We start from the raw sequence: 72,089 nt of genomic DNA on the forward strand, positions 1-72,089 counted from the left end.
CCATTGTAGCAAAGGTAGCACTGGCTGAGGCAGCAGGTTTGAAGTTCTGCATGTAAGGTGGTGGGAACCGGCACATTCAATAAAAAGCACAGTGTCTACAACACAGAGGGGCTACGTCTAGACTACATCCCTTTTTTGTAAAAGGGATGTAAATTAGACGTATTGGAATTGCTAATGAAGTGGGGATTTAAATCTCCCCCGCTTCATTAGCATAAAAATGGCTGCCGTTCTTTTTCAGCACAGAGCTTTGCCGGAAAAAAGTGCCAGTCTAGACACTTATCTTACAGAAAATAAAGCCTTTTCTGAAAGATCCCTTATCCCTTATTTCAAGAGGGATAAAGGATCTTTCGGAAAAGGCTTTATTTTCCGCAAGATCAGTGTTTAGACTGGCGCTTTTTTCCGGCAAAGCTCCATGCTGAAAAAAAGTGGCAGCCATTTTTATGCTAATGAAGTGGGGGAGATTTAAATCCCTGCTTCATTAGCAATTGCGATACATCTAATTTACATCCTTTTTACGAAAAAGGGATGTAGTCTAGACGTAGCCAGGATGTCTGTAGCTGGTTTGTGACTGCATGATTAGTCGAAGCCCGAAAAGTCTACTTTGGCCCTGCTACAGGCCCCCTTAGCCTAATTCAGTTCTTGTAAGGCAAATCTAGGGATTATACCCCATCACCATCCATTTACAAACAATGCTTACATTCACGTTAGTGGGAGATTTGCCTGAATAGCCACTGATGTAACATAGTCAGAATTCTATTTTTAAATGTTTGCATGATTACAAAAATATCTTGTTGGTAATTGCAAAAATATTGGAAACACAGAAATAAATTAATATGTTTTTAGTGTAGCCTAATGGTCTGTCTATCAAGTATCCTGTCTTCCGACAGTAGTTGATGCCAGATGCTTCTGAGTATATGAACTGAACAGGGAAATTGTGAGTAAATACATCCCTTCTCCAGTTGGAGCTTCTAAAATTTTCAAGTTTAGGAACACACATAGCATCCCTGCACATCTTGGTCAATAGCCATTGATGAACCTATCCACCTTGACCTTATCTAATTCTTTTTTTAACCCACTTATACTTTTTGCCTTCACACATCCTCGGGCAATGAAATCCATTGGTTGATTGTGTGTCACACCAAATAGTACTTCCTTTTGTTTGTTTAAAACCTGCTGCCTATTACTTTTGTTAGATCATCCCTGGTTCTTCTGTTATTTAAAGAATAAGTTTAAGTAGCATCCTCATGTCTAGGTAGTTCCCCATTTTTAAAGTTAATTTCTATTATGGTGAACTTATTTGGTATTTCCTCCCTCTCCTTCCCAATGCTGTTACAATTAAATAATGACAGTTGCCATTATTGGGTGTTTCAACAGTATTTCCCTCTTAGACCAGATCCTGTGCTTCATTTAGGTCTAAATTAAGAACTGACTTTCTGCTTGTGGGTTCCTAAATTAGCTCCTCCAAGAAAACAATAGTATTTAGAGATTTTATCTCTGCATAACATCCTTTGATGACATATACCCAAACAATATCAAAATTCCCTGTCATACAATGCAGATTGCTCAATTAAAGTCAGTGTGAGTTTTGTCATTGAGATATCGGTAGCTAACAAATATTCAGTTACTCTGAAAATAAAAGGACAACATAAAGTAAAGCACAGTAATGAATTCTGGAAGGAACAATTAAAGTTATTTATACTTCTGTGGGTTATAAATTAAATATAAGATCTCAGGGGAAATACCGGGTCATCAGTGTAGACAGCATAATAGATCTGTTCCATGAACAGAAGTGATCAAAAGTCAGAAAAGGTAAAGTACAAAATAGAAAATACTATAATACCATCCATACATATATGACATCTCATTCTCAACATAGATACAGCACAAATATAAAAGGTCTAAACTAAAGGGCAATGACTATGACTGCAGGCCTAGAAATATTCTCATATGAAGAAATAATAAAAAATAACTTTGATAATAGACCAAAGCATAACAGATTATATGAGAGGTGTACAAAATAATGAATAACACAGATGGCAAATAGCACATTGCTATTTACTAATCTCAAAGTATTAAAAAGTCAGGAAGTAGAAGAGTCGAGGAAGCAGGCTCTTTAGATTAATTGAACTCTTTAGAGTAAGTGTATTTGAAGAGTTTTCCAAATCCTTTACTTTTTGTAAGTTGGAACTTGCTGAGTTTAATTCCCATTTGCATTTTCTATCATGCTGTTTAATTCCTATTTGCATCTTTTCTTAGAGCCCCTCTTAATTCAATTTCAAAACTCCCATGAGACCTGGATCAGGACCTTATACAACTACTGGCACAGTAGTTTAAATGTGATTGCTTATTATTTTTCAAAACACATGAGACTGGAAGTATAAGGTGAAGAAAAGGCAATAACTGATGTGTACTTTTACATAAACCATTTGCTATGTAACATAAAATATTTTGGGTGAAATTCTGGTCTTATGTGAGTACTTGGGTGCTTTGCTATTGAAGTCTGCTGGGCCATGAAATCATCTTTTACTGGTCCAGACCATTAACAGGTGTAAATCAGCATCACTCCATTGATCTCACTGAAATTACACTGATTTTCCCACCTAAGGATATAGTCTATTTACCATGGGGGAAGCGGAGAGGAGGCTGCAGACAGGGGGGTTTAAGAAGGAGAGCAAAAGATCTCACCACTGAACAGGCTACGACGTGAGTGTACGAGCTTTTGATGTGAGTGAGTTTGCTCAACTGTTTGAATTTTAATTCTGATTTCAGGTGATTTCAGTTTCAGTTACTGTGGCAGTTGGGATTGCATGTCTGGGAGTGTTTGATCCTTTGTTCCCTTGATTGTCTTTGATCAGCCTCAGGATTAGCCTTTCCCTGTGTGACTCACGAGAGGGTAGGCCTGACCTAGGCAAGAAGGGTTTAAAAGCCAGAGGCAGTGCGAACAGGGGACTGAAGCACATAGGGGGCTGCAGACAGGGGAGTTTAAGATGGAGTTGGAAAGAGGGAGGCTTGCTATGGTCAAGAAGACCCGCAACACCTGTGCCAGTACTGCTTCTGTCTCTTCCACCTGCGCCTGTAGCCAGACAGGCCACCTGACCATGTATCTCTCTACCCAGATCCTGGTGTGGCTTGCAATTCCCATTTAATGAAATTGAGGATGGGGGGACAATCCAATGTGAAAGGTGCCTGCTGGTGGACTCTCTCAGGAAGCAGGTGGGAGAGCTATAGGAAGAGGTGGCTAGGCTGAGAAGCATCCGAATCCATGAGCAATTCCTGCATAGTGTTCTTGTCGAGACAGCTGAGGTAGCTGTCCCACTACACAAGACTCTTGACATACCATTGGTGGAGGAGGAGGTGGTTCAGGGGGACACAGGTAGCTGGTCATTTCTGGCAGCAGGCAATGCTCCACCCCTGCTGCCAACCCTCCCACCATGGTACTGGGAAACCATTATGCTCTTCTTGATACAGAAGATAAAGACTCATCCCCTAGAGCTGAGCAGGAGAAGCCTCGTACCTTCACAGCTGCGAGGTCTACTACAACCACTGCGAGGAGAAAACGTAGGGTAGTGGTGGTTGGAAACTCTCTTCTGAGAGGGAGGGAGGTGCCCATCTGTTGCCCTGACGTGTCATCTCGGGAGGTATGCTGCCTGCCGGGGGCCCATATCTGAGATGTTATGGAGGCATTGTCAAGGCTTATCTGGCCTTCTGACTACTACCCCATGCTACTCATCCATGGGAGCACTAACAATACTACAAGGTGTGACATTGAGCAGATCAAGGGTGACTACAGGCCTCTGGGAGTACGAGTGAAGGAGTTTGGAGCTCAGGTGGTGTTCTCTTCAGTCCTTCCTGTCAAAGATAGGGGCTCAGGCAGAGACAGGTGCAATCTGGAGCTGAATGCCTGGCTGCAAAGATGGTCTCACCAGGAGGGCTTTGGCTTCTTCAACGATGGGATGCTATTCCAAGAAATACTGCTAAGCAGGGATGGGTTCACCTTTTGAGGAAGGGGAAGAGCACATTTGGATGAAGACTGGCTAACCTAGTGAGGAGGGCTTTAAACCGGGTTCGATAGGGGCAGCTAACCAAAGCCCCAGGTAAGTGAAGAACATTAAGGCCTGGGAGATGTTTCAGAAATGGGAGTGAGTGAAGGCTATAATAGCAGAGAAAAAAGAGGGACAAGGCAGAACTGGGAGGCAAGATCAAATTAGTATCTCAGATGTCTTTATACAAATGCAATAAGTATGGGTAATAAGCAGGAAGAACTTGAAGTGCTAATAAATAAACACAACTATGACATCGTTGGCATCACAGAGACTTAGTGGGATAATACATATGATTGAATATTGGTATAGCAGGGTACAGCTTGCTCAGGAAGGATAGGCAGGAAAGAAAAGGAGGAGGTGTTGCCTTATATATTAAAAATGTACACACTTAGGGTATGTCTACACTACCCTCCTAGTTCGAACTAGGAGGGTAATGTAGGCATACCGCACTTGCTAATGAAGCCCGGGATTTGAATTTCCCGGGCTTCATTAGCATAAGCGGGGAGCCGCCATTTTTAAATCCCCGCTGCTTCGAACCCCGTGTAGCGCGGCTACACGGGGCTCGAACTAGGTAGTTCAGACTAGGGTGCCTATTCCGAACTACCGGTACTCCTCGTTTCACGAGGAGTAACGGTAGTTCGGAATAGGACCCTTGTCCGAACTACCTAGTTCGAGCCCCGTGTAGCCGCGCTACACGGGGTTCGAAGCAGCGGGGATTTAAAAATGGCGGCTCCCCGCTTATGCTAATGAAGCCCGGGAAATTCAAATCCCGGGCTTCATTAGCAAGTGCGGTATGCATACATTACCCCGCTAGTTCGAACTAGCGGGGTAGTGTAGACATACCCTTTGACTGAGGTGGAGATGGACATAGGAGACAGATGTGTTGAGAGTCTCTGGGTTAGGCTAAAAGGAGTACAAAACTAGGTTAATGTCATGCTAGGGGTCTGCTACAGGCCACCTACCCAGGTAGAACAGGTGGATTAGGCTTTTTTAAACAACTAACAAAATAATCTAAAGCACACTATTTGATGATGATGGGGGACTTCAACTATCCAGACATATGTTGGGAAACTAACACAGTGGGACACAGACTAATAAGTTCTTGGACTGTATTGAATACAACTCTTTATTTCCGAAGGTTGAAACAACTAGTAGGGTGGAAGCTGTTCTAGTTTTGATTTTAACAAATAGGGAGGACCTGGTTGGAATTTTGAAGTCGAAGGCAGCTTGGATGAAAGTGATTATGAAATCATAGAGTTAATGATTCTAAGGAATGGTAGAAGGGAGAACAGCAAAATAGAAACAATGGATTTCAGGAAGGCAGATTTTGGTAAGCTCAGAGAGTTGATCGGTTAGGTCCCATGGGAAGCAAGAATAAGAGGGAAAACAACAAAAGAGAGTTGGCAATTTTTCAAAGGGACATTATTAAGGGCCCAAAAGCAAGTTATTCTGCTGTGTAGGAAATATAGAAAGTAGGACAAAAGGTCACTTTGGCCTAACCAGGAGATTGTGCATGATCTAAAAATACAAAAGGAGTAATATAAAAAGTGGAACATAGGACAAATAACAAAGGATGAATATGAGCAAATAATACAGATATGCAGGGGCAGAATTAGAAAGGCAAAGGCACAAAACGAGCTCAAACTATCTACAGACATAAAGGGAAACAAGAAGACATTCTATAAATATATTAGAAGCAAAAGGAAGCCCAGGGACAGGATAGGCTTATTGCTTAGTGACGAGGGAGAAACAATAACCAGAAACGTGAAATGGCAGAGGTGCTTAATGACTTCTTTGTTTCGGTCTTTGCTAAGAAGTCTAATGATGAAGGAATGCCTAACATAGGGAAGGGGGAAGGATTAGAAGTTAAAATAAAAAAAGAACAAGTTAAAAATAACTTAGAAAAGTTAGATGTCTTCAAGTTACCAGGGCCTGATGAAATGCATCCAAGAATATTCAAGGAGCTGATAGAGGAGGTATCTGAGCCTTTGGCCATCATCTTTGGAAAATCATGGAAGACAGGAGAGATTCCAGAAGACTGGAAAAGGGCAAATACAGTATCCATCTATTAAAAGGGAAATGAGAACAAACCTGGAAATTACAGACCAGTCAGTTAAACCTCTGTGCCAGGAAAGATAATGGAGCAAGTAATTAAGGAATTCATCTGCAAATACCTGGAAGATAATAATGTGATAGGTAACAGCCAGCATAGATTTGTAAAGAACAAATCATGTCAAACCAATCTGATAACTTTCTTTGATAGGATAACGAGTCTTGTGGATAAGGGAGAAGTGGTGGACGTGGTATACCTAGACTTTAGTAAGGCATTTGATACGGTCTCGCATTATATTCTTATCAATAAACTAGGCAAATACAACTTAGATGGAGCTCCTATAAGGTGGGTGCATAACTGGCTGGATAACCATTCTCAGAGAATACTAATTAATGGTTCACAATCATAGTGGAAAGGCATAACAGGTGGGGTTCCACAGGAGTCTGTTTTGGGACCAGTTTTGTTCAATATCTTCATCAATGATTTAGATATTGGCATAGAGAGTACACTTATTAATTTTGCAGATGACACAAAGCTGGGAAGGGTTGCTATTGACTTGCAGGACAGGGTCATAATTCAAAATGATCTGGACAAACTGAAGAAATGGTCTGAGGTAAATAGGTTGAAGTTTAATAAGGACAAAGGCAAAGTGCTCCACTTAGAAAGGAACCATCAGTTTCACATATACAGAATGGAAAGCGACTGTCTAGGAAGGAGTACTGCTGAAAGGGATCTGGGGTCATAGTAGATCACAAGCTAAATATGAGTCAATAATATGATGCTGTTGCAAAAAAAAGCTAACATGATTCTGGGATGCATTAACAGGAGGGTTGTGAGCCAGACATGAGAAGTCATTCTTCTACTCTACTCTGCGCTGATTAGGCCTCTACTGGAATATTGTGTCCAGTTCTCGGCACCACATTTCAAGAAAGATATGGAGAAATTGGAGAAGGCCCAGAGAAGAGCAAGAAGAATGATTAAAGGGCTAGAGAACATGACCTATGAAGAAAGACTGAAAGAATTGGGTTTGTTTAGTTTGGAAAAGAGAATACTGAAAGGGGACATGATAGAGGTTTTCAGGTATCTAAAAGGATGTCACAAGGAGCAGGGAAAAACTGTTCTCCTTATTCTCTGAGGATAGGACAAAAAGCAATGGGCAAGGGAGCAAGGGAGGTTTAGGTTGGACATTAGAAAAAACTTCCTAACAGTCAGGGTGGTTAAACTGTGGAATAGGTTGCTTAGGAAGGTTTTGGAATCTCGATCTGTGAAGATATTTAAGAGCAGGTTAGATAGACATCTATCAGGGATGGTCTAGATGGTACTGGGTACTGACGGAAGGGGACTGCACTTGACCTCTCAAGGTCCCTTCCAGTTAAAGTGTTCTATGATTCTATGATTCTACCACTTGATTTATTCAGAAAACAAATTTTGATATTTACTCATTTATCACTCAAAAGCCAAACAGTAAGCACATTGGATCTTTTATATACTTGAAAGTAATAGTAGATTTTATTAGCTCTGTGAGTGCCAAAAATATTAGCAATTGTGCAGTTCTTTTACATATTTTACAGCAAAAAATGGGGACCAGATTTCCTGGCTAACATGGGGGGTTCTTACATCTTACTCTGAAGTGTCTGGTGATGGCCACTTTTAGGGATAGAATGGCTAACTTATGATCCAGACTGGAAATTCCTATGTTCCCAGATAGATGTTTCTCTATAGTATTTGAAAAGCCATGTGCATGGGACATAAGATAAAATTGACATAGTCTGATTGTCTATCAGAGGAGGGGAGTTTCCATGGAAGTTAATGTATTTTGTGAAGCGCTGTATTTATACATTTCACTGGGATTTAGCTGTTCTCTAGTGACTTCAAAATTATACAATACAAATTAAAAAAGACAGCTACTTCTGAGCAGGTAACAGGACAGAATATATGATGCAGGGGAATGGACTTGATGACCTCTAGAGGTCCCTTTCAATTCTAGTGTTCTATGATTCTATGGAAAGTTTAACAATCTTGAAAAATCAGCCTCTTTTGTATCAATGATACAGATAGGATTGCCAGAGGTCACACTGTCACCAAAGGCATTTGAATGCATAGAACTGAGTCTGCCTTGCTGTACTCCAGTCAATGAAGACCTGAACAAATCTCCATGTTTTAGCAAAAACTTAAAAGGTCATTAAACTAAAGAAAAACCTGAACTCTGCTAGTAATTGGTGCAGAAGAACTGGCTGGTCTCATGAGGCACATGTTGTCATCAGCAACAATACCAGTTGGAGCCCTACTGTCCTAAGCTTTGCTCTTCTGTAATAAGTGTGAATGGCTTTGCAAAGTCAGGGACTGTGCTTCCAGAAGAAGAAATCCTTTGAGCCATTGTCTTCTAGCCACCTACCTGGAACTGCCCACACTTTGAGTCACAGCAATTTCTCAGAGTATCCATTAATAGAAAGCCCTTACCTTGGGATAATGGTGCTGTATGAAATGAATGAGAAGAGACAGTAAAAAAAGCAGCATGGAGACAAAGATCATATTTTCAGCACTTTAAATTTAAACTCTAATCATGTACTTTAGGCTTGTACATAGTGAATACATAATAGCTTGATTAATATTTTACTGCTTTTTTTTCCTTCTTGATTCAGAGTTAATATCAAACAATTTAGTGTCATGTAAAGATGATAAAAAAGAGTGAATGTTTGGTTTATCTTCTCAAGGCTATGGTAATGATTCAAAATTACACATTTTTGTAAACTACAAACTAGTGGGCAAATAGAAGTGGACAAATACAGTAAATGCACCGAGGCTTCAGAATGGAAGTCCCGTTTATTTTTTAATATTGAGCTAAATCCTGATGTGTTGCAGAGCACATTCGAAAAGGGGCACTGTTCCTATTGTTCACTTTAAAGTCAGAACTGAGGGGAGAAAAGCATTGCTTTTTGTAAAAATGTTCTTTTCTTAATTTCTCTTTGTAAAAGATCCTGTTTATATAACCCAAACGCCTACTGGGTGTGGTTCACTGTCCCATATAGGGGCACTTAGACCACTTACAGAGAGAAAAAGAATGAGTTTCCTCTACAGTCTTAGCTGAGAGCCAGCTGGCTTTTGGCTTGAGGGGCTCATGATGGTGGCTGCTCCCTGGGTGGTCAGGGCTTAGACCCTCAACCTTGAGCTATGTAGGTAGGTACCATATACATGGCCTCATTGGAGGAGCCCCCCAACCTCCCTGCCTTTATGTGTCACCTTATACTTCCTATTTTCCAATGGTGTCAGCTTCATCTCTCGAGAAGCTGATGGTGGTGTCTGACTTCAGGATGGGTGGGACTCAAACTTTCAGGGTCCCCCTTAGCTTTCCTACTTTCCAAGGGTGCTAGAGGTCCCAGGTTCTGCTACATTTAAATTACACAAGTACTTAGCACACTTGCAAGAACTCTAAGGGTACATCTAGACTGTGTTGCTCTTTCAGGATACCGAAAGTATCCCGAAATACCAACGCTGTATCTTTAAAGCGCTCGCTATTTCCCAAAATAGCAGGTGCACTATTCATAGAATCATAGATTCATAGGACTGGAAGGGACCTCAAGAGGTCATCGAGTCCAGCCCCCCGCCCTCAAGGCAGGACCAAGCTCCATCTACACCATCCCTGACAGATGTCTATCTAACCTGTTCTTAAATATCTCCAGAGAGGGAGATTCCACCACCTCCCTTGGCAATTTATTCCAATATTTGACCACCCTGACAGGAATTTTTTCCTAATGTCCAATCTAAACCTCCCCTGCTGCACTTTAAGCCCATTACTCCTTGTCCTGTCCTCAGAAACCAAGAGGAACAAATTTTCGCCTTCCTCCTTGTGACACCCTTTTAGATATTTGAAAACCGCTATCATGTCCCCCCTTAATCTTCTTTTTTCCAAACTAAACAAGCCCAGTTCACGAAGCCTGGCTTCATAGGTCATGTTCTCTAGACCTTTAATCATTCTTGTCGCTCTTCTCTGTACCCTTTCCAATTTCTCCACATCTTTCTTGAAATGTGGCGCCCAGAACTGGACACAGTACTCCAGCTGAGGTCTAACTAGTGCAGAGTAGAGCGGCAGAATGACTTCACGAGTTTTGCTTACAACACACCTGTTGATACAACCTAGAATCATATTTGCTTTTTTTGCAACAGCATCACACTGTTGACTCATATTCAACTTGTGGTCCACTATGACCCCTAGATCCCTTTCTGCCATGCTCCTTCCTAGACAGTCGCTTCCCATCTTGTATGTATGGAACTGATTGTTCCTTCCTAAGTGGAGCACTTTGCATTTCTCTTTATTAAACCTCATCCTGTTTACCTCTGACCATTTCTCTAACTTGCTATGGTCATTTTGAATTATGTCCCTATCCTCCAAAGAAGTCGCAACCCCACCCAGTTTGGTATCATCTGCAAACTTAATAAGCGTACTCTCTATCCCAATATCTACATCATTGATGAAGATATTGAACAGTACGGGTCCCAAAACAGACCCTTGAGGAACTCCACTTGTTATCCCTTTCCAGCAGGATTTAGAACCGTTAACAACAACTCTCTGACTACGGTTATCCAGGCAATTATGCACCCAGCTTATCGTAGCCCTATCTAAGTTATATTTGCCTAGTTTATCAATAAGAATATCATGCGAGACCGTATCAAATGCCTTACTAAAGTCTAGGTATATGACATCCACCGCTTCTCCCTTATCCACAAGGCTCGTTATCTTATCAAAGAAAGCTGTCAGATTAGTTTGGCATGACTTGTTCTTCACAAACCCATGCTGGCTATTCCCTATCAGTTTATTACCTTCCATGTGTTTGCATATGATTTCCTTAATTACCTGCTCCATTATCTTCCCTGGGACAGACGTTAAACTGACCGGTCTATAGTTTCCTGGGTTGTTCTTATTCCCCTTTTTATAGATGGGCACAATATTTGCCCTTTTCCAGTCTTCTGGAATCTCCCCTGTCTGCCATGATTTTTCAAAGATCATAGCTAAAGGCTCAGATACCTCCTCTATCAGCTCCTTGAGTATCCTGGGATGCATTTCATCAGGACCTTATTCCAGTGTCCCTGTAACGTTAAGGGATTTGTTGGAATAGTGCCTTATTTTGAAATTTGGCAATGTGCAAATTTCAAAATAAGCTCTTTTGATTTAGACTTGGAATAAGCTACGCAATTTGCATCATGCAAATTGCGTAGCTTATTCCGACAGAAAGGTGCTGTCTAGATGCACCCTACTATTCTTCCTAGCCAATGATGTAAAGCATGGTGTCCTTATGGGACAATTCCTAATGGACTCTGAACACGTGGATCTTCTACTTCATTGGTGTATTTTAAAAGACGAATACATGTGTAACTAGTGCCCTCGTGGCCAACATGAAGTCTGCTCTGCACGCAGCTCTGGCCAAGAGAATGCACATGCAGGAATGCAGAAGGGAAAGTCCCTTCCATTCCTGAGGCACCTGAGGCTTCCACACCCATCAGAAAAGCACAACAAATACAAGAAAGGAAATATTTATTTACAGAGGGTATGTCTACACTACAAACTTAATTCGAACTAACAGTTGTTAGTTTGAATTAACTTTAATAGGCGCTACACATACAAACTGTTAGTTCGAACTTAATTTGAACTAGCGGAGCACTTAATTCGAACTAGGTAAACTTCATTTTATGCGGACTAACGCCTAGTTCGAATTAAGTAGTTCAAATTAAGGGCTGTGTAGCCACTTAATTCAAACTAGTGGGAGGCTAGCCCTTCCCAGCTTGCCCTGGTGGTCACTCTGGGCACAACCAGGGAAATTCTTCTGCCCCCCTCCTGGCCCCGAAGCCCTTAAAGGGGCACGGTCTGGCTGCGGTGCCCGTGCCAGGTACAAGCCTGCCACCACCAAGCCAGCAGACCCTGCACCTGGCACGGCACGAGCCAGCCACCCGCTGACACCCAGCCCTCCGCCTCTTCCCGGGACCAGGCTGGTGGCTCCCAGGAGCCTGCCCAGGGCCGCAAGAGGTGGGTGCCAGCCTGGTCTAGTGCGGAGATCGTGGACTTGATCCAGGTTTGGGGGAAGGCCTCCAACGTCCATAATCTCCTCACTAGGCACAGGAAAGTGGCCGTCTAGGGCAGGATAGCTGCCAGCCTGGCACCAAAGGCCACATGCAAAGCCAGGAGCAGGTTTGCATGAAAATCAAGGTGGTCCAGTGAGACCCCCGACCCTGAGCCCTGAGCTTGAAACATAAGAACATAAGAATGGTCGTACTGGGTCAGACCAAAGGTCCATCTAGCCCAGTAGCCTTTCTGTCGACAGAAGCCAACACTAGGTACCCTGGTGAGGATGGACCGAAGACAATGACCAAGCCATTTGTCTCGTACCATCGATCTCCAGCCTTCCACAAACAGAGGCCAGGGACACCATTTCTACCCCCTGGCTAATACCGCTCCATGGACCCAACCTCCATGACTTTATCTAACTTCTCTTTAAACTCTGTTACAGTTCTAGCCTTCACAGCCTTCTGTGGCAAGGAGTTCCACAGGTTGACTATTTGCTTTGTGAAGAAGAACTTTCTTTTATTAGTTTGAAGCCTGCTATCCATTCATTTCATTTGATGTCCTCTAGTGCTTATATTACGGTAACTAATGAAGAACTTTTCTTTGTGCACCCTCTCCACACCACTTATGATTTTATAGACCTCTATCATATCCCCCCTTAGTCTCGTCTTTTCTAAGCTGAAAAGTCCCAGTCTCTTTAGCCTCTCTTCATATGGGACCTGTTCCAAACCCCTGATCATTTTAGTTGCCCTTTTTGGAACCCTTTCCAAGGCCAAAACATCGTTTCTGGGGTACACAGTACTGAAGATACTTCCCCTCCTCCTTCTTCCCCTGGCTTCCCCCTTCAAGCGCCCTTCTCCCAAGTTTCCCCCTCCCCTCTCCCACCTTCTCTCTTCCCCTCTCCCACCTCCTTTTCCCAGTCTCCCCAGAGGCTAATCCCCCCCCACCCTCCAGTTTTGTTAAATAAAGAGAGTTTCTATTTTTGAACTCACGTGTCCTTTAGTTTGTACATCAGGAAGGGAGGATAGGGAGGGGTAAGTGGAAGGAGGTGAGGGAGGAATGGGGTACGAGCCCCTGATGGGGAGGACTGGGGTGGCTCTGCAGGCTCCTTGGGGTGCAAGCTCTCCTGCAGCCCCCCGATTGACCCCACCCCCCCGGATGGCAGCCTGCGGCAAGTGCAGCCGGGCTGATGGCTGAGTGCTGTGATGTGCCCAGCGTGGGCACTCAGGGCACTCCAAGTCAGGACTGCTTTGCTGTCCCTCATCGAGGTAGACAAGCAAGCGGGGAACCCTGAGAACTGTCTGTCCGGGGTGGGGGTCGGGTCCCTTTAAGCATAGCCCTTGGCTAGCCTGAGACAGCAGCTCCATGCTCTAAGTCCTGATGCCCTGCCGGTACTGCTTCCGGCCAGCCTTAACTTCCGTTCAGGGTCCACTCAATGTGGACATGCTAGTTCAAATTATCAAAACTCTAATTCGAACTAGTTTTTAGGTCTAGATGCACTAGTTCGAATTATCTTAGTTCGAATTATCTAATTCGAATTAAGTTAGTTCGAATTAGTGCTGTATTGTAGACATACCCAGTGGGATGAATGGAGAAAAACAATGAGGGGAAAGAAAGACGGAGCAGTAAAAGATGTCTGAAAGGCTATGTCTACACTGCCTTTTTTTGCTGAAGAAGATATGCAAATTGCACTCTCATTTGCATATCTTCTTCCGATTCTTTTTGCGGAAGAGGTTTTGCCTCCATTGGGCCCCGTGTTGACCTTATTCGAGGTTTACAGGGTCTTGCGAAAGAGGTTTTTTCCGACATTAGGCCCCGCCTACATGGGGCCAAATAGCAGCAAAACCTCTTCTGCAAAATGAATCAGAAGAAGATATGCAAATGCGAACATGATTTGCATATCTTTTTCCACAAAAAAATGCCAGTGTAGCCATACCAAAGAGCAGACATGAAGTACTAGTCTGCAGAAAGAGTTCAGGAGTCCTGGGAAAGTTCCAATCCAGCAGTGAGTCTTGGGAGGTTCAAGTTGTCTTCACCACCAGCGAACTTTCCCAAAGGCTACAAAAAGCGGCAGTCTAGAATTGGATCTGTCTAAAATAAACCCTTTTTCGACAGATCCTGTATTCCTCAAAAAATGAGGTTTAAGGGATCTGTTGAAAAAGGCTTTATTTTAGACAGATCTGCATCTAGACTGCCTTTTTTTAAAAAAAACCTCCATTTCGAAAAAAGCATCGGCCATGTTTAAATCCCTGCTTCATTAGCAATATCGATGTGTCTAATCTACATTTCTCTGTTGACAGAGAGGTGTAGTCTAGACACACCCTACAATGCCACATGGGGCAATAACCTCCCCACTTAACTAGCTAACAGTCAACTTCCTTGTTCCCAATGCAAAGTCACAAGCCCTCATTCTCATAGCCCCATATAGCTCTGGGTAGCATTGTTACTGAATGACGCTCTGGTTTGTCTTTTTTTTCCAGAGGTTTCTCCATGGCACAGTCCTGATGTGTCCCTGATCAGCTGTTTTGTCCCTCCCAGGCTTCAGGAAGATTCTTGGCTGCTTTAATCTCTGTGACATTCTGAGATCGAGACACACACCATGTCAACTTGCCCTCCCACTTCCCCCTTGGGAAAAAGAGGCCATGATCTTCAAACCCCAAGTAACACACCTAAGTCTTTATGCAGTATGTCAGTGGTCTCCAGTCTTTTTAAGCATGAGATCACTTTTTGAATTTAAGTGGAATCCAGGATCTACCTCAAACCTAAACATTCTTGCCGCACCTCCTTCCCATCCCTTCTCTGAGGTCCCACTTCTGCTCGTTCCATCCTCTCTTCTCCATCATCACTCACTTTTAACAGGCTGCGGGCAGAGGTTTGGGGTGCAGGAGGGGTTCAGGACTAGGGCTGGGATTCAGAATGTATGGTCCAGCTGGGCATTGCTTACCACAGGTGACTTCTGGGTGGTGTTGCAGGAGGCTAAGGAAGGCTTACCTCTTCCCTGGCCCTGCACCACTCCCAAAAGCAGCCAGCAAACTCTCTCCATCCCTTACCCCCCTCTACTCTGTGGAGATGGGGTACAGGGTGGAGGGACAGGTACCCTGACATCAGCACCCCCTTTCTCTTCTTCCTGTGCCCTTCACAGCAAGTAAGAGGCTCCTGGGGCTGAGGGGCAGCTCCAAGGCAGAAGGAAGGAGCAGTATGGCAGTGGTAAGAGGGGTAGATGAAGTGCCAGTACTTGGCAGCCTCTTGGTCAGACTTCTCAGGATCACCTGTCAAAGGTTCCAAGATCTACCAGTAGATACCGATCTACTCGTTGATGGCTACTGCAGTACGGCATGTGGCATGCCTCAAATGACAGAAGGCTCAGTACTTTCAGGAAATGAGGAATAATGGTAGTCCGAATTAGGAGCTTTAGTTCGAACTACCTAGCCCGTGCCGCGTGTAGCCCCGGGCAAGGAGTCCGAACTACCGGGCATTTAAAAATGGCAGCACCCGGGAACAAGTAAATAAAGCCCGAGATATTGTAATCATATTTTAATTTTAATTTCATTTTCAAGTTCGAATGACTACATTAGCTACCCTAGTTGGAACTAGGGTGGCAGTGTAGCCATACCCCCAGTTAGCAGAGCCACATAGACATATACACTGTACGTAGGGATGTAGCCACAGGTGTCTCTGGAAGATGACAGTGAGGTGAGGTGCAGAATAGGTTAGAGGTGAGGGTAGTGGGGATGGTGATGGAGGTATTTGAAGCATGAAAACTACAGTTATTCCCCCAACACTGGGGTTGTAGTGAGGAAAAATGCCTCTTGCCCGCCAGGCCTGGGGCTACGTTGGATGAGACACTTCTTTCCCAGCACTAAGTCTGAGACTGGGAGAGACACCTATCCTTCCAAGCTACAGGGTGGGGAAAGGCACTCCTTTCTCATTCACAGAGCCTCTGGAGCAGGGAAAGAAACTTCCCCCATCCCAAACCACATGCTGTAACTTGAAGAGAGGGCTGGTGGGAGTCCTCTCTCCCTGCCAGTCCTGGGGCAGTCTGCATCCCAAACTCCTCCTCTCTGGCCCTGCCTCAAAGCCTGCAACCTGAGCCAGAGCCATCACACCCCACACCTACCTCTCTGCCCCAGCCCTGACCCCCGCCTCCAAAACTCTCACCTCCACCCCTCCCTACCATACATCACCTCCACATTGGAGCACACAACATAATTCATTCTGCGCATGGGTGGGAAAATTAGAGGGAACATTACTTCTTATGAGAAATAAGTAACAGATTGGGATTAAAATGACAGTTTGTGTTCAGTTCTATGCAAGATCTGTGGTCATGGTCTAATAGCAGTTGACAACCTTTTCCATTTTGACACTTCAGGAAGACTTGGTGACCCAGGGCAATTCAAAAAATGTGTGAATGGCTCCTTAAGAGCCACCTGGCGACCCTTTTGAAATGTAATAGCAACCCATATTTGGGTCCCGACTCATAGGATGGGAAACCCTGGTCTAACTAAACAATGTTTGAAAGGATGCTGAAAGATTACTTTTGAACCTCCTGATCTTGATGCAGCTCCATGAATACCAGTTTCATTTGCTGTGTTAGGATAGCCTAAGAGCTGCTTTGATGTAAGAAAAGGATAAGCATAGCATATGCTTCCTGACCATGTTTTTTTTTTCCCCCTTCCACACCACTGTGATAGATAGAAGGTGTGCTGGCCAGCATTTGGTGACTAATGGGTTAAACTCAGGTAGATAGGAGGTGTGCCAATGTGAGAGCCAATGTGAGAAAGTGATGAGACTTGAATGGAAGATATAGTTGCCTGATTTATTCTTTGTGTGAGTTTTTAAGCTAGGAGTTGGGGAAGGAAGATGAATCGAACCATGCAAAACTATCAAGCCTTCAAAGAATGCAGGGCATGAAAATGGACTGGACTATGAAGCACAGGATAGGGAAATGTTTGTTTAGACATGATCAGGTCGTTTTCTTTGTTTTGTTGTTTGGTTAACCATTTCTGTGTTAAATCCATGTGCCCCTCAACATACACTATATTTTAAGCTGTATCCTAGAGATACAAGGGTACGTCTACACTACAGCGCTAGTTCGAACTAACTTAGTTCGAATTAGTTAATTCGAACTAAGCTAGTTCGAACTAACGCGTCTAGAACTAAAAACTAGTTCGAACTAGCGTTTTGCTAGTTCGAACTAGTAAGTCCACATTGAGTGGACTCTGAACAGGGCTTAAGGATGGCCGGAAGCAGTGCCGGCAGGGCATAAAAGGAGGACTTAGAGCATGGAGATGCTGTCTCAGGCTAGCCGAGGGCTGTGCTTAAAGGGTCCCGACCCCCACCCCGGACACACAGTTCTAAGGGGTGCCCCGCTTCCAAAGAAGTTCTGGCTTGGAGTGCCCTGAGTGCCCACACTGGGCACATCACACCACTCGGCCATCAGCCCGGCTGCACTTGCCGCAGGCTGCCATCTGGGGAGAGGGAGTAATTGGGGGGCTGCAGGAGAGCTTCCACCCCCAGAAGCCCGCAGAGCCAGCCCAGTCCTCCCCATCGGGGGCTCGTACCCCATTCCTCCCTCACCTCCTTCCACTTACGCTTCCCTAGCCCCTCTTCTTATTGATGTACAAAATAAAGATAACGTTTCTTCCAACATTGACTCTGTCTTTATTGAAAAAAACTGGGGGACACTGGGAAAAGGAGGTGGGAGAGGGGAAGAGAAAGGCTGGGAGAGGGGAGGGCAACTAACATGATCAGGGGTTGGGAACAGGTCCCAGATGAAGAAAGGCTACAGAGACTGGGACTGTTCAGCTTAGAAAAGAGGAGACGGAGTGGGGACAGGATAGAGGTCTCTAAAAGCAGGGGTTGGGTGGAGAGGGTGCATTCAGAAAAGTTCTTCCTGAGTTCCCATAAAGAAGGACTAGAGGACACCAAAGGAAAGGAATGGGTAGCAGGCTTGAAACTAGTAAGAGAAAGTTGTTGTTCTTGACAAAGCAAATAGTTAACCTGTGGAACTCCTTGCTGCAGGAGGCTGTGAAGGCTACAACTAGAACAGAGTTTAAAGGGAAGTGAGATAAAGTGATGGAGGTTGGGTCCATGGAGTCCTATTAGCCAGAGGGTAGGAGTGGTGTCCCTGCCCAAAGTTTGTGGAAGGCTGGAGAGGGATGGCACGAGACAAATGGCTTGGTCATTATCTTCGGTCCATCCCCTCCAGCGTCCCTAGGGTTGGCCGCTGTTGGCAGACAGGCTACTGGGCTAGATGGACCTTTGGTCTGACCCAGTACGGCCATTGTAAGCTCAGGGCTCAGTGTCGGGGGTCTCAGTGGACCCCCTTGATTTTCATGCACACCTGGTCCTGGGTGGCCAGGCTGGCAGCTCTCCTGCCCTAGACAGCCACTTTCCTGTGCCTAGTGCGGAGATCGTGGACGAGGTCCACGATGTCCGCACTAGCCCAGGAAGGTGCCCGCCTCTTGCGGTCCAGGGCAAGCTCCCGGGAGCCGCCAGCCTGGTCCCGGCAAGAGGGGGTGGGCTGGGGGGCATCGGGTGGGTGGCTCTGTGCCGTGCCAGATGCAGGGTCTGCTAGCTGGGTGCTGGCAGGCTTGCACCTGGCACGGGCACCGTAGCCAGCCCGTGCCCCTTTAAGGGGTCCGGGGCCGGGAGGGGGGCATAGAGTTTCCCTGGTGTTGGCCAGAGTGGCCACCAGGGAAACCTGGGGAGGGCTAGCCTCCCACTAGTTCGAACTAAAGGGCTACACAGCCCTTAGTTCGAACTAGCTAGTTCGATCTAGGCGTTAGTCCTCGTAAAATGAGGTTTACCTAGTTCGAACTAAGCGCTCCGCTAGTTCGATTCAAATTCGAACTAGCAGAGCGCTAGTGTAGCACCTATTAAAGTTAGTTCGAACTAACGTCCGTTAGTTCGAACTAACTTTGTAGTGTAGACATACCCCCATTTCTGTGTTTTAATCTCTCCTTTTCTCAGTTGCTCTTACACCTAGCAATCAAATATGCTTTACCAAGTATATCTTTTTGTTTTGTTAAGAAAATCACCTTTTTAAGGCAGTGATTTGATTTCTATATCTTGTAAGGTAGCAGAGGTTTTTGTGTATGCATGTCTAACAGTAAGAGGTCAGCTATCAGAGATTGTAGTTTGTTTACTGTTTTCTTTTTCTTTTTCAAGCTCTCTAGTGGTAAAAGAGGGATGCCCCTCTGGAAGAAGTCCATGTACTCTATTTAAGGTATTTAAGGTCTCCTGCGGGCTCCCACCTTCCGTACTCATAGTGCCAGAATGGGGAACAGCCTTGACAATCACCTTTTCCTTAAAATGTCATGAGAAAAAGAGAGTGATTGACTGAAGAGTAGATGCTTGGCAAAGTAGACTTTTTAATTTTTTTGGAAATTTTGAAAAGTAAAAAGAAAGAGTGCAGCCAAACACAATGTTTCATTTTGAAGACATTAAAAGGTGGCTTTTTTCATTTTAGATCATTTAAAAAGATTTTTATTGTTTTAAAATAATATTAAACAATATTGTGAATGAAAGGAATTTCAAACCAAAAAGCTGAAATATTTCACTTTTCAAAAAAAAGCAAGAACAAATTGTTCCGATTTTCTTTTAAATAGAAAAGTTTGGCAAAACAAACATGGTTTGGTTTTACCAAATCTGCATTTTTTGCCAAGAGTGTTTCATCTGAAAATGTTTCCAGTTCTAGGGAACACCTTTATATCTGCTCTGCACTTCAGGAGGATCACACCAGTGTAGAAACTTGACAAGCTGTGTCTAAGGTTCGATTATACTCCCTGGAGCTGATCCAGCCATTCATGTCCATTCTAAATCACAACAAACATTTACCATCTGGTGCGAATATCTACCAAATGATGATGATTAAAGATAAAACTACAATTTTTTCCCCATTACTCTAACTCAGTCTGATGGGCACATGCTAATACTGCACTTATTATCATTCATTTTTACAGAATCATGTTCTAACCTATAACCTTCCCAATTAACAAGGCTCTTGGAGTAATATTCTCACAACAGAAGATATGGACTAATTTAGGCCATAATATTCAGGAAGATATAAATGTACCCAACTGCCATTACCCTAGCTGGATAATAACAGTGTTGATTGAGATGGTTATTATTTATGAATAGCTAATCTCTTAGGGAATTAATAACTAGTTAATATGTAGAGATACTATGCCCACTGCATAATCATAGTTTTTATACCATATAATTTTACCTCCTAAAAGAGCTCCAAATACTTATTGGATTGTTCTTGAGTACTTATTCAAGGACTCCTGTTTGAATGACAGGGGGAAAAACAGAAAATTGTCTCTTTTTGTCTTCTGGAGGGCCATGTCATTCTATTTGTTGTTAGGGATGGTTCTCATAGAATCATAAAATAGAATCATATAATCCTAGGGCTGGAAGAGACCTCAGGAGGTCATCAAGTCCAGCCCCCTACCCAAGGCAGGACCAATCCCCATTAAATCAACTCAGCCAGGGCTTTGTCAAGCCGAGAATTAAAAATCCTTAGGGATGCAGATTCCACCAACTCCCTAGGTAACCCATTCCAGTTCTTCACCATCCTTCTAGTAAAATAGTTTTTCCTAACATCCAACCTAGACCTCTCCCACTGTAACTTGAGACTATTCCTCCTTATTCTTCCATCTGTCACTTCTGTGAACAGCCTCTCTCCGTCCTCTTTGTAACCTCCCTTTAGGAAGTTGAAGGCTGCTATCAAATCCCCCCTCACTCTTCTCTTCTGCAAACTAAACAAACCCAAATCCTTCAGTCTCTCCTCATAGGTCATGCGCTCCAGCCCCCTAATCATTTTGGTCACCCTCCGCTGGACCCTCGCCAATGCATCCACATCCTTTCTATAGTGGGGGGACAAGAACTAGATGTGGCCTCACCAGAGCCAAATAAAGGGAAATAATCACTTATCTGGATCTGCTGGCAGTGCTGCTCTTAATGTAACCTAATATGCGATTAGCCTTCTTGGCTACAAGGGCACACTGTTGACTCATATCCAGCTTCTCATGCACTGTAATCCCTAGGTCCATGAGGCGTAACGGTAGTTCGAATTAGAAAGCCTAATTCGAACTACCTACTCCGTGCCGCGTGTATCCACGGGTACGGAGTCCGCACTAACAGGGATTTAAAAATGGAGGCACCCGGCAAGATGCAAATGAAGCCCGGGATAGTTAAATCCCGGGCTTCATTTGCAACTTCGAATGACCACATTAGCCACCCTAGTTCGAACTAGGGTGGTAGTGTAGACATACCCTTGGTTAGGTGGATCCCATCTCTTCCTAACAATCCTTGTGTCTGGAACAGTGTCCCATGGTCAAAGAAACCAAAGTCCTCTCTCCGACACCACCTGCGCAACCACGCATTTACTTCCTCAATTCGACGATCCCTACCCGGACCTTTTCCTTCAACTGGAAGGATGGATGAGAACACCACTTGAGCTTCAAATTCTTTGATCCTTCTTCCCAGTGCTTCATAATCTGCTATGCCCTGCTCAAGGTCATTCTTGGCCATATCGTTAGCTCCTACATGGAGAACCAGGAAGGGGTAGTGATCTGAAGGTTTAATCACTTTCAGAAGACTCTCGGTCCCAGCCTGAATGCAGGCTCCTGGTAAGTAGCACACTTCTTGAGATTACAGATCTGGATGGCAGATGGATGACTCATTCCCTCTTAGGGTATGTCTACACTGCCACCCTAGTTTGAACTAGGGTGGCTAATGTAGGCATTTGAAGTTGCAAATGAAGCCCGGGATTTAAATATCCCGGGCTTCATTTTGTAAAGCAGAATAGCAAAATAATGTAACAACTCCACAGTTGTGTAACAAATATGTAACAATCCAACTGCTAAGTATTGTAACCCAGTGAATGCAGATGTAACATCCAATGTGAGCCTCTAATGTATCATCATGTACAGTGCATGTAAAATACAGGACTGATATATATATATCTAAATGTCTACCCACTGCAAAACCTATGTGAAACCAACATATATATGTAAACTTGCCATATTTCAAAATGGAGTCCAAAACTTCATTTTGAGTTGAGAATTCTACAGACATCCATTTTAAGTTAAGATCTTGTCACATATTAAAGCTACCTGTATACATAGCTGTTAGGATTTAAAATTCAAAGCTAGTATACCTGTTGAAATTTGAATAATCTATAAATATTCATAAGCATCTTATGTCAGCCAATTATTTTAAATCATGCTGTTAAGCATCTTTTCTAAGCCAATCATATCATTCCACGGAACCTAATGAATATGCATGAACCCAGGCTATTTAAGTCTCTGCCGCGCAACAGTTGCTGTTGCGTCGGGTCTTCGTCGGGTTCGTCGGTTCCGTCGGGATAGGCTTAGCTTAGGTTAAGAGAGAGAAAGAGAGAGAAAGAGAGCATGCAAGTGGTCTTGTAAAGAAATTCTTCTAGAGAAGCTAGCGGAAGGCTATGCTTCCTCTATTTTACATAATCTAGTATTTTCTTGAGTCAGGCTGGCGGAAAGTCAGACCTCCTCAAATAGATTAGTTAGGTTAGTTAGTTTAGTATTTTAGATAGATTAGCTATCGTCCTCAAGTTTGTACGGCAGGTTGCGTCGGTCCTCGCACGTCGGCCGTCATCGTGCTTGTCCGTCGGGCTCATTGCGATTTAGATAGGGTTTTATTTTAGGATAGGATTAGAGTAGGTAGAACAGAGTCATCCATCGCCTGATCCTGCCGCTCCGAAGCGCGGAGAAGAGGTATCGAGGGCCAGAGGCTTCACGGAAGGTGAACCGACCGCCATCGCTCTCTACCTGTACTTCGAGGGGTCTCCTTGGTTGTTCCTCTCCTGCGGCTTCCAATTAGCCAAGGGATTGAAGGTCGCCAAGCGTTGGGATCATCCGTCGAGGGATGCCTGGTAGTTCCTCCCTTGAGGCTTTAATTAGCCAAAAGGTCGTAGGTCACCAGCTCCACCCCAATCGCCCTCTGCGTCGTAGACTCTGTAAGTTAGTTACGGAACCTTTGGGGGATGGCCCCTCAAGTTTCCTTCAAGGTACTGTTTGTTAAATTTGATGTTAAACAATATAGTCTTGTGGTTTTCACAGAAAATTCAGTCTTAAGTTTTCATTTTATACGCACCTAACATCCCTGAGAAATTATGTACTCTCCGGTGATCAGATACGGAGTGAGAGTCGCACCTAAGATACCATCCCTAGCGGATGAGACCAGGGTACGGTTACAAAGTATCCATCTGGAGTAGCTAGTCTACATGACACTTCTCCATCTGTTCAAAGATTACAGTAAGAATTTGCATCTTGCCGGGCGCCGCCATTTTTAAATCCCCATTAGTGCGGACTCCGTGCCCACGGCTAAACGCGGCACAGAGTAGGTAGTTCGAATTAGGCTCTCTAATTCGAACTACCGTTACTCCTCGTGGAAACCCCATTCCTAGGACTACACATCCCATGCCTTCCGGTTGATGGTGTTCCCTTCTGGTTTCTTCCCTGGGTGGTCCCCGCCAAAGCATTCTCCACTGCAGTGCCTGTGGAGAGAGCCTGAAAGCAGTTACTTACCTCTACAGGAATGGGGGATACCTGAGTTGGCCTTCTTCTCCTTCTAGAGGTTACATGCTGCCACTTCTCTTCCTTGTCCTGTACTGCCCTGACTGGCTCTTCAGCCTGCTGTTCCTGCAGGATTAAACACTACCTTCTACCAAGAAGACTTCGTCCTCTCTGATGGAATGTAGGGTCGATACTTGGGCCTCAAGTCCTCTAATTTTTTCTTCCAAAATGGCGACCAGCTTGCACTTAGTGCAGATGAAATCCCTTCTTTCTTCTGGGAGGAAGACAAACATGGCACATGCTGTGCATGTAACAACAGCAGACCTATCACCATCCATGCCTGGCTTCCTTCTGAGAGATTCCTCAGTTGTTATTAAATGCCTCCTTGATGGGCAGGAGTGTACTGAAAATATGTTAAAGAATGGCAAGTGATCACATCCCCTTCCCAACTCCCTCTCCAAACTACCTGTTAACAGCCCCTGTCCGCAAGCTCCCTGGTTGCTGACGCACTCCTTTATAAAGCCCTGGAATGCCTGATAGCTCCTTCCCCTGATTAAGGCTCAACCAATGAGCAGAGGCTTCTAGATTTCAAACCCTGATTAGAAACTCAGAACTTCCACCTACCAGACACAGCACTCACTCTGTGTGTGTGTGGGGGGGGGGGGGGGGGAGGCAGAGAAGGGAGGCGGAGGGGGAGAGGAGGAAGGGAAAGGAGAAAAAAATAAAAAATAATAAAAACCCAAACAGCCAAACACAAGCTCAGCACACAGCAAGAAAACCCCAAACTCAAACACAAATACACACTACAGACAACCACTTCCCTCAAGGGTCCTGGATTAACTTCCTCCTTTATCTGGAGAATTCCTGTTAATAGCCCCTGTTTGCAAACTCCCTTGTTCTATTAAGATACATAATATATTATGATATCTAAGAAAAATATGACCTTCCAGTTTCTCGTGCTTTCTCTTGAACTGCAGTTCAAAAGCTCCAGTGATGTAGCTTCCTTACAAAATTGTAATGCACACAGTAAATGAGACTGAACTGCTGAAAATACTTCAGAGTTCATAAAAAATAGAGCCTCAGAGTTTTTCCTTTTCTGGCCAGCTGAGGCTCAGATTTTACAGAGTTTTGCTCTTGAGTTTCAGAAATCTGTCTTTGTTTAATATGAAGTCTGTGCTACCCGAGAAGCACATCTATAAATGCAAATACAAAGCATTTCCACAGTACAATTGTATGAACACACATGAATCCATCTAAGCATGATCTCTCCTTCATTGCCCTGGAGGGCCTTCAACTAGTTAAACTGATCAGGGTTCTGCTGCTGAAGGAGGGGGGTAGAGAAGTAAGAGGATTTGGGAAACCTATGCAGGAGGGCAGCATTCCATGTATACCAGAAAGATCTGTTCTGTGAAAACTCCTTGAAGAATGCAGAAGATTTGAGGATAGGAATGGAGAAGAGCAGGGTCAGTGTACAGCAAGCTAAAGCCACCAACTGCTCTTCTCCACATATGGGAATGAATTAGCACTGGGGACTATTGTCACTGTAATGTAGATTTGAGTATTGCTTTGCTAACACTGAAGCTCAGTGAGGATTCCTTTTCTGTAAAGTCCCTTTGCAGGTCCCCAGCATGTACCTAGAACAATTAGGATGACCAGAGGTCATGACAATCCCAATATTTGGGGCATTTTTCTTATTTAGGTGCCTATTATTCCCCACTCTCTGTAAACCTACTGCCTATATGCTACCTGGTCACCCTATGAGCAATGAACTTGGCCCCAACATAGATAGACAAAAACATTTCAATCTATGAATTTAGGACAACTCAAAATATGGACGTGCACAGGAAAGAGTCCACACACTTACAGATGGGCTAGTGACAGGGAAGAAAACTGATGATCAGTTAATTAAATTAGAGTAAAATATATACACACTATTAGTCACTTTTATAAATGTTACTGGGCAGTTAATTTCTTTGGTTTGGTTTGGTTTTGAAGATTTTCCATACTATTGGATAATTATTCTTTTGAATGGAATATTGTTTTACATAGTCAAGATGCTTAGAGGTGGAATAGACTTTTTTCTTATTTGAAAAAAATACCAGATAAATGCACATTGATTTGCAGGGCTAGTTGCATTCTGTGTTATCCCCTCCCTCCAGCAATACTTTTTTGAGCTTAGCTTTCACAACTACTACTGCATAAAATCCTTTGCCAGAAACAATGGCCAAGTTGCCATTAAACCAAGCAAGGACCTGACATAACTGTTGCAGTGTATACAGTGTAAATATAGAACTCAGCAAACATCTTGTATCTATCTTTCAGTATAAGACTAAAGATGGTTCACATTTCAGGTTAATAAAAAAGACATGCATTCATAAACACTACGGGCAATAGTCTTTCTATATGCATTTCCTATGAAATAGAAACTCTTGGATATTGCAGACATTTTAATCATCTGTTTGGTGAATTCTTTTAATTTGAATGTTATCATTTTATTGTCCTTAGGTTCATAGACTTTAAGGCCAGAAGGAACCATTGTGCTTATTTAGTTCAGGGGTGGGGATAGAGTGGACCCCCAGCTTACCTGAATCCAGCCTGCAGTAAGTCTCGGGGCTTCCTTCCCACAGTGGAGCAACTGCTGCTCATGCTCCAGTCTAAAGTCAAGTTCTGAGCCTCGATGCCCCCCCATGAAGCTGGAGCATGAGTGTTGGCTCACCCCGCTGCCAGAGAAAGCCCCGAATCCTGGTGTCCTTACCCCAGGACTAGAGAGTGAGTGCCAGCTCACCACCTATGGGGGGAAGCCCCAAAATTTTTGGGAGCCAGGTCACTGAGTTAAGTTTTGGTTTTGCTTCTCACTTAAGCATGACTCTCAACTGATTTTTCTGAGTCAGTAGCCCTCAGCCAAAGAATTGCTCCTCATGGTTGATCTAGTCTGACCTCCTGCACATTGCAGGTAACAGAACCTCACCTATAGACCCCTGACCTCTAGCAGAATTACTGAAGTCCTCAAATCATATTTAAAAGACTTCAAGTTTTAAGGAACCCAACATTTACACTAGTTTAAACCTGCAAGTGATTCCCCCATCTCCATGCTGTAGAGGAAGGAAAAAAATGGGTCTCTGTCTATCTGAGGATTTGGCAGTGAGTTGGAACCTTGGTGAGTGTACCAGCAAGACTCATCAAGCAGACACCAGAAAAATAATTTTCTGTAGTAAATTACCTCTTAATTCTTTTCAGATGAAATTATACCTGATGCTTTAGTAGATGGAACATATGCACCTCAGTGTTTTACATTACTGTGAGGAAGTGAGAGGAGGGCCTGACAGTGCGGAGGCTAAACAAAGTATTTTTGCCCAATTAGCTCCGCCCCATTTTACCTGCAGCCAATGCCAGGCCTGGAGAGAGAATTAAAGGAGGGAACCTAGCTCAGCTAGGGGCTAGCCAGCAAGGAGGCAGGAGTTGGTTCTGCCATCCATGGGACCTGAGCCAGAGCTATCTGCTAGGTTGGCCATAGGAGGACACAAGCCTCCAACCCCTCCCACTGGCGCAAAGGATCTGGAAAACCCCACTGAGAAGAGGGAAATTGGACTCTTGGGGCCACACCACAAACTGAAGGAACAGGCTCCAATAAGCAGCCGGAAGTCCTACACCCAAGCACCCAGATAACTCTGGGACCTAGCCAATAAACCACCATGCTGCCTGGGAAACTTGGACACAATTACATAATCCAACTTTAAAGTGTTAAACAGGGGTCAGGATTCTGGCCTAAAAAAACTCTTAGTTTCCAGGCAAACACAACAATAAACATTCTTTTAACTTTTTATTAAAGACACAGAGAAGAAGACAACAGTTAAAGTATTTGAAATGTATTAAGTAAGGCTTTCATGCTAGCAACAACTGTGATTTTGGGGAAAAGAAAATGAGTTATCTGAGATGGCCTGGAAAGCCTGCTCGTGTTAAAATCCCATTTCATATCATCCCAAGTGATGATTGAAAGTCAGCTGGAGTTAGTTGAGGTGGTGATGTCATCTGGATCTTTCTCTCTCTGTCCTAATTTGGTCAGGATTCAGTACATGAGGTTTTGAGTCCCAGGAGATGGTGGAGGCAGCAGCCATGAAGGCGAAGCTCACTCCAATAGCCTCTGACTGTTCTTCCATCATTCCTTAATGATCTAAAAAATGAGTAATTGGTGGAATAGCCAATCCTCTTATAATTTTTTCCATAAGTTAGCCTCTATTTCTGATATACCAATTTGGTTCCTTAATTGATGGATCCATATTTTATTGTTTACCAAGCATCATTTTAACACAGTCCTTGAACAGTAGGCCTCTTTGATTGGCCTAATTTAGTTACCTTTGTTTTCCTTTCCCATCAACACTTGTTATGATAAGTGATTACGACATCTGATGAAGTTTCACATGCTTTTCAATAGCTGAGCTCACATTTAGGGTAAATTTGTAGGACCAGTTATCACAACACTCCTCTGACTGCCGGTATCTTCACTGTGATTCATCCTGTGAATATAAACCTGGTTGCTCAAATCTTCCTTGGATATAGAACCTAGAGGAAATTGAAAAGGAATGGCATCCACAAATCATCTTGGAAGTTTCCCTTTTGAAATGTGGCTTCCAGTAGAAAGATTGAACTTCACGGCCAATCAATATTTTTACCATACTGGTCAGATTGACCTGCAATGAAGCAGTGCTCAACATCATCGAGTTCACTATAGAGCCTCGAAATGATGTAAAAAATATCCCTATGCAGATTCCAAACTATTTACCATAACTGCCATATGATTTCCTTCAACCACGGCTCCTCACTCCGTTTTTGCTTTATGTTTGCCCTGACATCAAATTTTGATACATGAAAAAGAAACAAAGATAGGAATGGGCACAAATGCCTGGTGGATAAGGCTCTAGAGCGGAACTCAGGAGACCTTGAGTCAGTTACTGGATCTGAGCCTGGCCTGTTGACTGATGTTTGTCATCTGTCTCTGTGCCTCAGTTTCCTCATCTGTAAAATGTGAATAATTATACTGACCTTCTTTGTAAAGCACTTTGAGATCAAGAAAATGATATAAGAAACATTATATAAGAACTAGATATTGCTATGTAATATGCAAAGGGGGTTATGTTAGCAGGTAGCAAAATGACCTACTAACCTGAAAGCAATAGTTTCCACAATTTAAGCTAAGAACCAATCTGTGTAGCTGGATATTATAAGAGACTCATCTGCTGCGGACTGGACACAGATGGTGCTATGTAAGACCCTGAGCAATGGGCTTCACAAATATTGGTTCTCCATGTCTTCTTTGGGATTTAGCTGGAATAATTAGAGCAGCTTCTGGCTCAGAATTCCCGTATGTCCTTTCTCCAAGCTCTGCCATGCCATTCATTATTGCTTGCAGAGTCTGCTTGAAGAAGGATCCAACATGTTCTCTGCTCATGTAGATCAATAATGCCATGTGTAGATATCTTGTTCACTTACCTGTTAGGAAAAAGTACCAGATTTTCAAATCTGTTTCTTAAATACAAGTGTCCCACAACAAGACATTACTTTTATAGCACTATTAAGTTAAACAAAAATCTTTTATTACTATTTCAGCATGACTGCTTCTATAAAATACATTCCTTGGACAAACAGCAACTGATACAGAATTTTAATTACTTATGTAGTTTACAATTAGCAAAGCTTTCCCGAGAGATCCAAAACTTCACAGGTTAATGGCACAGACTGTACTTCTCCTGAGCTGATTACATTCTGGTTTACAGTTACCAATTAGAGAAACCAATTACAGCTCCAAATTGTGTCAACACAGACTGACCTAATTTGATCCTGGTTAATCGGTTACACAAACAATTCTTTTTCTTGAACAAATTCAAATTGGTTCAAAGAACATAAAATGTGAATTCCTGACCATGCTTCAGCTATGGAACCTTAATAAGGGAAATATTTTAAATTATCCTATTGCAGTCCAAAATGAACTCTCAGCAAAGAAAATATTATTTGAGAAGAACACATTACAAAACATTTGTGATCTTTTGTGTTATTTTTTGCCAAGACTGTGGTGTTCTATTAGAAATAGTGAAACATGACTTCAGTTTCACCACTGTCTCATTTAAAAATGATACTGACATGTAGATTTTAAAGTTTTGTTTGAAAATCAGTAATGGTCTTTGAAGCTTAAAAACAAATTGGCAGCTTCTTCTTTCCTGTATATTTAAAAGCCAAATGTTATGAGACAACCTATTTATTTTTGAAAATTTTAAGCAAGCAGGGGTTTGAAATAACTTGATTCACTTATATTTTTTACACCTTTGTGGAGCCCTTTGCAAGGTTTTATCTGAAATATAATAAATCCACTTTTTAAAAATTCTCTTTGATACTGTAAATTGGCACTTGGTACATTTGTAATATCAAATCAGTGCATGAATGCTGAATACCAGTCCTGGAGAGAAGGACCATGAAATGGAAAGAAATAAAAGGAGAAGGTCTCTTGAGCAAGGAAAGAAGAGCACTAGACAGTGAGGAATAGGACCTTGACACCAGAAGAAAAGAAACCAGCATGGGCTTAGAGAAGGAAAGCCAAAATGCTGTGGTAGGACAGAGATGAGCTTCACCTGGAGATTAGTGGGGACTAGCAGGGGAAGAAAAGTCTGTGGAACCAGTCTAACAGGAGGGAGAAGAAGTTGAGTATGGGTAGCTGAAGACAACAATCATTTTAATTATAGTGGTACCAGCCTATAATAGTTTTTATTATTTTTTAAATAGAAGAGGACTTTGCTATAAACAGCATTTCAATGTAGCTAGAGAAGACAGTATATAATTCTGCTATCTGTGGGCCTAAGTATGTCAGCCTGGACCACTTCCATACCTACAAGGTCTGGAAAGCAACATGAGATAGACTCTATGCAGCTTCTTCTTCCCTCACAAAGAGACCCAAGTATGAGCATAACAACACAGACCTTTCTCTAGCTTCTTTTCATGCTTGGAACAAAAGGGTAACAGAACTGAAAGCACATCTTCTGAGAAGCACAAGCCCATACAATGTGTTTCTAGTCCCAAGCTGCATTTGATGATAAACAGCACATAACTCCACATGAATCACAAAGCCATTTAAAGTGTTTTTAGTTACAGACTAATATGGCTACCCTCGCCTCCCCCCCTCCCCTGAAGATGTATTTTTAAAGTCAGTTTTGTTTCACTGAAGATGTATTTTCATTTTAAATAAATTCATTATGATCAGAATTCTCAATATCATTATTCATTTCCACATGAAAACAATTTCCAGAAGACCGGTGGTAAATGTGCACTAAAGAGTATAAACCACAAATTTGTTGGATCCCTAATGATTATCTGCCCAAGGTGTAATGTCCTGTCAAAATGATACTCTCATTTCTCTGCACAGGTTCCTCAGGACCCATTTAGCATATGGTACTTGGATGTGATAAATGACCACATGAAGAACAACCTGATGTTTGTTTAGCTAATTCCTTCTAATTCATAGCACGTTTTTTATATATATATATAAGCTCTCAAAGCTATGCCATAGCTATTGCAGGACTGTTACCAATCTCTTCCAATAAACAATGTACCAAGTCTCCTGGGAGTGAAACTCAACACACCTGAGAAATATCTGTCTGCATTTCCCCCCCTCCCCTCGCAAGAGCAGGATGACCTTAGGTGTCATCTTGAACCCCAGCCTCTCAGACCTTAGCAAACCCTCAGTGAGACTCACCACACTCTATTTTAAGCATCACCAAATAATGTTGAGAGTTAGTATCTGAGGTTAGTATATCCCATTGGAGATAATAGTATTATACCAATTTTAGAGATGGTTCAACAGAAACATGGAGTTAAAATGACCTTACTACTGCCAAACATCAGGTCAATAGCAATGTCAAAAATAGAACCTACTCATAGAACCTCTGCTCTGACTGTGGGTCAACTCCTATTTGACGGATTTTTAAAAAAAATCTGAATTAGGCATTATTTCAGAAAGAAAGTTACTACAGTGGTCATAACATAACTATTCTTTCAAATATTAAATATTCTTCAGAAAGGAGCATGCATAAGTACAAAAACAACTGTGAAAAGCACTATTTTAATTAAAATACTTCTGAAAAGTTAATGTTTTTAGGAAAATTATGGATAAAAATTACTTTTATTAGCAAATTTGTTTAAAGTTAAGGGGCTGTTAAAAGTCTGTATAAAGAAAGTCAACATTTATCGCTAAATACCAATTTATATAACAAAAATGTCTTCTATACGCATGCTTGATCTCTGCATTAATCATATGAATTTTCTCAGAATAGGACTAGCATTAAAAATGTCAATAAGTACAATGAAAATTGGGTGTTTCAGCTTAAAACCTATTTTGTGATCAGCAAGACACAACCATTCCCAGTTATTGGACACATAAATGGTAAAAGCCAAAAGTCCTAGTTATACTGTAACAAAAGACAAGAGCTGTAAATCCAAGGATAAAAATGATTTCTTGACAAATAATATAGTGCATTGACTACTTCTTTTATATTAACCTGTACACAGTGTTATTCCACAACATGAAACAAATGTGCTGCATAGCAATAAACTGCAATATAAAATTGCAGCTTAGCCTTTTAAAGAATTACTTCAGTCTGCAAATTAATTCTCTACTCATTAATCTGTTAATGGTTAAGATACACTGACTCTTTGTGACATGGGGCTTGTATAATGGTCACCAACTTAATTGTCCTGTATGTTTCCCTGCTTCTATGTATATCTGAATCGAAATACGCATTCTGAACTCCAGCACTGTCACTGTAACTTTTTGTTTTGTTTTGTTTTGTGTGATGTGTGGGTGAGAGTGTTTAAAACTAGAGTGAGTAAATCTAATTTGAGATACCTAAGGAAAGATTTCCTAGCATTTTCCTAAGGGTCTGATCCAAACTCCTTGAAAATTAATGGAAAGACCCCTATTGACTTTAATGACTTTGGCTCAGGTCTCAGATGAGAAATTTGGTGGCAAACTCAGTCACTCAATCAGTAAGGGAAGGGAATCAGAGCAAAAATTGGGGAGGGGGATTTCTTTGTATACTCTGGAAGATGGGGAGCCAATATACCTGGGGTCTCAATCTCCTATCATATGGGGTCTGATCGAAAGACTGCCAAGGTCAATAGGAATCATTCTATTGATTTCAATGGGCTTGAATTTAAAAGTCTTGCATTCATTTTCTCTCTCTCTGTAATATCAAAGACTACAAAATAATTATTTCTGGTTCATGGCAGTGTAAGTGACAAAAGTGTCTGAGTCTTAATTGACACAGATATGATGGTTATCAGCGGTATATTGTCAAAGAATTGTGACATTTGTATATGATCACAATTAATGTGTTTAAATGGCTACAGAAGCTATTTCAATTGAAAGACAGCTGTTTCTGTTTATTTTTTTTGCTTATTTGTGCATCTATATTGCAATTTATGTTGTTACACTAATCTTCAGTGGGATGTAACTTATTTAGTAATTTTTATTTTATTTAGTCCCTAGGGACTTTGGTTCCTAGGCCACTCAGATGCTTCCAAAAATTCTACCTCGTTTAAGTAAACTGACTTTTACCTTCAGATATTCAAGTATATAAGTTTATCAATAAAGTACAAGAGTGAATTAAAATATGAGAAATAAACTTTAGTCTACAAACCTCTGGTATCATCCAAAAACACACTTTTAAGTATAATTCCCAATGATGGGATGGCAACCTTCACAGTGCTGAAAAGCAAGAAAGTCTTGAACTTGGGCCGTGATCTTGTCAAAATAATTTGTGCATGTTCAATATAGGTCTGATCCAAGAACAGTCAAACTGTTTTAACTGCTTGTGTGTTAGAAACACAAGAATAGCTAGACAGAATCAGACTTGTGGTCCATCTAGACTGGTATCCTGTCTCTGGTGGTACCAGTATCAGGTATTTCAGAAGCTGGTGCAAGAAAACTGTAACCCCCAACTGTCAGAAATTGACTCGAATCCTGAAGCATGAGATTTAATATCTCTTCCTAAATTTCTCATAGCAGTAATTAATAACAATGAATATTTTTGTTATCCGTTTCAATGTTCAAGCTTTTTTTGGCCTTAATGACATCCCATGGCAACAAGTTCCACAAGTTTAATTGCACAGTGTAGAAAAAATATATTTTATTTTATTTATTTTGAATGTGCCATTTCAAATTCATTGAACATCCTCTTGTTCTTGTGTGTGAGACAGGGAGCATAGTGGTTCCCAATTCACCTTCTCATTATTTTATATATCATCATACTGTCCCTCTATTTACTTTATATGATAAAAAATCCTTTCACTTGCTCCATGACAGTATTTTTTTCAATCTTTAATAATCTGCTACACTTCCAAGGGATGAGTATCAGTCTCTTTACTCCTCAGCTGGGTGCCTCCACTAGAGTAAGATATATCTTAAGAGGTATTTGCCATATTGCAGATAGCTATCTGGTCCACTTCATGTTAAATATTATCTCTATTATTTTGCAGTTTTTACAAAATAGAAGCATGTCAGCTACAAAACACCAATCACTATTGCTGGTTCGGAGAATTTTGTTGAAAAGTACAAAACTGGAATTATCCACTAGTTTTGTATATGTGCCTCCACTCCATGTCTGTGCACTTCCTTTCTCTGTATTGACAACATTTCCTAATAAGCTTTGGTTTGTGGGACAGCACAGCTCTATATTCTATATCACAGTTGCACAGTTTTACTAGGGACTGAAAGAAACCAGGCCGGTAATAGTTACTCTAAAAACTAAAGTGGCCTGATCTTATTTGGTTTAGTTTCCCATAATCATCTCTAGCCAGCAAGACCACAGTTTTCTGAGGAAAGGGCAGTTATGAGTAACTGCTTGTCAGTAGTAAAGATTTTGCATTGCTTACTGTTTACTAAAAGGAACATTGAGTTGAAACTCTCTGCCAGCATATGATTCAATTGTACACTGGATATCAAATGATTTATTGGCTGATATTCTCTAGTGACAGATGGGTCATGTAAATGTGTGTCTCCACTATGCTTTTCTGGATAAGGATTTATCTAACACAAGGATTTTTTGCAGCCTGAAGCTTTAGAGACTGTATTTTTTTTCTGAGTTGTATTAAATTTTCACTTATACCAGTTATTTTAAATTTAAGAGAATTGCCCCATTATACAAATTTAACTGGATGCAGTGGTACATGAAGTTTGTAATTTATGTTCTTGCTATTCATACAGTCATTAAAGTGTGGGGCTTTAAATCATCTTGATTATAACTGTAGACTCTTGCAAAAAATGAAGGTAAAGTTAAAAATGACTATTGTGTGATACTAAAATTAAGATGTTAACTTGCAGTTGTAGCAAGGGGAACTTGTTAATTTTTGTTTTTATTCAGTGACTGAATGAGCACAATGCAATATTGGCTAAAATATGCTCATCGCTTCAGGGAGAAGCTGAAATGCAGAAAGATGGATACTTGGGAGTAAGCAAGGGGGATGTGATTTACACACTGCAACACTTAACAGCAGAGAGCACTCTGCTGCCTACTGGATTTCACAATCCTGTGTTAAGACCCCAAGCTCCCTGTACAATGCATGAGCAGTGTTAGGTTCATGTAAAAGGGATTAATAAAAAACAGACACTGAGAATGGAGCCACCTATACTATCCAGTACGAAATGATGAGGAAAGAGGTGGCTCTAAGCCCCATACCTCAAAGAGAATTAGGAGTCTATATTCAGTCTGGAGGGAGGTTCATATCTCCACGCATGATTCATGGCTGTGAACTGTGTCCTAATGATAATCACCTAAAAAAAGCCAATCCTCTCTCAAGGAAAAGATGAGATGCGCCCCCCATAACATTTAACCTAGGGATTAAAACACTCACCTTGGATTTAGGGGACTATAATCCAATACTCTCCTCTGCCTGATGTTGGGCTCCCAGCTCTCTTAACTACTTGGCTATGGGGCATTCACGTGTAACAGGGCTGGGAAAACTCTTTTGGGTCAGAGGCTGCTAACCTCCACAGAAAAATTAGTGAAGGGCTGCACATAAATGAGAAGCAAAAACAAACAAAATAAACCCCAAACCTTCACTGAGATGACCCCTGACTGAGAAGGAGAAAGACTTTCTCCACATTCCCCTTACACACCAGAGTCTTCAGGGGCCCAGACTAGGTTAGTTGATTTTTGTCTGCTCCAGCCCCTTGAAGGGATGGTGGGGGGAGCATGGGCTCTCCAATGGTGAGGAGAACCCCAAGCCTCGGGGGGCCAAATCTAGGTTTTCTATTACCTATATGGGACAGTCACTGCACCACATAGCTGTATGCAATATAGCATAGTGCTAAAAATCATTGACTGTACAGTAGTTGGGATAGTTTTTGTCTATGAAATAAGGGCAGGGTAAGCCCATTGCTGAGTGAAGAGGGAAAAACAATAACCGGAAACTTGGAAATGGCAGAGATGCTTAATGACTTCTTTGTTTCAGTTTTTGTCAAGAAGGTTAATGGTGCTAGGATGCCTAACAGAGTGAATGCTAGTGGAATTGAGGTAGGTTTAGAAGTTAAAATGAAAAAAAGAGCAAGTTAAAATTACCTAGAAAAGTTAGATGTCTGCAAATCACTAGGGCCTGATGGAATGCATCCTAGAATACTCAATACTGATAGAGGAGGTATTTGAGCCTTTAACTATCATCTTTGAAAAACCATGGAAGACAGGAGAGACTCCAGAAAATGGGGAAAGGGGCAAATATAGTGCCCATCTATAAAAAGGGAAATAAGAATAACCCAGGGAACTACAGACCAGTCAGTTTAACTTCTGTGCCACGGAAGATTGGAGCAAGTAATTAAGGAATTCATCTGCAAACATTTGGAAGATAATAAGGTGATAGGTAACAGCCAGCATAGATTTGTGAAGAACAAATCATGTCAAACCAAACTGATAGCTTTCTTTGATGGGATATTAAGCTTTGTAGATAAGTGATAAGTCTAGGTATACCTGGATTTTAGTAAAGCATTTCACATGGTTTCACATGACCTTCCTATCAATAAAGTAGGAAATAGAATTTAGGTGGGTGCATAACTTGCTGGATAACTGTTCTCAGAGAGTAATTATTAATGGTACACAATCATGCTGGAAGGGCAGAACAAGTGGGGTTCTCCAGAGGTCTGTTTTGCAACTGGTTTTCTGTTCAATATCTTCATCAATGATTTAGATGATGGCATAGAAAGTACGCTTATTAAGTTTGCAGATATTATCCAGCTGGAAGGGGTTACAAGTGCTTTAGAGGACAGGGTCAAAATTCCAAATGATCTAGACAAACAAGAGAAAAAGTTTGAGGAAAATGGGATGGTGTTTAACAAGGACAAATGGAAAGTACTCCACTTAGGAAGAAACAATCAGTTTCACACATACGGAATGGAAAGCGACTCTAGGAAAGAGTACTGCTGAAAGGGATCTGGGGTCATAGTGGACCACAAGTTAAACATGAATCAACAGTGTGACACTGTTGCAAAAAAAGCAAACATGATTCTGGGATATATTAACAGGAGGGTTGTGATCAAGATATGAAAAGTCATTCTTCCACCCCACTTTGCACTGATTAGACCTCAATTGTACTATTGTGTCCAGTTCTAGGCACAAAATTTCAAAAAAAAATGAGGAGAAATTGGAGAAGATCCAGTGAAGAGCAACAAAAATGATTAAAGTCTTAGAAAACGTGACCTATGAGGGAAGACTGAAAGAATTGGGATTATTTATTTTAGAAAAGAGAAGACTGAGAGGGGACATGGTAGCGGTTGTCAGGTATCTAAAAGGGTGCCACAAGGAGGAGAGTGAAAAAATGTTCTCCTTGGTCTAGGAGGATAGGGCAAGAAGCAATGGGCTGAAACTGCAGCAAGGGAAGTTTAGGTTGGACATTACGAAAAACTTCCTAACTGTCAGGGTGGTTAAACACTGGAATAAATTACCTAGGGAGGTTGTGGAATCTCCACCTCTGGAGATATTTAAGAGCAGGTTAGATAGACATGTATCATGGTACGGGGTCCTGCCGTGAGAGCAGGGGACAGGACTTGTTGACCTCTAGAGGTCCCTTTCAGTTCTATTGTTCTATGATTCAGTTTCAAGTTGCCAAGAATCTCTGTATCATTATGAATTACAACTTTATTCCCAGCACAACCTTCTACACTTAGTACTGAGGTAGATCCTATGCATTGTAGCTTATAATTGTCTTGAACAGTGCCTGTACTATGCAAATTCTCTTCTCATCGTTTCTTATGGTTCATGATAAAAAAGGGATATAAAGGCAGTAGCAGCAGCAAAACATCTCCTTCAGTCATTATGGAAGCATGTAAAACTCCCATTGGCTGCAAAAGGTCCTCACCAGACATCAGGACCCAGATTGTGCTTTGTGTTTGAGCAGTTTTGTGCTGCTCTTGCAGTGCAAAACTGCCCTAAAGCCAGTGTACAAGTCACTGGAATTTCTTTTCAAATGTAGGATAATCTTTGGATGACAAAGGTATATTCACTATTGGAGGCCCCAGGCCACACTTTACCTAGTCACCATGCAGAGGGTGTGGGCAGGGGAAAAGGGTATTTTTCTCATATTCTTGTATCACAAAGATCCCTGGCTACAATATGGGGCCATGGCCATCTGCTGTCAATTAGCCAGCAGCTGGATTAATGCACTGGGGATAATCCTGGTCCTCAGATTATCACAAGATCAATATTTCTTCTCCCTGCTGATGAGTCTTGAGGTATATCCCAAGAGCTGGGAATTTGTCTCGCAATGACAGAATGAATGAGCTCTATAAGGGATCTGTTCTCTCAATAAAAATGGGACTTCCTTTGATTCCAATGGCAAATACGCACTTGCATCAAGAACAGACCATCTTCCTATGAAGGATTATCATTATTTTGAGCTTCATTCTGCATTCTGTGTATTGAATGGGATCAACAAGCCCTGTGAATAAGGGAAGAATGGATGGTTCAGCTCTAGGTAAATTGTAATATGGCACTATTACCCTTGTGTTCATATATATAACTATATCAGCTCTGTGATTGGATGGATTTCATTCAGAGAACTCTTGAATTATGCTTTAATGCTTTTTCATGGTTTTTATTTATCTGTTTGTTTATTTAAGCAAAGTAAATTTCTGTTTACCATACAAAGGAAGTTTTTCTTTTTAACTGCACACCAGACAAAAGGAGCAGGCAAATAGTTCATTAAGTATTGATGAGACTGGCATTTCACTTTGCAGCTTGTGCCAAAGTGAAAAAGTACTTATTGCAGAAGCAACTGTCTCCTTCATCATAAGTTGCCATCTACATGGTTTATGTTTCTAATGACTTTGTTGATAATAAAGAAGATGTACGGAAAAGCTCAGCGCATTGGAAGTTACAGTACCATAATTAAATTAATTACAATATTGACATATACACATTTAAAAGGAGAAATTATGCATGGAAATATTCAATTCTTTAGACTTTTTAAAAAAAAACAACACATGCCTGATTTATTTACTAAACTTAATGAACACGCTTTATCATGGAGTTCTATATTTATAGGCTTTTAAAATGCATATCCTGTGAATGTTATTACAGAACTTGCAAAACAAACATTATGCAGAAAACAAAATGTAATGCACAGTGCACATTTAGACACTGTATAAATAGTAAAAATAATATACTATCAGTAATCGTAAAGCCCTGTACCTATTTATCTAATGAGAATTATTAATAGCTAGGAAACCATATTTTGAGCCCGATCCTACAAATAATTATGTACATATTTGCCCAGCTCTACTTTTGAAATTTCAATGATTTGGGAGAGTTAAAAGGTCATTTAGAGCAGATATTTGGGTTCTATTGAATCTAGTTTACTCTGGTGGGGAAAGTCTTTAAGTTTCTATGTAGCAACATTTTAAAATGCATGTTCAAACTTTTTGTTCTCACATTCAAGGCACTACAAAATGCCATTCTAATCAGCACTGCCAGCCTTGCCCCCAAAAAGTATTGCTTCTGCCCTTGATATTCTACAAATCTCTGTCCTGCTCTAAATCATACTTCCTGTCCTCTCTACTCTCAAAAATCTCTAGCCTTGTCTCCTAAAACATTTCCTCTCTCTTCTCTGCTCCACAGATGACATCACAGGTATGTCTATACTGCACCCTTATTTCAGAATAAGCTTTTCCAGAATAATTATTCCGAAATAGCTTATTTTGAAATAACACGTCTACACTACAGGGAAACCTCAAAGGTAGTCTGAGGCAGGCTTCCCTAATGTGGACATGCTACCTCAATTTAGAACCCCAGGATAACTAGGGAGTAATTACTTTGAATGGCCCTGGGGAGGAGCTACTTCAAAATAGCAGCAGTGGAGCATCCACATCACAGTTATTTTGAAATAGCTATTTTGGAATAGCCATTATTCCTCACAGAGTAAGATTTACAGAAGTCACAATATGCTGTCCATAGTTTCCGAATTTATTTTGAAATAATAGAATTGCCGCGTAGAAATTGTTATTTCAGAATAATAGCCATTATTCCAAAATAAGACTGCTGTGTAGATGTACCTCAGCTTTGGCAAAGCTTAAGTTCCTCTCCTCCTTCTGCCTTTGTGCCTTTTCTTGAATCACCCTTATGCATGGAGTCAGCTCCCAAAATATGAATGATGGGCCAATATGCTCTTATTTAAAAATTACTTCTACTACATTATACAAGGACAGGACTCAGCTTCATCTCTATTACTATTATACAAGGAATGAGTTAATTATTTTTATATATAAAGAGATGTATCAGGCTGACGATATACATATTCAAAAACTGAATCACCACATAGCCATCTTATTTAACTCAACTCCTATCTCCTGCCTTCACCTACTATTGTGTGATTACTAGCAAGTGATATATAAAATTACATTGTAAGGTATTTGGGGATAGAAAGGGTAACATTCTATAAAACACAAAAATGACTTAGAAACATAAGTCTCGCTGAGTTCCACTATCTTATTCACTTTTGAAAATAGGATTGAGGTTTAAAACAGAGTAGAAAACCATTTTTCCAGCCCTCAAATATTTGTTGAGATTGTGGAAATTGTTTTCGTCCTTCACAGGGGAAAACTTTTGAGGCCTTTTGAAGTTTTTAATGAGAAATCTGACCTCTCAAATAATCAGAAGCTCAGTGGGTAGAACTCACTTTAGACATGATTTCAAATCCCACAGCTACCTGATTTAGAGATGGAACTTAAATCCCAGTTATGTTCCTCTGAGTGGCATGTCCTAACAACAAGGCTATACTGCTTAAGCTGTTACACTGTGTATGTGTAAATAGTAATTGGGTAAAAAAATCACACATCTCCATTCTGTAACACAAGTGGCGATGTGTGAATAAGTTGCTCCTCCAAATCAGACATAAAGGCTATGTCTAGACTGCAGCCTTTTGTCAGCAGAGAGTATGCTAATGAAGTGATAATTAGCATTTGTCACGCTGTCATTTGCATCTTCTCTGCTAAGGCTTTTTGCGCAAAAACAAGAAGTGTAGATGGGTCCATTTTGTGCAAGAAAACCTTGTAAGCCTCATTTTTTGAGGAATAAGGGTTCTTGTGCAAAAGGGTATTTTCTGCGCAAAACAGACCCGTCTACACTGTTTGTTTTTGCTCAAAAACCTCTTGCGCAAAAAGCCTTGGCAGAGAGTATGCAAATGACGCACGACAAATACTGATGAGTGCTTCATTAGCATACTCTCTGCCAACAAAATGCTGCAGTCTAGATGTAGCCATAGTCTTGAACTGAGGTCACCTGTGTTTTAGGTGTGGGCCCTAGCCACAGATTTAGCAGCTAATTTGAGAAAGTCATTCACTCATCTGAACCATAAATCTCAACTTGTATCTGAGAGCCTTTCCAATGAATACTTTGTTGCACCTGGTATGTTCCTTCAAAAAAAAGCTCAGCCTCAACCAACTGGCATTTCATGACAAAAGAAAGAAATTCATCAAAAAATTCCTGACTAGCTCTCCTTAGGCTAAGTAACTTAGGCACCTTTGAAAATGTTAATCTTTACATTTTTATATTTTTCTAAAAATTGCCTATAGCATATTTTTTGGCCCTGAAAAAAATTATTAAAGCCAATTCACTACTAGCACAAACTATTCTAAAAAGCATCTCACAGTTAGTGCATGACCCTGCATTGTATTGTACTCACACAGCACAAACACAGCAGAGAGATAACTATTGCCAGAAATGTGTTGATGGTCTTTTTTTTTTTTTAAACAAATGTGGAAGTATAAAAAATATTGTACAACTATGCTGTGCTTAATTCAATAGGAAAAATGCACTAGGAAGAATCATTTAGGGTACATCTACACAGCAGTGTTATTTTGGAATAACTGACATTATTCCAAAATAACATGTTCTGTATCTACACTACAAGCAGTTATTTTGACATAGTGTCAAAACAATGTCGAGCTATAGGACTTCTTACCCTGATTCCTGAATCCTCATTGTATGAGGAGCAAGGGAAGTTGGAGGAAAAGTGCTCTTTCTTGGACTGTGTAGAAAGTATCAAAAGCCGAAATAAGCTATTTCAACTTAAACTACACGATTGACATAGCTCAAGTTTATAGCTATGTCATAGCTTATTTTCGCTTTAGCCCTGCTGTGTAGACGTGCCCTTTATATAGCCTAGTTTTCAGCTTTCCTCTATGGCGATCAGGCATGAAGGAAATTTGGTTAGCCATTTTTAATCTTTCCAGAATGAGCCAAACAGGAACATTGGTTTCAGACACAGCTGAACCTGAGGGGATTTGCACTTGGATCCAAATACAATCTCCATGAGTAAACTGTGTTGTTTTTTGTGGGAGTGACACCTGCTTATAGAGCTTAATCCTGCCAAATACTAGACAAAACTTTGTGGTGACTTCCCTAACCACATGCAGGTGTCTATACAAGTTGATGTTGCTCAGGATGAGCTTAGTGTGATAGCTCAACTTTGTGTAGACACAATCCATTATAGCTAAAGGCATAAAATAAAGGTCAAATGTTTATCTGGTGTGAATTGGCCCAGGCCGTTTATTTTAGTGCATTTTACACCAGCTGAGAATCCTCTTGGAAGAGTTAACTGAGAACCCTGTCAAACACATATCTAAGATGGCACCAAAGACTGTGCCATTATAATACAAAAACACTAATCAATATTGTTCAGTTACAAAAACAAGAACATTCTACATAACTAGATTTTACTAGAAAAGTGGTTCTTTGAAATCAGTTACTAGTCTATTCTAACAGTTATAATTAACATGGAAAGCATAAGTGCTATCTCTTTGGAACCTAATACTTTTCCTCAGAAAGCCCCTGAAACAGAGGGGTTTGTAAAATATTTTAAAAATACTTTTAAGGTACAATTTTCCCCAAAAGAAACATACAATTCCATATTAAAATTATATAAACCTAATTTTCAGATTATTAAAGGCACATCTTCCCAGAGCACCTCTCTTGCACTGTGGGAGTAAACTCAGTGATACTCTGTTACGAGGACAAAACATACAAAGCAAGCCCTGCAAATTCATGGCTCTGCCTGCTCCCCACACAAATGCTCATGATGGAGAGAACTGGGAGTGCATCCCTTGTACAAGGCACTGTTTTGCAGATATGCAGTGGTGACTGTTCTCCCCTGCATAGCCAAGCAGATAAAGTATATTGTCTAGCTCTTAAGTTTTAAACAGCTCACTATGCAAGTTGGTAGATTCACCTATAGTTTACACAGCTTCTGCCAGTGTAAAGGCCCAAAGGAGAAAAAGTAGCTAGCGGGGAAAGCTACTGTACAGTGAATACATTTGTGACAATGTTCATTCCCCAAATCAGGATTCAGTGGAATCTGGCTGGGAGGGAGTTCAAGGAGGTGACATATTTTTTTCCAGCACACCCACGTTGGGGGCAATGTTGGCTGATTGCATGTCCTTACTGGAAGTGGTATTATTGATGCCTTACTTTAACACATTCGGGTGGAATTTCCATGGCTTGGGATCATTTATCAGGTCCTGTAGCTAATATGATTTCTAAGTCTAGAAATTATATCAGAGTCACTTATATGGAAGCAGGGTCCATTAGTGGTTGGGTCTTGTTAAGTAATAACTGCAGGGCTTATTCTTCTGAGTGTTCTGGAAATTGAGAAACTTGCCTCTGCCCTTGAAATTATTATTTAAGAGTTGCACTTTGCATTTTTGTTAGCTGCAAATTGTTCTCTCACAATGCATCTTATACGATTTTGTGATCTTTCTAAAAGACTTGGTCAAGCACCAGTGAAGAGTGTACACTATAATAATGTTATGTATATTTGAATGACTCTCTTTGACATCTAGTGTTAATACACAGAAAGAGCAGAACCAAGAATAATAGAATACAAAACAATCACCCAAATCAGCATCCACACAGCAATTCTGAAAATGTAGGAATAGAAGAAACAGCAATTGATTTATATTGAAATGCTCTGAAAATGTTTAATTTTTCCCAGTTATACACTTCATGCATGCTGCTGTTGATATGAAGGCGAATTTAGAAAATGTGCACATATTAATAAGCCAGCTGCGTGCACTCTTCAATTTAAATGGAATAACTTTATTACAAGCATCACTAACATTTTATTTTGTTCCTATGTTCTTATACACTGAGCTGTATTTCATTCTAATGAAGCAAATAGGACAGTAATGTAAAGTGACACAAAAATAACCACTGAGGATATCATGTAATACTTCTAGGAAATGGCAAAAGTAATTATTCAGCCAAGCTCGGACAAACTACACTGATTTTGGCACCCCTCGACTGCCAGAATTACGTGGTGATCATACTTTCAGCAAGAGCCAAGATACATCTTCAGTGTTTTCCACCTTCCAATGCCACTGGCTCTTTGAGTCTATCAAGCCCTAGAGTAGTGCATGAAAATGTAGAAATATTTATTAAATATTAATAATTACCAGTAATCATTTCAGTACTTCTGCCAACTTGAAGTGATCACTTGTATTCTCTCTATCTGTAACAGGAAATCCTGCTTTTTCTTCAATTCTTTCTTCAATTTCCTTTGTATTGATATACTTATATTTCTTTTGACTACAATTGCTACCTTGATATCAATATGTCTTATTTAAGTATTGTTTTTATTAGTTGAACAGAGTTATTTTAAAATGTTATTAAAATTTCCTAGATGTCCATTGGATTGATTCATTTTAATATTCAACTGATGTATCATCTTCCATTCCATGCTTTTGCTGGACTTGGCTGGAACATACAATTCCCTTGTCATTAGAATTTTTGAGGTTTTCCCTTTTCAATGTGGAATGAAACCCAATCTTTTGGAACCCAGTTCTTTCTTTCTTTCTTGCATATTTTCAGCAACTTGTGAGACAGGAACTAAAAGGCAAATAACATGCATACAAATTCAAAGCTTCTGGCAAATTAGTTAGTGAAAGTTTTGTAAAATTGAGTTATCAGAAGCAGAGACTTGGGGAGAGATTGATAATGCTCGTCAATCAAAAATTCTCAGGAGGGCGTTGAGTTTTTCTGTGGCATCAGCAGAACAACACTTAAAATACTAATCAAATCCTGGAGACAAAGAAGAAAACCTGACTCTGCTTGCCTTACTAAAACACACTGTGGATCTATTTCTTAAGACCTACAGATCTCAATAAAAATAAGAAACATCCCATCCATCACCATACATTTGGCAATACCAAGATAATCCTCAGGGTTTTCATTTGATTCTGAAGAATAACTTTCAGTAGAACTAAGCAAGGAAGAAAAAGTCTTAGTTCAAACAATCACCCCTTGATTTGGGATTTCAGACTGGTGAGCGCATGATTTTTAATGCCAAAATTCAGAAATATTGTTCAGAGAACTCATGCCAAATTTTTGATCAGTAAGCACTCAAATAAAATCTGAGGTTAATAGAAGTTTCAGTAGGGGTACTATATGTCTATGCCATCTGTAACTATGGCACCATGATTCTGCTACTTCCTCCATCAATAGAGAGTGTTAACAACTAAGACAAAACACTATTGTATTATATACCATACTGCCCTGGTCTACACTAGGGCTTTATTTCAAAATAACCCCCTTAGGACAAATTTACAAGCAGAGCATCCACACGACAAAGCCTGTTATTTTGAAATAAGAGGCTACTTATTCTGAAATCTGCATGTCTGCTTTTCTTGGGGAATAGAGCTAATTTCGAAATAGTTATTTCAAAATAGCAGTAGCGTGTATGCTCCGGTGCCTCTATTTTGAAATAACTACTCCACAGAGTAATTCAAATTAATTAGTCCCCAGTGCTTCCTGGGGCTATAAGGTGAGGTACAGCAACCACATTAACAGAGCCTGACTTGGACTAATTTTGAGGTTTGCCTGTAGTGGGGACACACTATTTCAATTTTGTAAAATAGGGAATTATTAAGTAGAATTTAGTTATTTTGAAATAGTTTCTTAATGTAGACATGGCCACTGTGACAGAACTACATGCTGAGTCCAGTATCCTGACAACGTGAGCTCTGTAGTGATATTTTCTCGACAGGATGCAGTTAAATGTTAGTCCTAAAATGCTAGATAAAATTCAGAACTAGCTCAGCTGTAATCCAGTTTTGATTAGGAAGCACCTAGCAGTTAATACCTCCTTTTTCTCCATTCTTGTCCTTGGAACATCAATATGTCAGTTTGTAAAGGGCCAGGAGATTGCTAAACTCTAGAGCAAGTAAATTTTAGTTGAAAAAATACAGAGGAAAACCAGAATGAACACAGATGAAGCAGCATTCAATTTGCTTTCTGGTGGCATGAAACTATAAACCTGATGATCCTAAAATAAATATAACAAAGAAGAAGAAACTCTTATCAGCTAGCATTGAGATTTTCACTTTTACTTAAGTCAGTGGAGGTTTTACTTGAATAAAGAGTACAGGATTAGATTCCCTCAGCTTGGATTATATGACAGTTGATATGGACAGTGTGAACTCAAAAGCTAAAAACAATCAGAACACCATGCAAACATGAATTATCTGCCAATGTTTTATGAAGCAGATATAACTCTCACAGATTTTCCCTTCCATATAATCTATCCACTCAGTCCTACTGCTCCACTTATATTTAGTTGCATTGTTCTACTTCTGATAGAAAATCTCTTTGCAAGGTGAGCAAGATAGCTATTCAAAAGAGAACTATGTACATTTATGGAGGATAGGGCCATCAATGTCTATGAGCATAGTCCATAGTCGCTATATGTCAGAAGCTGGGAATAGGTGACTAGGATGGGTCACTTGATAATTAGTGTTTTATTTATTCCCTCTGGGGCATCCCACATTGCTAGTGTTGGAAGAAAGGACACTGGGTTATATGAACCTTTTTTGTGACCCAGAATGGATCTTTTGTCTGACCCAGTATGATATAACATTTTAATATAACATTCTGCCACAGGAATATTAGCTAGTATTTCTGGTTTTCTTTCTTCCCCACAAATCACAGGCATGTATCTTTGAAGGATATAGGTATCCTGCAATCAACCATCTCTTTGGTGGCAAATACGAGACAAAAAATAGTGCTCCATGGCCTGCTGATGTCATGTAACTAATCCTTGAATTTATTAGCTGAGGTGATGCCCAGTGGCATTAGAGTTTGATTTTATAATAAAGAGTGAATAAGGAAACTATCCAAGTTTTTTTTTACTGCAGAATTAGGGTGGAATCAGCCTCTTTTCCTCACAGAAATGAGGGGATATCCTGTGGAACAAGTACACTGGTCCCCCACCAAGATTCCTTCTAAGTTGCGTAACTGCAGTGCAGTTGTGCAAATGCTTAATGAGCCCTGCTCTGGGTCTCAGGGCTGCAGCACATAGAGCTGTCCCCCTAGGGAAGGGGTATTTCTCCCTCACCTGCAGCAGATCCCTGCTGCAGACAGAGGAGTATGTCTCTCTCAATTGGTAGGTAGAGGACATAAGGAGGAGGAAGGGAATAAGTGGCTGGGGGTTGAGGGGATGAGAGTTTGGGGCTTCAACAGCTAGGAGAGGAGAGAGACTACCAGAATTAGAACAGCTAGTTGCTTATGAGCTGGGAAAGTCAGAATTAGAATAGCTAGCTGCTTATGAGCTAGGAAGGTCAGAGAGTAGACTACATGAGGTAGGTGGGGAAAATAAAGGGGTGGCTGGGTACTGGCATTGGTGAAGTGGAGGTAGTGAGTTTCTTTGTGATGTGTTCTCTCTTCTCGGACTCCCAGATTAGCTACAGCTGCTGTTGCCTGCAACTCCAAGAGATAGGACTCTCTCCTAGCCCTCAGTTAGGAGGGGGAAAGAAGTTATGAGTGGGTGCTGGTGTCTATGCAGTGAGGTAGGGGTTGGGAATTTGTTTGGGGCATCTTGACTCTCATCTGAACTGTGGTGAGAGTCAGACCCATGCAGGGGAGAAGCACATAGTACTATCTCCTGGGTTGAGGGGGAGGGGGAAGCAGGCTTCATGGGTGCCAAAATTTCAGGTGGGTTATGCTGGGGTATGGGAAGTATGTGGCTACATGGAAGATGGGGTACTGCTGGGGAAATTCCATTGTTTTATTCATGCAATGGAAGAGGGAGCTCAGGCCACATTCTCTTTTCTTGTTGAGGTTGGAGTGAAGAGCAGTTGATATTAATTCATATGTGATTCGTGACATAATTACAAGATCTGAATATATATATATATGTTTATTTAAAAATATTTTACCCCACCTCTCTCTCTCTCCCTCTCTCTCTCTCTCTATATATATATGTATAAACTCTGATCTTCAGGATTTTTTTAAAATCCTGTATTATTTACAAATGAATATGTTAAATTGTTAAATCTGGAAACATGTATATCAGGAAAATATAACTTGGGAAAGAATAATGTAGCACCCTGCTATTTTCCGCTGTTAGACTTGTAACGCAAACATAAAACAGTGAATCTTCTGCAGTTCTAAACCAAAATATTTTTTCACCTAGTATCAGGAGGGAAATATAAAGAACTTGCCTTTGACCGTGTTGAGTTTAACAGGTGGTCATCTGCCTTGGAGATGTTAAAAAGCCTGGGATAAAATTTTGTTTATAGGGAGATAGATCCAGAGCAGAGAAGAGGACTGAGAGAGTCTGAATTAACAAATCTTAATGCAGGATCTGACTTCACTTCTCTTGGTGCTTTACCATTGTAAAGCATTTAAGCTGCTTTTGTAGATAAGGATTTAAGCTTTAGTGAATGGATACTGGTGCACAAGGCCTAGCTCATGATATTTGCATAACTATATTTCAAACAAACTTTACATAGGTGTTAATGGTTTAAAAAAGACAAGGATTCTTTTAACAGAATTTTTGGAGTGTTGTACATATCTGAAAACTCTGATCTTAAGGATTTTTTTAAAATCCTGTATTATTTACTAATGAATATGTTAAATTGTTAAAACTGGAAACATTTACCACAGATCCTCGGTATTTATTTGGCCTTTCAATTGGAGTTGAATTCCAGACAAGTGATTTCCATTAAGTTTTAGAATTTGTTTGGGGACAAGTATTACAGACCAATAAGGCCAGATCTTTGCTATCTGGGGGTACGTCTACACTACAGCGCTAGTTCGAACTAACTTAGTTCGAATTAGTTAATTCGAACTAAGCTAGTTCGAACTAACGCATCTAGAACTAAAAACTAGTTCGAACTAGCGTTTTGCTAATTCGAACTAGCAAGTCCACATTGAGTGGACTCTGAACAGGGCTTAAGGATGGCCGGAAGCAGTGCCGGCAGGGCATCAGAGGAGGACTTAGAGCGTGGAGATGCTGTCTCAGGCTAGCCGAGGGCTGTGCTTAAAGGGTCCCGACCCCCACCCCGGACAGACAGTTCCCAGGGGTGCCCCGCTTACAAACCAGTCCTGGCTTGGAGTGCCCGAAGTACCCACACTGGGCACATCACACCACTCGGCCATCAGCCCGGCTGCACTTGCCGCATGCTGCCATCTGGGGAGAGGGGACAATCGGGGGGCTGCAGGAGAGCTTCCACCCCCAGAACCCGCAGAGCCAGCCCAGTCCTCCCCATCGGGGGCTCGTGCCCCATTCCTCCCTCACCTCCTTCCACTTACCCTTCCCTAGCCCCCCTTCTTATTGATGTACAAAATAAAGGACACATGTGTTCAAAAATAGAAACTCTGTTTATTTAACAAAACTCGGGGAAACTGGGAAAAGGAGGTGGGAGAGGGGAAGAGAGAGGCTGGGAGAGGGGAGGGGGAAAACTGGGAGGAGGGAGCTGAAAGGGGGAAGCAAGGGAAAGGAGGGGGTGGGGAAACTGAAGGATCAGGGGTGGGGGTCTCGCCGGGCCGACCGCCTCCCAGTACAGCGAGGGAGGGGGCCTCGGCGTCCCCGGGGCGATGGGGTGGAGGGTGCGGAGGTTGAGGTGGGGGGTGTGGACATTGAGGAAGAGGTTGTGGGGGTTGAGGAGGGAGAGGTGGGAGGGGGAGCAGGAGTGGGAGGAGGGACAGCAGTTGGGGGGACAGCTGGTGCAGGATCAGCACGGGGCACCATGCTCTGCAGCAGGAGCTGCAGGTTGGTGCTCAGCCCTCGGACCTCAGACAGCAGCTCGTGGCGGACCTGCAGGTCTTCCCGCATCCAGGCCTGCAGTGTGCGGTGCACCGCTCGCAGGGCCCCAAGGTGCTGGTCCCGGTACTCCTGCTCCGTGCTGGCAGTCCGGAGCAGGCCGCGGGTGCGGGAGCATGTCCCAGGCGGGGTGGTGCGCCCTGCACGAGCAGCTGGTGCAGCTGTAGAGAAAGAAGAGAAGGGGTCAGTTCTCCCTGGGGACGCAGAGGATGATGCCCAGCCCCCTCCCCAACTCCGCAACGTGAGGGTGACCATGTCCTGCACCGTCACAGCCGCTGTGCTTGTACAGAGGCCATGGTCAGGATGTCTGGCTCTCCCCGGGACTGGAAGCTGCCCCAAGACCGCACCCATGTCCCTGTGCCATGTATAGTGTGGCCGGGGCGGTGGGGGGAAAGGGGAGATGTCCCCTGCCTCCGTGTAGAGGGGACATGTGAAGGGAAATCATCCTGCTGGGTCCTGCCCCGGGGTCGGGAGCATGTCACGTCTCTTTGCACAAGCATGTGCCTATTGGGCAATGGCCCCTGGGTGTCACGCAGCTGGAGCCACCTGCCCAAGGGTGGCATGGCACGTGCTCGCACGTGTACAGGTGTCTGCATGATCCGTGGAAGGCATGGCCCACGCGCGCGGTCCCTGGTCTCCCTGCCACCTCCCCCCCCGAACTACTTAATTCAAACTACTTACCCGGTACGGTCTCCCTGGACGACCCTGCCGACTCCGGTGCTGGGACATCCTGCGGTGGCCCCTCCGGTGTGCCCGGGTCAGGGCCCTCCAGTCCCGGCTCGCTGTCCCCCAGGCTGGCACGGACCGCCCTGCCCCCCAAGAGTCGGTTGAGGGCAGAGAAGTAGGGGCAGGTGGCAGCCCCTGCTGTGGCGCCACCCCTGGTGGCCCTGGCGTACGCCTGGCGCAGCTTTTTTATTTTAATGCGCACCTGCTCCTGGGTGCGCCTGTGTCCCCTGGTGGCCATGGCGGCTGCTATGCGGCCATAGACGGCCGCATTCCTCCTCCTAGTGCGGAGATCATGGACGTTGGGGGCCTGCCCCCAAACCTCAATGAGGTCCATGACCTCCGCACTAGTCCAGGAGGCCGCGCGCCGTCTACGGCCCCTGGCTGGCCCCTGGGTGCTGGGGGACTGGGCAGGGGACATGTCACTCCCACTGGCTGCCTGGCTCATGGTGGGGCCACTGCTTCGGGGCAGAGACTCCTGGCAGGGCTGGCTGTCTCAAGTGCCGTCTGGCCAGAGTCTACCCCTTTAAGGGCCCGGGGCTGGGGGAGAGGAGAAGAGTTTTCCTGGTTGTGCCCAGAGAGGCCACCAGGGGGAACCTGGGAAGGGCTAGCCTCCCACTAGTTCGAACTAAAGGGCTACACAGCCCTTAGTTCGAACTAGCTAGTTCGAACTAGGCGTTAGTCCTCGTAAAATGAGGTTTACCTAGTTCGAACTAAGCGCTCCCCTAGTTCGATTCAAATTCGAACTAGCGGAGCGCTAGTGTAGCACCTATTAAAGTTAGTTCGAACTAACGTCCGTTAGTTCGAACTAACTTTGTAGTGTAGACATACCCTGGTAGAGTTCTGGCTTTTATGAGTCAATGAACATATTCAGAAGTAGCAAGCACTAGGTGTGATGCTAGGTGTTTTATAGGATTAAGACCTTATTTTTAAGCTCTTTGAAGCATGGATCTGTATTCAAACTCTGAAGTCACGTGTTCATACGGTCTGGGACTTCTATTCTTTGAGTTGGACACAAATACAATGTTAAAGTTTCAAACCAGGAGAACTTGTATCTGTTTTAGGATCATAGTATCCTAGAATCATAAAGTTAGAAGAGACCTCAGAAGGTCATTGATTCCAACCCCTGCAAAAGCAGGAGAAATCTCAACTAAATCATCCCAGCCACATGTCAATCATATCAAGATGGAACTTAAAAACAGGTCTCTATTTCACTTGCATAGCATAGATCCTAAACATTTACCTGATGTTTTATTTCCCTTCCTGTTTTCAAGTTGTCAATTGCTTGCGAATTTGTTTGCTGTTGGTGTTGCTTTATTACTTATTTTTATTTTTCCATGTCTGTGCACTATTAATCAAATTAGGAGTTGACATCCAGACAAACTGTGTAAGCTGGAGTGAATAACTTTTATTCCCCTTTTCAGTGTCATGACTGTTTCTAGTTGACTCATAGATTTGCTTAGCATCTTAAAGCTGATCGATGTGTCGATAATATGGATGCAAGAGGGATAATTTTGTGACCTGCAAAAGTCTGTAGCATGCTCGTGTTTTGTCAGATACTTCATTTTTTGAGAGCAGCTTTAGTGGAGATTCTGAAGATTTAATGGTCTATGGGAGTAGATTGTTAAATTGGGGCTCTGGTGCATATTTATTGACCATGTCTTTAATTTATTTATATAGCTGTTTTCAGTATGCCCCATCTTGATGTGTTTACTAGGTTGAGTTGACAGAAAGGATAACACATGTACTGCAAGGTTAGAGTTAATTATCTTTTTATTTGATTTCATATTAAATAAATATCATAAGCATTGCTCCCTGTTAATTATCCCTTGTTTTAACATTTTTTCTTCTTCCATATGCATGAGCTGTTTAAATATATATTTATATCTATTTTTTTTTGTTTGTGCTGGTGGTATACATTCCCACACAACCTCAATCTTGATGTTGCACATAATAAATACGTACCTGCCAAAAAGAAAATTCAGCATGCTCAAGGATAGAAAATGTTAGAGGGAACACTGCCCACAGTATAAATCTTTGGTGAGTAGCTCACTGACTAATCCTTAAACATTTGTCCTTTCTGGAGAAGATAAGGGATTCTTAGCCATCTTATCCACTTTTATGATTCAAGTACTGCTTATTTTGCAACAATTGCTTGCTTTAACAATTTCACTGACTTGCACTGATGCTGTTTCTATGGCAACGTACAGTCATTGTAATTTGTCTGACCAAAGAACACGCGTGTATATTGGCTTTGAAAAACTATAACTTAAAAACAGCAGGTGGATTATTTTAATGCAAAAGAAACAAGCTTTCGTTGGAGACAGATTTATTTTCCTTTTAATGAATGTTATCTTCTCAGTCTCCTGAGTTTCAATTAGTAATAATTTATTACAGTTCTGAAGAGTGCACCATTAAAGGAAAGGAGAAAAAAAATCTATGCAATACAATAACTGCTGCATTGGCAACATTTCTGTAAAATGTATCTGCTGAAGAAAGCATCACTTCTGCTTTCCAAACTTTCTAGTGTCTTCTACTTAACATTGAAATTAAATTACTTTGGACACAGTGATTATAAGAAGTTGTTACATGAAATGCTAAAGTTACCAACAACTGGGTTTTTCAAATAATTTCATACCTGCAAATGAGAGGTTTTATTTTTATGGTATGTTAACAAAAAAAATTAATGTGTCTATTATTTTCATGCACAACATAAGAAGAGGAGCATGTGGATGTTATGTTCCACATATGAGGTTCTATACTACACTAAAAAAATACTTATGGCCATTTAACTCTGCATAAGTAATATATATACAAATAAGCTCTCTGGAGATATTTCCATTTAGATCTGGGCAACCATTTTTAAAAAATTACTTTTTTTAAATCCCCAAATTCAGTAAATATATTATTCCTGAATATGTTCTACAATTACCAGTCTAACCCTGTTGTGGGGAGCAGTGGTGTAGCCAGAAGGGGACTTTTGGATGGGCCCTGAATTCAGATGGGTGGGCAGTGATGGGGGCAGAGACCAAGAGAGATCGGGCTGCCTTCCACCAATCAGCCTTGGAGAGGGTGAGATGGGGTGAGAGAGGATCCCTGGAGTGGGGTTGTGGCATTTTCCTCACTGTACCTACCCGGCTTCCACGGAACGTGGTCTGACAGCAGAGGCTTGTCCCACTCCACCCACCCGGCACTCCTGCTGCGGAGTGGAGTCAGGGGCTTACAACCTCCATGTACCAATGCCATATTTTGGCTAGCACACCAGGGGTATGTCTAGACTACAGGTTTTAGTTGACAGAAGTTTTGTTGACAGATACTGTCGACAAAGCTTCTGTTGACAAAGAGCGAATAGACTATATCCAGTTCTGTTGACAAAGCAAGCCGCTTTGTCGACATGACAGTGTAGACGCAAAGGACAGTGTAGATGCAATAACGCCTTCTGTCCACAGAACTCTGTCAACAAAAGGCATTATTCCTTGTAGAATGAGGTTACAGCCGTCAACAGAACTCAGCGGCAATGTAGATACAGCTATAGTTTTGGCTACAAAAGTCCACTTTTTGTCGACAAAAACTTGTAGTCTAGACACACCCCAGGTGAGAGGAGCAGGACAAGACACCGACTTGAGTCTGTAGCTGGAGCATTGGCACAGAAGACTGTGAAGTTGTTGAGAAGTTGGAAATACTGATTTTTTTTGTAAAGAATTTAAGAAAAGACAATAGTAATTAGTGATTGGAGAGATCTCAGGACCAAAAAGAATTTAGGGCTCAAATAATTGTAAATGTTTCCCACATTGGGCCTAATCCTAAATTCATTATGTGTCCAAAGATCACACTGAGATCTATAAGATTTATGGTACATACAACACATCTATTTGACATTAATCTCCCTGATAAACTATGAGGTAGACAGTTTATATTGTCTGCTATAGATTGCTAGCTATCAGCCCACACAAACAAAGCAGGACATCTTATGAAATGCCAAATCTGGATGAAAGCAAAGCCAAACAAAAATGTAACAATGGTCATATCAGCTTCTATAAATCTGCAAACTATCGTATTGGTATTTTATGATAACCCCTTCTGTTGTATAACCAAGTTTTGATGTAAGTTACAACACAAAACAAAACAGAAATCATGTTTATTTTTATTTTTATTGTTTTTATATAAACTTTAAACATATAATGAAAGCGCATATAAAACATGTACAAGGTAGAAAACTTATACATTGTAAAATATATTGTTTATTACTTGCAAAGACTGAAAAAAAAGAACAAAACTGAACAGCCAATCAAAAATTCTAAACCACTTAAGATCACACAAGCCATCAGTTAGTTATTAAAGTGACTAGATAGATAACAAAATGAAAACAAAACCTATGAGTATTGGGCACCATATATTAGACTACAATAGTAGGCAATAGTTTTGTGACCAGATATTCTCATGTTTTTTTTCCAACCAGTTTTATTAGATAATATTTTTTTAAAAACAAACAAACACACAAACAAACAAAACCCCACTTCCCATTAATACAGTAGAGTACTATGTATGAGGAAGGCTCCCCCCCCCATTTTCTCAAATGAACTGTTTTAGCCAGTAAAATTGTTGCAGCAATACATTTCTTAATGTTAATTTTTAACATTCTGACCCATACATTTGTGGTGTTTATCATTGTCTATATCGGTGGTTTCCAAACTTTTCGGCATCACGCCCCTGTTTTGATTTTTGAAAAACCCTCACACTCCCCTCACCCCCCAAAAGCAAAACTTACTGAGCCCCCCAACCCCAAAAAAGGAAGTGACTGGAACAGCAAAACTTGATGGGGAGGGGGGCTTGGTTGCCTCGTGCTTCCTCTGGAATTACTTCATGCCCCCCAGGGGGACACGCCCCCCAGTTTGGGAACCCATGGTCTATCATCATCCACATTCATTTCTGTGTTCAGATACATAGGTGGATATCCCGATTTTCCACTTCCTTTCACATTTATTTATTCCATTGAAAAATAAATCAAAATTTCCTGTACCAAGCTGTAAATGGAAATCTCTGACTTAACAGACATTTAAGGAAAAAATCTTTGCACAAGTATAAAATATAACATAAAATTCCAGTCAGTGGAGAATCAGGCTAAATATTCTGTAGGTATTAGATTTAGTCAGGAGAAATGTGTTTTCCCACTTGTTCATGGGCACTAATGGCAGCCAATCACATGGTAAATAATATATAGCTACAGATATCTTTATAGGCAGCTGTCTACTTCTCATTAGAATAGAAAAAAAGCCCAAGAGAAAAAAAATCCTGTTGTGAATCTCAGGCCAAGATTAGATTTCATTATTATATCACTCCTTATTCTGAGATACAAGCATATGACCATCACATGTAATGAGGTGACAAGATTTCCCTCAGTCAGAAGCCGTGTAGGGTTTGGCCAGGTTCACTGGGTTACATTAGTTGAGGATCTACTGCAGAGTTCTAAAGTTGTTCATGGTTTTTTAATTTGTGTGGTGTTTTTTTTTGTTTTGTTTTGTTTTGTTTTATTTTTTTGGCCAGGCACATTTTGAAAATAAAATTTCCCAGTGTTTCTTTGAAAGATTAGCCAAAGTCTGCAGGCATTTATTTTCAATCTGCGGACCTGTAGGCTATGGAGCAAACCTTTCTTAATGTTAAGCACAGAAGCAATTCTGTTGAAGTTAACAGAATTATGCACATACCTGAAAAAAAATTCGTAAGCATTTTCCTGGATCAGTCTGCAATACTCAGCAATTTTACATCAAGTCCTTAATGTAAATTCTGCTTCCATATTGCGCTGAAATAAATCCAGAGAAAATCCAGGAAAGGTATGTTGGAGTAATGCAAGTGTAACTGAGAGCTAAATTTGCTTGGCTTACTTTCCTGAGGGTACGTCTACACAGCAACATTATTTTGAAATAACCTCAGTTATTTTGAAATAACTTAGTCCGCGACTACACAGCAGGCACTTATTTTGAAATAATATTGAAATACTGTCAAGCTGGAGGACTTCTTACTCTGACTCCTGTAACCTTCATTGTACAAGGAGTAAGGGAAGTCAGAGGAAGAGTGCTCTATTTCAAAATAAGTGTTGTGTAGATGCTCCCAATTTTGAAATAAGCTATTTCTAAATAAGTTACACAATTGACGTAGCTCAATTTGCGTAGTTCATTTCAAGTTCAGTCCTGCTGTTTAGACGTACCCTAAGAAATATTAGTGGGTGAATAAGAGCTGGTAGACATCTTGACATATTAAAATCATATATTTTGCAATGAGTTTTAAATAATGAGCTTGAATATGTGTAAGGTGGGGCTGAATTACTGCTTGCTATCAGCCAGCTAAAAGGAGAGAGCTGCCCTGGGGGTGGGGGTGCTTACTCCAATTGTTTAGCTCTGCAAGATAATTAACTGTTGAAAGAATCCGAGGTGTGGCTATGTAAATCCAATTCAGCCAGGGCTGATGGAGGATCAGTGTTGGAATGGAATGTAGTGCATTATAACTAATTTGGGGCTGTTGTGGGGGTCATAAACCATGCTACCCCTAAAAGTGGAAACTTTAAAATATGACACCAGTGCTTGCAGAAGAGACACCATCATTGTAAGAGGTCTCAGAGGAACAAGCCTCCCCCCTGCCAGAGTTAAGTGGACTAAGTTGTTGGGGGAAAGGGCTTGAGGGTTTGAGTCAGCCTGCTTCATGCCTGCCTGGTGAGAGCTGTAAGACTGGCTCAACCTGCCCCTTTCCCCCTGGTTTTAAGGACAGACCTAAAGCAGACTTCAGGGGGAGTGTTTTTGCTAGTCCAGTGGAAGCTGGAATCTTTGGCCAGCCTAGGTGGTGGCTAAAGAGTTGAAATCACTAAGAGCTAAAATCACTGGTTTGGCCGGAAGCCAACCCCATTGCAGTCAGCTGAGCGGCTGGTGGGAGTGACTGGCAGGTAGCCGGTAGGAATGGCAGCAGGCAGCCAGTGGAGTGGCTGGCAGGAGGGGCGGCAGGTTGCCAGCAGAGCTGCTGGCAGGAATGACAGACAGGCGGCCGGTAGGAGCAGCACAAAGGTGGCATAGCCTCAGACTCAAGTAGTGGAGTCATCAGGATGATGTGTCAGGGTTTGATCTCACTGGACAGGGCTGTAAGTGGGGCGTTTGATGTGGGGTATGGAGAAAGTTTGGATAATTGTATGGAACCCTCACCTTATTGGACTGGGTAGCCTGAAAGGCAAAAGACATTGCTCAGTCCTTCTGAGCTGGGACAGTTACTCGTGGGGAAAGGGGCTACGAACTCTGTTTCTGGTATTTTTCCTAGATAATGCCATGTGACCTCTCTCTTCCATTAAAAGTTTCTTTTCGACACTCAGGCTGTGTCTTGCCAGCTGTCTACACTGGCTGCTTGAATTTCCGCGAAAGCACTGACGATCTCACATAAGATTGCGGAATTACTATGCTTCTCCCATTTGGGCAAAAGTCTTTTTCCGAAAAACTTTTGCGCAAAAGGGCTAGTGTAGACAGCAGAAATTTGTTTTCTGCAAAAAAGCCCCATTCGCGAAAATGGCGATCGGGGCTTTTTTGCAGAAAAGCGTGTCTAGATTGGCCACAGATGCTTTTCCACAAAAAGTGGTTTTGTGGAAAAGCGTCCTGCCAATCTAGACGCTCTTTTCCGAAAATGCTTTTAACGGAAAACTTTTCCATTAAAAGCATTTCTGGAAAATCATGTCAGTCTAGACATAGCCTCAGACTCTGTGCTTGCGAATGGGGAAGCATTGCCTCTCAGAGGTGCTCAGGGGTGTGTGAATTTCCCAGGCTACTGGGTGGGGGCTCGAGCCGGTTCTGTGAGAGATGGACCCCTAGATATTGAACCTGGCCCTGGTTGCTGCTGGGCCTACCCGGCAGAAGGGTTACATATGTATAGCTAGAAAGCATTGCATAATTACATGTAAGCAAAACAGGAACCTTTCATATGAATGACATTTGCGTGTTCAAGTGTGCTAATGAAAAAATTGTTCCACATCCTATAGGTCCAAAGCAATCTTATTAAAGCAGTGAAACAAAATTAGCTCTGTGCATTTTAAAGGGAATTAAATACCTAATTATCCAACTTAAAGCTACAACATTCAAATTCTATCACAGTTGTATTTTACTTTTATTTTAAAAGGTTTATTAATAATATCTAATAGAAAAATATCTTCTGAAACATTTTACCTCTAAAAGACAATTTAGAAGAATTTATGTACATAGTTCATGTTTCATTTAAGTGTTATTGATATACACACATTAAACATGACACAATTATAGATAACTTAGTTTTCCCTTTCCACTGCAGAAAGTTCTTATGAATTTTAGGAGTTGTATAAAATTAGCTCTAATTTAATCTTATTCTTATACATTTCTAACCCAGCTTTGTAAATTCTAACCATTTAGACAGTTCAAATAAACTTCCTATGGGGATAATAATTTTGGGACACTTTTACATTCTGTACGAGGACAACATAACATCTGAGGTTCTTTTGACATTAATTTTAAATTGGAGAAAGTACTTGATGACTTTTTGAATAATCACATTTCTTCTCTCTACTATCCTCATGCTTTCATTTCCATCTTTTCCACCTAATTTTTCCCTGTAATTTCAACTGGAGAATGTATTCTTCATGACCCCTCCAAAAATGTATTTTCAGTCTCCAAATTCTCTTTCAACATGTAAGCAGCTGACAGTGTTCAAGCTACTGAATCATTTCATACTGTGATGCATGAGAAGGTAATATCCTTTTCTAGACATCCCAGCATTCAGTACATTGTCTGTATGGGTTAAACACAGAATAATGGGTATCCAAGGATCCAAGGTTCCAAGGTTCCAAGGTTGTCATAGCCAGGGGTGGTAGTGGGGATAAGCTCCCACTGTCTATAAAGTACCCCTATACGGCGTGCGTCTCCAATAGCCTCTGACAACCAAGTCCAGCTCCTGGCCTTCACGTGCGGTTTAGCTTTTAAACCCGGCGGAACTGTTTTAACTGACAGGAGAAGGGGCGCAGGCGGGTCACTGGCGCCTTATAACCAGTTGCTTCGGGGAGATGATACTCGTCAGCCTAGGAAGGCAGTTCATCTAGGAGAAGGAAAACCCTGATTTTAAACCTCCGCTGCCTCGCGGCTATATTCTTCCATGGAAAAGGCTTCAGGAGTAAACCTCGAGGAAAAATCCGGAGTCGGAGTCCCTAAGGCAGTTCGACGCTGCTTGCAGCCTCGCTTTGGCAACTCCTGCAACGGCGCCGATGCCAAACTGTAGCAGCCCTGCTGTTCCTTTGGATCCATCGACGACGTGGAGAGGGGGGACCCGCTACGTGGGCAATAGCCTGTTCCTCCATATTACATCGCCCTGGCTAGTATCCGACTACCAACATATCTCGCAACCCTGGAGAGGACACTCCAGCCTCGCTAGCGCTACTAGCGCGGAAACAACACGGGGAGCAACAGTTTACCGGTTATAAGCCACAGCTCAATTGGCGTAGAGCATGGCGCCAGGGGTTGTTCCCGACGGTGGGAGGGACCTTCGGGTCTCACTGGGCAGTTACCGCCCGCCTCAAGCTGGGCAGCCCCCAGACAGTCAGGTACTGCCCCGCCACAGTCTGCTTTCCTCACTGGGTGCATGGGGATTAGGAATACTCCGAACGGCAGGCTGCAACCATCGCACCAGGCAACAAAACAATGAGAAAGAGACCACCTCTTAAACTGGGATGTTGGAATGTCCGTACAATGTTGACGGGCCTCTCCGAAGACGTACGGGACATTGACGACCTACGAAAGACAGCAGTCATCAACAACGAACTTCTGAGGCTGAATGTAGACATCGCCGCCCTACAGGAAACACGACTGGCAGACTCAGGCATTCTGAAAGAAAAAGACTACACCTTCTACTGGCAGGGAAAGGCCCCAGACGAGCCCAGACAGCATGGCGTAGCTTTCGCAGTGAAAAACAGCCTACTGAGTATGGTAGAACCAGGCAGTAATGGCTCAGAACAACTCCTCACCCTTCGTCTCAACACCACCACAGGCCCTATCACTCTCGTCAGCGTATACGCCCCAACTCTGAACGCAACGTTGGAAACTAAAGACCGGTTCTATGAGAACCTAACATCTGTCATCAACAGCATCCCCGACAAGGAACAACTCATCCTTCTGGGTGACTTCAATGCCAGAGTAGGTGCGGCCAATGACTCATGGCCTTTGTGCCTCGGAAAATTTGGCGTCGGCAAAATGAACGAGAACGGCCAACGCCTGCTCGAGCTCTGCGCTTTCTACAACCTGTGCATTGCCAACTCATACTTCCAGACCAAGCCCCAGCATAAGGTCTCCTGGCAACATCCGCGCTCGAAACACTGGCACCAGTTGGACCTTATACTAGTTCGCCGCTCAGCTATCAATTGCGTCCTGCATGTACGCTCTTATCACAGTGCTGACTGCGACACAGACCACTCCTTAGTGTGCTGCAAGATCAGGCTGAACCCGAAGAGGTTTCATCGTTCAAGGAAACAAGGAAATCCTCGCATCGACGTCAGCAAGATGTCGCAGCCTGACCTGACGCAGAAATTCGCAGAAGCGCTTGAGAAGGAACTTGACGCCACACAGACAGGAGACTCTGCCATGGAAAAGTGGGAAACACTGCGGAACACAATGCACCGCACTGCCCTGGCAACCTTTGGAAAGAGGACCACAAAGACGCACGACTGGTTTGAAGCAAAGTCCTCTGTGATGATTCCAGTCATGGAAGCCAAGCGCGCCGCCCTGGCAGAATATAAGCGGTCACCAAGCCAGAGGAACCTACAAATTCTCAGGGCTACTAGGAGCAAGGCTCAACAGGTTGCCAGACACTGTGCGAACGAATATTGGCAGCAGCTCAGCAACGACATCCAGAAAGCATCCATATCAGGGAACACAAGAGGCATGTACGATGGCATCAAGAAAGCGCTGGGCCCTACCCAGAGCAAAACAGCACCCCTCAAGTCATCTACTGGAGAAATAATCTCCGACAAGCAACAACAGTTGGGGAGATGGGTGGAACACTACTCCGACCTCTACTCCAGACGGAACACGGTGACCTCCGCAGCATTAGATGCCATTGAATGCCTGCCAACCATGGAAGAACTTGATGCAGAGCCAACAGCAGAAGAGCTCAGCAAGGCTGTTGATAAACTGGCCTCAAGAAAAGCCCCCGGCAGCGACGGGATTCCTCCAGACCTGCTGAAACAGTGCAAGTGTTCCCTACTGCACCCTCTTCACAAAGTGCTCTGTCAGTGCTGGAAAGAAGGAGTCGTACCGCAGGATATGTGGGATGCTAAGATCGTCACCCTCTACAAGAATAAGGGCGAGAGAAGTGATTGCAACAACTACAGAGGCATCTCCCTTCTTAGCATCGTAGGCAAAGTATTTGCTAAGGTCATCTTGACCCGACTGCAGAAGCTGGCTGAACGTGTCTACCCGGAGTCACAGTGTGGTTTCCGCGCAGAACGGTCAACCGTAGACATGATTTTCTCCCTACGACAACTCCAGGAGAAGTGTAGAGAACAGCAGATGCCCCTGTACGTCTCCTTCATTGATCTCACCAAAGCCTTTGACCTGGTCAGCAGAGACGGACTCTTCAAAATCCTCCACAAGATCGGCTGCCCACCAAAACTGCAGAGTTTGATTGAATCCTTCCACACAGACATGAAGGGAACAGTGCAGTTTAACGGCAGTTGCTCCGAGCCTTTCAGCATCAGCAGCGGCGTCAAGCAAGGCTGCGTTCTTGCCCCCACATTGTTTGGGATCTTCTTTTCCCTGCTCCTTAAGCATGCCTTCGGCTCAGCAACAGAAGGAATCTACCTCCGCACCAGATCGAACGGCAAGCTATTCAATCTCTCTCGCCTCAAAGCCAACACGAAGATACGCGAGACGCTGATCAGGGACATGATATTTGCCGACGACGCAGCAGTCGTCACACATACCCAGGAAGAACTACAGTCGCTGATGAGCCATTTTTCCATGGCCTGCAAAGACTTTGGGTTGACTATCAGTTTGAAAAAAACAAACGTCCTAAGCCAGGACACTGTCACTCCACCAGCCATCACAGTAGACGACTACCAGCTTGACGTCGTCCACCAGTTCACGTACTTGGGCTCCACCATCAAAGATAATCTCTCCCTTGACGCTGAGCTCGACAAGAGGATTGGGAAGGCGGCCTCTACTTTAGCCTGCCTGACAACCCGAGTGTGGACCAACCCCAGGCTGACAACTGCAACAAAGATGGCAGTGTACAATGCCTGTGTCATCAGCACCCTGCTGTACGGGAGCGAGACATGGACCACATACGCGAGACAAGAGCGGAGACTGAACGCCTTCCATCTACGAGGTCTGCGCCGCATCCTGGGCATTACCTGGCAAGACAAAGTCTCCAACCTCGAAGTTCTGACTCGAGCCGGCCTCCCCAGCATGTACACCATGCTCCGATAACGTCGCCTGCGTTGGCTTGGCCATGTACGCCGCATGGAGGACGGGAGGATCCCAAAGGACATCCTCTACGGGGAACTGGCATCTGGGAAGAGAACCACAGGGTGCCCGAAACTGCGATTTAAAGATGTCGTGAAGAGGGACATGAAAGCCATCGACATAAACACGCAGTCCTGGGAAGACCTCGCAGCAGGCCGCTCGAAGTGGAGGGGCACCCTGACCACACAGCTCAAGTCAGGCGAAACGAACATGATGCGTGCATCAGAAGAAAAGCGAGCCCGCAGGAAGTTACGCAACAACAACAGCCAGGGAACCACCTACAGCTGCGACTTCTGCGGCAAAGAATGCCTGTCCCGGATTGGCCTTTTCAGCCACCAACGACGCTGTCCCCGACGCTGTCCCAGACAATCCGACACGAACCAAGACGAGAACTAGGATACGTCATCCATGGTCAACTGACCGACGGAGGCCAACAACAATGGGTATCCAGGAAGTGTTGAAATGAAACAGGTTTTGCCTGCTTCAGGCTCCTTTGTTTGTGAGTTCAAAGCAGGAGCTGGGGAGAAAGATGGACTAAGCCAGGAATAAAGGATTTTTCAGTGATATCCATGCATAAGGAAAGACTGAACCCTGTGACAAAGGATATGTAAGGGAACAGAGTATGTAAGGGAACAGAGTAACATAGTTAGACGCAATCAGGTTATTTTCTTTATTTCTTGGTTTGTGGGACTTCTCTGTGCTGATTTACTTCCCTTCCCTTGTATACTGTAATTGAAACTGAATCCCTGAGAAGCAATTCTCTGTGCTTTAATCTTTCTTTTTCCAGTTGTTCTGTAACACCTAGCACCAAGTATGTTTTACCAAATATATCTTCTTTGTTTTGTTGATAAAATCAACTTTTTAAGACTATGATCTGATTCCTTTGTCGTAGGAGGTAGGAGGTTCTGTGTGCATGTGCCTGAGACCGAAGGTCAGTTATTAAGAGATTACAGTTCATTTTCAAGTTCTCTCCTAAGGAAGGGTTAGTTAAAAAGTTTGGGGTTACCCAATAGGTTGAAATTCCTAAGGGCATCTTCCCTGCTTTCAAGGAGTTCTTACATTTGGGTGATGGCAGTGTACCAACAAAGGTCAGGGAATCTATGACCAGGGTTTGACAAATCGCTGTTTGTATTTGCCTGTGGTGAGTACATTTCAGTTGGTCACTCCATTTGCCCTGTTCACTGGTGCTGCACGCATGCGCAGTACCAATCTGGTGCATGCATGGTGGAGGGCTGGCGAGCAGATCTCACCACAGTTTGTTGAGCCCAGTCTATGACCTTGGGAGGCTTTTTAAGCAGAAGCTTTTAATGACAGAGTATTTTTAAGGTCTCTTGAAGGCCTCCACCTTCGGCACTTGAAGTGTCAGAGTGGGGAACAGACTTGACATACACCAATAAAGATGATTTTGCGTTTAAGATGATTTTGAGCAATGCAGATTCATATTTTATTTGTAGTGCATACCTTACACATACTAAATGTAAATATGTAAAGAAGGTATACATTTACTTTTTTGTTATCAGTCTTTGGTCTGAAATATCTCTCACAGATTGCACACCTCAGAACAGTAGACAAAACCCAATTGTGTGAGAAACTGTACAGTTGAAGCAATTCTGATGTAAATTATAGAAGAAAGATAACAAGAGATTTACACAGACCAAGATAAATTTAGGTCAGAACTGAGAAAGAATTGAGAGCTGTGCCTTCTAGGAGAGATATATTGCTACCTAGCTGATGTTCACTCCTTCTCAACAGTAGCTTGTGCACTGTCAGCTAGAATAAAAACAAATCTACTTTTCTTCCTTCTGGGAATAATTGCTCTCATGGAGTGCTATCCCCCCAACTGAAAGGATCAAGATCTGAAAATTTGCTGCCATCACATTGTCCATTTAAGTCTTCAGTGAGGATTCCAACTGCTGAGTAAGAGGAATGACAGAACAAGAATTAAAGGAAGTTCCTCGATAGTGTGCTTTGCTTTTTGAAGCATGTATGACTGGAATGATTAAATCTATTACTTAAGTGCCACAACAATTAAAAAAAAAACCTTTTTATTTGTGGAACAAAGCTCTGATCCTGCAGTCACTGGATTCAGGGAGAAAGCGCTCATGGATTTATTTTCCCAGGGAACAGAATAGAATCCTTTACAAAAATTGAGAAACACTCTGGTCTTGATAGCGAGTAAAGCAACAGAATGTTAGTGGCTGTTTTAATGAAATTGACAGTTCAGTTTTGTTGGATGTCACAGGTTCAGATAAGCATCTAATAGGGATGTTAAAAATAATTTAATATGGTAACCATTAAACATCTTAGTAGATACTTGGTTACAGGCCCTGTGGGCTCTCCAGTATAAAGCTTAGCTTTTTTTACTGCATAGCCTTCAGTGAAACCTCCTCCCCAGGATTGGGACCTCCAGCCCCTGCCAGCCCAAACTTGACATACACCAATAAAGAATTTGCTCCATTGCATTTAAGATGATTTTGAGTTCTTGCCTGCTCAGCTCCCGTTGCCTCTCCAAACCAGTGTTTATTTAAATGTAACCTTCAAATTGTCTGCATTTTGTCAATCAATGGCGATAACCATGCAGCTCACTATATTAATTATAAATACAAGGTGGTACATTTCACAGAGCAGGGAGGGAAGGTTAAATCTACAACCAGTCAATCTAGGTACATCTAGATTAAAAATCCACAGGGTCTGAACACAATTTGTATCCATCAGTTACTTTGTAGAGAAACAATTTTACAGCAAGAAAGCAAGAATTTGTGTCTAAATGGAAGAACGGTCACTTTGCTGCTACTAAGGCCTGCTACTAAGGCAAATCCTTGTAAACTTAGTCTTGGTGTAGTACACGTAAGTAATTCTAAATGAATTCATATGGTCTCACCAGCAATGAGGATATTAAATTAATATAACAAGGTGATGTTCTTGAGCTAAGGAAGACATGCTGAGGTGAAATTGACCTGTTGTGTCAAATAGTTTCTGATAGCTCTCTAAAACAAGTCATTCTGATTTAGGTGTTGATTTTTGAGGTGAAAATATCCATATGGATTGTAGACTGTATGGGTATGTCTACACTACCCTCCTAGTTCGAACTAGGAGGGTAATGTAGGCATACCACACTTGCAAATGAAGCCCGGGATTTGAATTTCCCGGGCTTCATTTGCATAAGCGGGGAGCCGCCATTTTTAAAACCCCGCTGGTTCGAATCCCGTGCAGCACGGCTACACGGGGCACGAACTAGGTAGTTCGAACTAGGCTTCCTAGTTCGAACTACCGTTACTCCTCATTTCACGAGGAGTAATGGTAGTTCGAACTAGGAAGCCTAGTTCTAACTACCTAGTTCGTACCCCGTGTAGCCGCGCTGCACGGGGTTCGAACCAGCGGGGTTTTAAAAATGGCGGCTCCCCGCTTATGCAAATGAAGCCCGGGAAATTCAAATCCCGGTCTTCATTTGCAAGTGCGGTATGCCTACATTACCCCGCTAGTTCGAACTAGCGAGGTAGTGTAGACATACCCTATGTTACACTGATGATGTTTATACAGGCAGTCCCCGAGTTATGCCGATCTGACTTACGTTGGATCCGCAGTTACGAACGGGGCTTTTCTCACCCCAGAGGACAGGAGCGGCAGGACGCCCAGATGCGTCCACCACCCCCGTCCTCTGGGGTGAGAAAAGCTGCTCCCCATCTCCCTGGTCTGCAGGGAGACGGGGAGCAAAGCCTTGGAGCATGCCCGCAGCGGGACAGCCCAGGCACGCTTGAGCTGTCTCCCTGCGGGTGTGTTCCGCGGCTTTGCTCCCCATCTCCCAACCAGCAGACCAGGGAGATGGGGAGCAAAGCCTCAGAACATGCCCACAGTGGGACAGCCGCTGCGTGCCTCGGCTGTTCCACTGTGGGCGTGCTCCAAGGCTTTGCTCCCCGTCTCCCTGGTCTGCAGGGAGACGGGGAGCAAAGCCTTGGAGCACGCCTGCAGCGGGACAGCCCAGGTGCGCTTGGGCTGTCCCGCTGGGGCCGTGCTCCGCGGCTTTGCTCCCCGTCTCCCTGGTCTGACCCCAGACCAGGGAGATGGGGAGCAAAGCCTCGGAGCACACCAGCAGTGGGACAGCCGCGGTGCGCCTGGACTGTCCCGCTGCCCGTGTGCTCTGCGGCTTTGCTCTGCGTCTCCCAGGTCAGCAGACCAGGGAGACGGAGCAAAGCCATGGAGGACTTGGGCGGTCCCGCCACCCCTGTCTCCCTGGTCTGCTGGGGGGGTGCAGGTAGTGCCCCCCCCCCCCAGCAGACCAGGCTTTTCTTGCCTACCCCTGGGGTAGAGCAGCTGGGGGCTGCTGGGTTGGTTCAGCAGCGCCGCTCCGGACCAACCCGGCAGCACCCCAGCTGCTCTGCCCCAGGCATCCTGATTCAGCTGCTGCTGGTCAGTTTCAGCAGCGGCTGAATCAGGACACCTGGGGCAGAGCAGCTGGGGTGCTGCTGGGTTGCTTCAGTAGCGCTGAGGAGCCGCGCTACTGGAGCAACCCAGCAGCACCCCAGCTGCTCTGCCCCAGGCGCCCCCAAGTCAGCCGCTGCTGAAACTGACCAGCGCTGACTACAGGAAGCCTGAGGCAGAGTTGCTCTGCCCCGGGCTTCCTGGAATCAGCCGCTGATCAGTTTCAGCAGCAGCTGACTTGGGGATGCTTGGGGTTCTTAAGTTGAATCTGTATGTAAGTCAGAACTGGTGGTCAGTTTCAGCAGCGGCTGAATCTGGACGCCAGTTCCGACTTACATACAGATTCAACTTAAGAACAAACCTACAGTCCCTATCTTGTACGTAACCCGGGGACTGCCTGTATCCACAGAGAAAATTAATTAATTCTAGGTAAGTTGTTTAGCTTCTGTATTTACGTGAGAATGAAACTTTTAGCTGATGTTCTTAGGACAAAACTAAACATAGAATCATAGAATCATAGAATCATAGAATAATAGGACTGGAAGGGACCTCGAGAGGTCATCGAGTCCAGCCCCCCGCCCTCAAGGCAGGATCAAGCTCCATCTACACCATCCCTGACAGATGTCTATCTAACCTGTTCTTAAATATCTCCAGAGAGGGAGATTCCACCACCTCCCTTGGCAATTTATTCCAATATTTGACCACCCTGACAGTTAGGAATTTTTTCCTAATGTCCAATCTAAACCTCCCCTGCTGCACTTTAAGCCCATTACTCCTTGTCCTGTCCTCAGAAACCAAGAGGAACAAATTTTCACCTTCCTCCTTCTGACACCCTTTTAGATATTTGAAAACCGTTATCATGTCCCCCCTTAATCTTCTTTTTTCCAAACTAAACAAGCCCAGTTCATGAAGCCTGGCTTCATAGGTCATGTTCTCTAAACCTTTAATCATTCTTGTCGCTCTTCTCTGTACCCTTTCCAATTTCTCCACATCTTTCTTGAAATGTGGCGCCCAGAACTGGACACAGTACTCCAGCTGAGGCCTAACTAGTGCAGAGTAGAGCGGCAGAACGACTTCACGAGTTTTGCTTACAACACACCTGTTGATACAACCTAGAATCATATTTGCTTTTTTTGCAACAGCATCACACTGTTGACTCATATTCAACTTGTGGTCCACTATGACCCCTAGATCCCTTTTCGCCATGCTCCTTCCTAGACAGTCGCTTCCCATCTTGTATGTATGGAACTGATTGTTCCTTCCTAAGTGGAGCACTTTGCATTTCTCTTTATTAAACCTCATCCTGTTTACCTCTGACCATTTCTCTAACTTGCTAAGGTCATTTTGAATTATGTCCCTATCCTCCAAAGAAGTCGCAACCCCACCCAGTTTGGTATCATCTGCAAACTTAATAAGAGTACTCTCTATCCCAATATCTACATCATTGATGAAGATATTGAATAGTACGGGTCCCAAAACAGACCCTTGAGGAACTCCACTTGTTATCCCTTTCCAGCATGATTTAGAACCGTTAACAACAACTCTCTGACTACGGTTATCCAGCCAATTATGCACCCACCTTATCGTGGCCCTATCTAAGTTATATTTGCCTAGTTTATCAATAAGAATATCATGCGAGACCGTATCAAATGCCTTACTAATGTCTAGGTATATGACATCCACCGCTTCTCCCTTATCCACAAGGCTCGTTATCTTTTCAAAGAAAGCTATCAGATTAGTTTGGCATGACTTGTTCTTCACAAACCCATGCTGGCTATTCCCTATCACTTTATTACTTTCCAAGTGTTTGCATACTATTTCCTTAATTACCTGCTCCATTATCTTCCCTGGGACAGACGTTAAACTGACCGGTCTATAATTTCCTGGGTTGTTCTTATTCCCCTTTTTATAGATGGGCACAATATTTGCCCTTTTCCAGTCTTCTGGAATCTCCCCTGTCTGCCATGATTTTTCAAAGATCATAGCTAAAGGCTCAGATACCTCCTCTATCAGCTCCTTGAGTATCCTGGGATGCATTTCATCAGGACCTGGTGACTTGCTGACATCTAACTTTCCTAAGTGATTTTTAACTTGTTCTTTGTGTATCCTATCTTCTAAACTTACCCTCTCTCTGCTTGTATTCACTACGTTATATATATGCAAAATGTACATTCTGAAATCAAAGGTAATGGGAAGTGACTAGCCATGGGCAGTGGATATAAGAGATAAGGGGAGGCAATGGATTCCCTGGGCATTAGTGCCCAACCTCTCCCATCTCTCTCTGATATATAAATATAGATGTATACTTTCTCCTCTTGCTCTTCACACGCCTATGGCACTAGTTTCCACTATTTATTTCAGTCTTGTGCTGGCTTTCCTAGTTATAGTTTTCCTTTTTGGTTCTGCAAAAATTTTTTCTAGATCACCTTTTCCCCCTCTTCCCAAGGGCGGGCCATGTTATCATGTGATGTGTAAGTTGTTCTGGTAAGCAGCCTTAGGTACATCCTAACAATGTCCTTTGTCATCTTCTTACCACATTTAATGCTTTAAGTTGGTTTACTTTCCTTAGTTTCTGATGGTGAAAAAAACTCTTTCAAATCCACTCTGAAGATCTTTGACAGACATTTGTTTTGAAATGAGCTAGTCCATACACACATAATTATCATACAGAAATATGAGGAGACATTGAGGGCCTGATCATTATTATTTGTTGCCCTGCACATTCTATAAAATGAGCAGTAAGAGAATGTAAAATTATTCTATTTTTTGGTGGTTTTATTCACTTTTTACAAATGGTAAATTCAAAGAAGTGGAGTATCAAGTCTTCAATATTTGTAAGAAAATAATTGTTCTATAGGAGAGAATATGATGTACACCATATATGACTGCATAATCCTCATCTGCAAATATAAGAGGGAATAATCTTTTGTTATCAAATATGGGTCACAGGAATACACACAATGTGTGAAATAATTGATCACAATGATACCACAGCAACCTGACAAGCTTCTCACATCTGCTAGCTCTGGAGCCTGCCAGAAAATTAGTCACAAGTCCAAATGCTACTGCTAGGGGGAAAAAAAGCAGACACAAAACATCTGGGTCTTATAGCTGCAGATACACCCTAGAATGGCTTGAGGCAGTGAGAAGAGAATTGACCATCAGCCACAGGGTTAGATTGTACAAGGTTAGTACAAAATTACACATGTCAATGTGTACTGTAAATGAATCATTAAACAAGACAAACTAGTGAGATTTCAGACTGGAGGCTCCAATCTATACCTCATTAACATCAATGGAAAAACTGTTGACTGAATGGATTTTGAATGAGACCTCAAATCAGACTCTTTCCCTTCAAAACTGAAGATTCTGAATTAAGGCCTAAATAACATTTTATTGGATATACAGTAAAACCTGTGTTATCCAGCATGCTTGGGGATTAGGGCATTTTGGTTATCTAAAAATTCCGGTTATCTGAGGGTCCTATCAACCTAGGAAAAACCAATGGACAATAATAGTAAAACTCAAGTTTTTAATTTTGGTAGTTTTGTAGTGTGAGGCAGTTGGTCTCACATTTCTATTTTGAGTTAAAGATTATTAGTACTTCTTAATTTTTTTATTTAAGTCAATCATGGTAAACCAAGCCAGGCCTGTGTGCCTGAAGATATGACACTATTGTGGCTGAGGTCAATGCTGGTTAACAAAGTTTTCTGGTTAACAGAGTGCTGGATAACAAAGTTTTCACTGAACTAGAAATATTATACAAGTACTAAGTAGCATTTTATTAAAACAGGAGCTAGAAGTGCCCATAATAAAATCTATTATATTATTCACATTCTTCTGTTGTTAATATTGTTTTGAGAAGTCCATCAGCATCTATAGAGGCCTTTGAAATATGACAGAAAGTAAGCTAGAGGGCCAATGAAGTACTTTTACTTTGTCCCATGAAATTTTATGAAGATTTAATGGCGTTCTAACGTATGGAATACCACCATTTGTCTTTTGTTTGTAACACTTTTTGGCAATAAGATAAAATAACTGAGCATGAACATTGTAACCTAAAGCTGGCCCCGTGCCACCACCAAACCAGGAGCAGTTACAGCATGTTCTGTAACA

This window comes from Pelodiscus sinensis, chromosome 1 (assembly GCF_052426305.1).
Source record: "Pelodiscus sinensis isolate ZL-2025 chromosome 1, ASM5242630v1, whole genome shotgun sequence".
NCBI classification, from domain to species: domain Eukaryota; kingdom Metazoa; phylum Chordata; order Testudines; family Trionychidae; genus Pelodiscus; species Pelodiscus sinensis.